Raw genomic sequence first — 72,089 nt, 5'->3', positions numbered from 1 at the left:
GTCTGTGTCCAGATACGGTCTTTCCCCTCCTTGAAAGGTCAACGCCATCTCTGCCTAACAGTCATTCCTGGAATAGCATCCCATGGTTGAGGAAGCCAAAGCCTTCCTGGCGACACCATCTTCAAAGCCAGGCATTCACCTCTAGGATGCACCTGTCTCTGCCTGGGTCCCTACCACTGACAGGCAGGATTGAGAAGAATACCACCTGTGCCCCAAACTCCTCACCCGTGCCCCCAAAGCCCTGAAGTCACTCTTGACCTGCTCAGTGTCACACCTTGCAGTATCATTAGTGCCCACAGGGATGAGAAGCATGGGATAGTAGTCAGAGGGCTGGATAATCCTTGACAATGCCTCCGTAGCATTTTGGATAGGGGCCCCGGCAGGCAGCATACCTCCCTAGATGAAATGTCAGGGTGACAGACTGGCGCTTCTGTCCCCCTCAGAAGAGAGTCCCTGACCACCACCACTCTACGTTTCCTCCTCACAGTGGTGGCAGCAGACTTCCCAGCCTTGGGGGTACGAGGCTTCTCCTCTGCTGTACGGGGCGATTCTTTGTCTCCTGTATCAAGTACAGCATAACGGTTTCCTAGTACTACGGTGGGAGGGTTCTGAGCAGGGGTGGAACACTGCCTACTGCCAGAAGTAACAAGCTGCCAGTGTCCACCCTGATCTATCTCCTCCTCCACCAGTGGTGTATCAGCTGTCCTGTGTACTGGGACAGTTACCTCAGCTGTCTCCACATTAATACTATCCAGGAACTGCTTGTGGAATCGGACACTCCTCAACCTGGCTACCTCCTCCTGTAGCTCTCCCACCTGCCGCCTAAGAGATTCTACCAGCAGGCACCTTTCACACTCGATGGTTCCCCTAGCCTAGATATCAGTGAGTGGGAATTGGAAGCCACAGTCCCTGCAAAGCCACACCAAGATCTTGGTAGAGGCATCCATAGTCAGGCAGTCTGTCTGGCTATAGGCACAGGTGGAGGAGACAGTAGTGCTCCTAGAGACAGAGGTGTTGCGGATCTTCCTAACCATCATAGGCCTCCCTCTGTTAAACTCCCTCTGAAACTTCCCTGTCTTCAGCTCCCTGCCTGCTTTGCTGCCCTGGTCACCCTTGCCTCTGGCTTTTAAAGCCTACTGACCTGGATCAGACCCTCCCCCCTGTGAGTCACACAGGGGAAGGCTAATCAAGGGAACAAAGGTCAGGCACAGCAGTCTCAGCTGCCACAGAAACTGAAACTGAAACTCACCCACCTGAAATGAAAATGTCAGTTCAAATTCAAACAGTTAAGCACACCCACTCACCCCTACAGCCAGCGCTCTCACCTGGTAGCTTCCGCAGCAGCAGGATCACTTGCTCCCCCTCTTAAACTTCCCTGTCTGGAGCTCCCTGTCTGCTTCGCACATTACACATCAATGTAATATGATTTGAACTCAGGATATAGATGGCAAACAAAGATCTCTGCATAACTTACTACCTTTTCATCTTGTCAAATAGTCTGAGCTTGAAACACACGAACCAAATTGAAGATACCTTAAAAGTTTAGATCAAAATTAGGACTATTTTCAGTAGTCACATAGATAAAATTGGCAGATTCTATCGGCAACTTATTATTTGCTACAAAATACAATTGGACTATTTACAGAATAGAGATTTACAGGATCATACCGTATAACATTAACTGCTTTGACTAGCCCTCGTCAAATTATTGTGAATAACTTGCGAAAGCAAACTTTTATTTTGGTTCACACAGCTTACTTGACAAATTCCAATTCTACTAACGCTTTCACTTTTCATGGGTTTTCATTCAACAGTTTAAACAATTTTGAGCCCATGGGTTGTTCACATACTTTCCATTTTTATTATCCATTCTTTATCTTGCATATTGCATCATTGGTTTCCAAAGGCTATGTCGAGATTACAGAGATTTGTGTCTATCAGAAGATATCTTTTGACAAAATTTCTGTCAACAGATTGCAGGGCAGACCACTATTTCGATCGGCTCTGTCGAGGGAGAGTAGCCAGACTGCCCAGGCGCTCTCTTGACTGGAACCATAGCAGGTCAGCATTTCCTTCTGGGAGCTCCGGTGACATGTGCCCTTAAAAGGACCCCTCCCAGATACCCATTCCCTACCCAAACTGAGGGGGACAGCACGGATGCTAGAGCAGGGCTTCCATGTTTTCTGGGAGACACAGCTCTTTCCAGCAAGTAACGGTGCCAGAGCAACTCCTGGGCTTGTGCAGGCCCCCCACAGAGGTGCTTCAGCACCTGCTGAGCCTCCTGACTGCCATCCTGCTCTTCCTCATGGAGGTGAGCCCAACACTGCCCTGGAGAAATTCGTCATTGCTGCTGGATGGTCATACCTGCGCCTGCCCCTTTGGATGCAACAGGCAGATCTGAAGGCACTGCACCAGTTCCAGCTGGTGGGACCGGCTGGTCATGGGGCAGTGCGATGACCAACAGTGGCTCCAGAACTTCTGCATGTGGAAGGCCGCTTTCCTGGAGCTCTGTGCTTGGCTCGCCCCCCCTTTTCAGAAACAGGGCACCTGGCTGCCACCCACCATCCCCCATGGAGAAGTGTGTCACAGATGCCCTGTAGAAGCTTGCTGCCCCTGACTGCTACCGTTCAGTGGGAAACCAGTTTGGTGTGGGGAAGTCCACTGTCAGGACCCTTCTCATGGTGGTAAGGCACTGCTGGGCTGCAGTCCCTGCATGGGCTGAAGGACTATCCTGCCCAAGATGTCCTTGGGAAGTGGGGTTGGGGGCTTGAGGGGTGGGCTTGGGGTGAGGGGGGCAGGTCCCATCCCCAGTGGCTCATGACATCCCACCCTCACACTGCTCATTGCTAGGGTGTGTGTGGCATCATAGGGTGGTCCCAGAGAGCTTGGGGTGGAGGGGATGTGAGGGAGCTTGGGACCACACAGGGCCCAGGGACTCCCTCCCTCAGTCCCTGAGGTGTGTGTTCTGTCCCCTTCCTCTGCAAGTCACGACAGCTATCAACACAATCCTACTGAGGACAGTCATCCATATAGGAGACATGGATGCAGTTGTGGTCGGATTCGCCGACCTGGAGTTCTTGAACTGCATTAGGGCTATCGATGAGACCTACATCCCAATCTGTGCCTCAGAGCATAGCATGGCCAAGTATATAAACCGAAAGGGACACTTCTCCATGGTGCTGCAGGACCTGACCATGGTGGCCAGTTGCCAGACATTTACATCAGGTGATCAGGCAGGGCACATGATTCCCAAGTATTCCACAGCTTCAGCCTGTGCTGGAGGATGGAGGTGGCCACTTTCATTTCCTGCTATGAGCTGGCCATCAGGGACATTCGGATACCATTGTGCATCATAGGGGACACGGCCTACCCCCTCATGGCCTGGCTCATGAAGCCTTACACCAGGCAGCTGTATCCCAGCCAGACACACTTCAATGCCTGCCTCAACCAGGCCAGGATGCAGGACAAATGCACTGTCAGCCCCCCCAAGCCATGCTTCAGCTGCCTGCTCAGCCACCTAGGTATGGGGGAGCACAATGTCACCCAAGTTAGGGACGCGCGTGTAGCCAGACATGAACCCCCCATTTGGGCTTTTCTTCTTCTCCCCCCGCACTGGGAGAGACAGGGAGAGAGACAGAGACAGAGAGGGAGACAGGCAGCCTTTGATGTCCTGGGAATGCAGGTGTGCTGTCTCGCTCAGACTCTCTACCATACATAGAAACCAGACAGTGAATGGGCTAGCTAATGGCCACTCTTCTGGCTGATCTCGGTAATGGACACTCCTGATCACTGCCCCAGGAAGAACGGGGAATCTCCGCCCATCACCTCCAAAGGTGCCCAATTGTCTACAATTCACAGGTGGAAATTGAGCCTTGCACCTTCCCTGGGAAACCTGGGGTTCAAACACCTTCCTCCCGATTGGCCACTTGAGACCAGGAAGAAGCCTACATGACCAAAGGGGGTATAAAAGGGGTTTGACAGCCCACCCCCCCTTTGAGTTCCAATCACCTACACTTGCTGGCCAGGTCTGGAATTGACTCCCAAGACTGGGGATGCCTGGTTCGTATCTACTTCTTCCCGAGGGATTGAGAGAAAGATTCTGGGTCACACCGGATCTAGGAGGCAGGGGTAAGAATTACACCTGTATTACACTTCTTTCCTATAGGAATTGAGGGAAAGACTCTGGTTCCACCAGGTCTAAGAGGCAGGGGTGAAAATCACACCTGCAACTTGCCTTTCTTGTGTACACATTAATTGTATTAGTTTAAGCTAGCTAGTTTGTCTAAACCTTTTCTTAAGTTAAATTGTGTTGTTTCCCCCTTAAAAACCACGAGTACTAACTTGTACTTTAATCATTTGTCTTAGTTAAATTGTTTCTATCTTTGTATAAATAAAAGTAACTGTTGAAGCCTCTCTAAGTGTAATTTTCCTCTTGCTGCTGTTCCCAAACTAAACGCAAACCAAAGAACCCAGCCTGCCCTGGCTGCTTAGCGTAGCTGCTGGTGCGGCATCACCCCCTTTTGCCCCACTGGACATTTAGCTGGCACCTGGGCATTGGCTCACAGTGTGTTGTGCTCTCCACAGCATAATGTACAGGAAAGGGGAGGCCTTACTGTTGGGGTGGGGCGGGGGGCAGATGCCAGCCGTGAATATGAGCAGCCGGTCACAGATCTGATCCACCAGGCCCATTGGGATGGGGTGCGGATCTGGGATGCCCTGTGGGAGAGCTTCTCCCATATTCCCCAGTAACCCTCCCCAGGGCTCTTCAAGCTGGGAGCATTGGGTCCACAGCCCTACCCTGTTCCCACTGTGACCCCTCCCTTTGCTCTCTCACCCTTCCCTGACCCCTGGCCAATAAAGAGGGCTGCAGATGTGCTGCTGAAATAACTGTTTTATTGAACCAAAGAAAAACCAGTGCAAAAGAAATGGTGTACTAAAAACTATTTACAAATGGTGCAGTGCAGTGAACTATGTCCAGTGGGGTGGGGACTTGGGACACAGGTCAGGGGCATCAAACTTTGAATGGCAGGGTCATGGGATAGGGGTTGGGGGTTCCTCAAAACATGGAGGGTGTGGGGGGCTGCAAACCCGAGGGGGAGTGGGACCCGCAAGTGGCATCGGCCTTGGGATCCCCTCCCACCACAGGCTCAGGGCCCCCATCAGGGCTGGGTTTGGGCCAGGAGTAGGGGGCTGTGGCAGGGTCTGGGTGGGCCTGGGGAGCGGGGAGGGGCAAGCATGGCCCTCAGCCACTGCAAGAGGTCCAGCATGCTCTGTGGGATGGCTGGCAAGGGCAGGGTGTGGTGTGGTAGGGGAAGGGGCCAGAGGGGAGTGGGGGCAGTGGAGATGGCAGAGTTGGGCAGCTGGGCCATCATGCCCCTCCAGACATGAGCTGGTCTCAGGCCTACGGCCACCACTTCCTTTTGTCCTGTACCTGCCACTCTATGATCTCGGTCATCTTCCAGAGGGCGGCATTGTGGGCCCTCTAGAGGTCCTCCCAGATGCAATGACAGCTCCTCCGGCTTGCCCGGCTGCTGGGGTGGGGCTGATGGGAAGGTGAGGCTGGCCTGGGCCTCGGGCAGTGTAGGTGCAGATATAAGGATGACAAAGAGGAGAGACAATGAGTCTTTCATGCAATGCAGCCCCTGACGCCCCACCCCGCACCGTGAGCAGCAACCAATATCCCCCAGGCCAAGGGATGGGAATGTCCTGGGAGCAGAGCCATGCCCTGTGTGGCGGCACAACAGGCCCTGCTGCAAGGGGACTCTCTGTTGCCTCCAGGATTGGTCTGACCGCAGCACCCCCCTACCCCCCGGCTCGATGGGCTAGCAGCCACAGCGGGTGTCTGGCCACAGAGGGGTCAGCACATGGGTGGTGGGTGAGCCGGGAGCAGCCTGGCCTTCCCTGCCTGTCCCCCACACCTGCTGCTTGCAGTGCTCTCCATGGGAGTGGGTGCTGCCTCTTGCCTGTGGACCTGCACACGTGCCAGGTGCCACACACCTCAGTGTATTGGGAGTCAGACCAACACCCTTGTGGCTGACCCACTTCCAAGCTGTGGAAGGTGCTGGCAAGGCCCCGTCCCTGGAGCCTGGGGCTCAGCCTGCCTCCCTGGCTTCTAGAGGACTGAAGGGAATAAAGGGAAAATGTCCTCATGTCTTTTAATTATGTTTTTATTCATCTTTGCATAGAAAAGTCCTAGTAGGAATTGTGATGGAAAATATTTGAAGGAAGCCAGAGTCTGAGGCGGAATAAAAGAGGGAAATACTGCAATGAACTCATGGGCTCACTGCTGTTTTATCCAATTCATCATCCAGTCAGTACACGGCTCTGTAATTCCCCCGGGGCCACAAAAGGGAAATACACTCTGAATTCAGAGGATACCAGATTCATCAGGGAGCTGCAGGATGCATGAAAGGTGGAGCAGCAAGCCACCCTGGGAATGACTTGGAGAATAAAGCAGACAGCACAGGATAGGGGTCAGCAAGCAAAACAGCAATATGAGCCTTTTTTTTTCAATTCAGCAAAAACCTCCGTAATTCAAGAGCTGCAATGCATGCGAATATGAGATGGTCCTTAATAACCTCCAACCATACTTTTTGTAACCCCTATGTTAAGAACAGCACACACGCAGTGATTTGTAATGTGATACATATTTACTGCAGGACGTTCACAAACTTTTTACATGTGCTGTTTCCTCCCACTTTACATGTGTGCCTTTGTACCACTGTCTTCCTGACTATCACTCCCAAACCTTCTCTCTCTCTCTGGAGGACGCTAGATGTCATCAGCTTCTGCCTGTCAAATGCAGTAAGCATATAAAGATGCACAGAGCCCTGGCTGACATCCTCAGCCACCGGAACCTGGGCTGGGGCTGGGGTGAGGAGTACTCCACAGCCTCTCAGCTGTAAGCCAGCTGGGGCATAGAGCACTGGTGGCAGTGCCAGCCATGGGAACCCTGGCCAGAGGTGCAGGGCTAGGGGGACCCCACAGCCCCACATCTTGAAGCCAGTTGGGGTGCAGAGCCCTGCAAGCAGGCTCAGCCATGGGATCCCTGGCTGGGGTCAAAAGGGTGCTAGAATGCAGTAGAACTGAATTACTGAATTGAAAAGAAAGGCTCATATTGCTGTTTTGGTTGCTGACCCCTATCCTGTGCTGTCTGCTTTATTCTCCAGAAAATAAGGCTTGGGACTAGCAAACCTGTCTCAGTGTCACTTGCAAATGGTGTTAGTTTTTGCTCAAATGGTAGCTCCTCTTCCAAAAGCAAGAGAGCTGCGTTTCCATTCTCTTGCAGCTTTCTGGTAAGGCCATTGAAATGTGAGGTGATGTCCACAAGAAGTGAAATTTTCTGTTGCCACATACGATTTGTCAGCTCTGCATATTCACAACCCTTTTCCTGCATGAATATCTTCACTTCTTTCAGACAGGCTGCAAAACATGCAATGATGTTTCCCCTGGAAAGCCACTGTACCTTGTTGTGCTGGAAAGGTCAGAGTATTGACAGGTGACCTCTTCAAGGAGTGTGCAGAACTGCTGATGTTTCAAGCCTTTTGCCATTATTTTGTTGATGATCTGTATTACCAGCATCATCAATTCTGTGATCTCAGGTGGAAATGTTTGTGCATAGAGTGCTTCTTGATGAATTATGCAGTGAAATAATATCACCCTATGATCCAGCATTTTCTGCAACAGAGAAACAACCCCCTGGTGTGTCCCTTTCATATTTGGTGCCCCATCAGTCACGAATGAGATGATGTGGCTGGTGTTTATTTCTTTCATTTTTAGGCAGTTGACAACAGCTGAAAAAATATCTTCTGTCCTTGTTCACATACCTTCTAAGAAGGGCAACTTGTGCAACATCATTGACAGATAGCTGTGTTAGTCTGTATTCTATCAAAACAAAAAAGCAGTCATTAGCACTCTAAAGCCTAACAAAATAATTGATTAGATGATGACATTTTGTGGGACAGACCCACTTCTTCAGATCAACTTGATCACTTAATAAATTATTGGGTTAGTCTTTAAAGTGCTACATGACTGCTTTTTTATCGACATCACCTGACTTGTCACAAGCAAGACAAAAACCTGGGACTGTATTAATGTCCTTAATCTGCTGGTTGGTAGTATCTGTGGCCATTTTTAGAGTTCTGTCCCTCACTGTCTTTGGAGACAGAAGCAGATCTCTAATTTTCTGAACAAATTTTTTGTTTTTCTTTTTGAAAACACTGTCCAGCTGCTCTGGTACTTTGATAAAACACTTTTACATATTCACCATCTGTGAACAGCTTTTTTTGTTTTATAGTCTCCTGGGTTGCCACAAAACTTGCCACAGTTATGCTACTTGGTGATTTCACCCATATAGAGAACATGTTCTTACTTTGCTCTGCTTTGTATTGCAGCTCCTCCACCACTTTTCTTCTGGTATCTCCAACTGGATACCATTCAGCAAAAGTCATGTGTTTTCTGAGAAAATGCCTCTCGAGGTTGCGTATTTTGCTGGTGGTGAGTTTCTCATTGCAAATAAGACATAACGGGAGCCCAGTCAAACTCGATTGGATCCATTCAGTTTGAAATTCTCTGTTTTCATCGTATATTTTCCTCCTTTTTGAAGCTATTCCAACTTCACTTTAATTATGCCAGTTTTACGTCACTTTTAATACAGTTTTCTTTCTTAAAATGAGTGTGGCCCTTCACAGCAGGAATGCCGCAAGTTTTCCGTTTCCTTTATGAGCAACAACATCAAAACACAGATACAGTGTCATATCCCACAATGCACTGCACATATTAAAGGGGGAGATATCCAACTTTTCAAACTCACATATTGTTTGCTATTCAGATATGAGTTGTTCCCTGTTGGGCTTTTAAATGCTCATCGTGTTTTGAAAATAATCAGGAGATTTTTTTTTTTAAACTTTGCAATTATAGCATTGGAAGCCACAAAGAAGTCCTTAAAGAGTGGCATGCAACTATGGAACCACAGGTTATAATAATAATAATAATAATACACGGAGATACATGTCTCATAGAGCTGGACAGGACCTCAGAAGGTCATCAAGTCCAGTCAAGGGACTTGGCAGGATCAACCACCATCCCTTTTTTAACCTATTTGCCTGAGATCCCTAATGGCCCTCTCAAGGACTGAGCTCACAACCTGGGTTTAGCAGGCCAATACTCAAACCACAACCCCTGACATAGGACCTCTGCCTGAAAAGTGAGGAGCGCTGCACAGTATTGTCTATACAGTTACTTTTAGAGCATAGTGACAGCCCCACGAGCCAGAGTCTGTTGATTTGTGCTGAGAGGCTTGCTCCAAAATGCTGTCTAGCCATGTATTTTTTGTCGAAATGGGCCAGGAGTAGCTACAGCTGCACTGCAAAGAGGTCTGTGTGTACTCATCCTAACACGACCAGGTAACTGAACTCTGGTCAAGACATCTGCAAGCCAGTACATGGCTGCTTCACGAAAAGGGTGTTGTGGAGGACTTCTACCTGAAAGTATACCTGAGGAGTCCCACCTTCATATTTCTGCACTGAACTGCCCTACGGGGCTGGGTGGCAAGCTGCCATGTTAGTCTTTTTGTTTATTGGTTGGCTGGGTTTTAATAAGAAATGCAGTTATGCCCAGGATATTGACACACCGTAGCTTCTGGAAGCCCTACTGTAATAATTTGTGAGTGAGTGTTTATGGGAACCCATTAAGTAAGGCCTAGCACCTGTAGTATCTCATGTCCAGAGTGCCTACAGTATTAGCTTTCATATTCGGAATACTACCATACTAGCCTCCTGGCATTCTAGCCAGGCATAAGTGGGTTTGAATATAATATTTTCATTACACTATTTGGATTGTAGACATGATATTGCCAATAACAAAGCCTTGCAAAGACTCGGCAGCCAGCAAAACTCAGTCTCCATCCTAATTCCTGTAAACCAACACTGAAGCAGTGAACATTACCTGTAACTCACAAAAGAACTTGCAGGATCAAGCCCAATTAAGAACTATCTGCAATTTTAAAACAATCACTCTTGCTACTTCTGACCTACAACTGACCCTGTTCTGCAAACAATAAACCTACTCAGTGCCAAGAAACGATCCATTCTTAGAGAGTGTGCCCAGTGAGAATAACAAAACATAACAAAAAAAGCTACAGAAAGCAGACAATCCCCTGGCTAAGGATCAGGGATTCTCCTGGTTGTTCCCATCACTCTCTTCCAGCTGCACATGACCAGCCAGTGCCTGACCTCACATCGCTAATCACAGCGGTAACGTGTGCGAGCAGGCAAATAGCTGGAAGCTTGAAGATCTGACACATATCTTCTTAAGTAGAATGGACAAATTGGCTTCTGAGGTGGAGAAAATCTGATCAGCCCACAGAGGAGGGCGACGCAGATGGCAACCTGTCTGCTCATTAATGAAAAACCCTAAAAGAGGAGAGGTATGATCCTAGACCTGCAAGGAATTACATGCTTGCACCAATGTCAGTTTGGCCCCTGGAGAATTAGCCGCAGGGGAGCAGAATTCAAATAAATACAAAAATTGGAAAACAGGTTTGTTTTGTTTGATTTGTTTGATTCATTTGTTGCACACACTTCTCCCTGGCCATTTCTACACAGGCCACTTCCTTCGGAAATGGCATGCTAATACACGTAGCGAAAGATGCTAATGAGGCACGGATGCAAATTCCTCACACCTCATTAGCATGATGGCTATGTCTACACGAGCCAAAAACTTTGAAATGGCCATGCAAAGTTTACTAATGAAGCGCTGAAATACATATTCAGTGCTCCATTAGCATGCGGCGGCTGCAGCACTTCAAAACTGATGCGGCTCACCGCCGCACGGCTCATCCAGACAGGGCTCCCTTTTGAAAGGACCCCAGCTACTTTGAAGTCCCCTTATTCCCATCTGCTCATAGGAATAAGTGGCCTTCGAAGTAGGTAGGGTCCTTTTGAAAAGGAGCCCCATCTGGATGAGCCGTGTCAATTTCGAAGTGCCATGGCTGCCTGCATGCTAATGAGGCACTGAATATGTATTTTAGCGGTTCATTAGTAAACTTCGAAATGGCCATTTGCATGGTCATTTTGAAGTTTTTGGCTAGTGTAGACACGGCCAATGTTACGTGATTTGGAGTGGATAATGGTGTTGTGCAATTCTACATAACGAAAATATTGAATGTGTTTGTTTATATTGTTTCAGGAAAAGTTGAGCAGTTTAAATTATTTGCATAATTTATTGTTGATCCAAGAAAAAATATTTAGAGTGAATTCCTGGAAGTCAAATATTTTGTCATCTCATGGCTCTTGAATTTTCTCTGCCTACTATAAATGCCTACTGAAGCAATTAATGAACCATATTTTAATTTTAAAATGCCTAAGAAGACAGTTAAAATAACTAATTAGCAACTTAATAAAATGCAAATGAGACATTTTCAATATAGGGCCTTTTAATATATATTGAATGAACTCTTTTGCAATGGTGTTTCTTTTATTACTCTTTTTGTGTCCACTAATATGATACAATCTTATTAAGAAACACATAATTATGTTGGATATTTCAATAGTCCAAATAAACAGCAAGCCTCCTTAGCAAATATACACTGGATGTGTAAACATGTAAATAAGGAGATTTAAGGGCGTATAAAGATGTAATTTCTAGCTATTTTATAATATAAAATAACAATTGGACAGGTGGAAAAGCAAATGTAACTTCCTTGCAATACTATTCCTAACCAAGTTGTAAAACTATTGTATTTTTTGCATCATTATGGCTACGTCTACACTAGCACACTACGTCGAAGTAGCCTGTTTGGACATAGGAACATCGAAATAGGCTACTTCGACGCATATCGTCTACACATCCTCCAGCGCTGGTGCCTTTGATGTTCAATGTTGAAGTAGCGATGGAGAATGTCGAAAGGAGCTGCCCCGGAAGGCAATGTGGAGTGTCCACACACACAAGCGCTCCCCATTGAAATAAGGGGACAGAAAAGCCCCAAGCCGCTCCCTTAAAGGGCCCCTCCCAGACACACTCGGCCTGCACAGCACAAGATCCACAGAGCCGATAACCAGTTGCAGACCCTTTGCATGCAGCATGGACGCCCAGCTGCAGCAGCAGCAGCAGCAGCAGCAGCAGCAGCAGCAGCAGCAGCCAGAAGCCCTGGGCTAAGGGCTGCTGCACGCAGCAACCATGGAGCCCTTCAGGGGCTGGACAGAGCGTCTCTCAACCCCTCAGCTGATGGCCGCCATGGAGGACCCCACTATTTCGTTGAATGTCGAAGTAGGGTGCTATTCCCATCTTTGGATAGGAATAGCGATTTCGACGTCTCGCCACCTAACATCGATTTCAACATCAAAATAGGTCACTGCATGTGTAGACGCGACGGATGCTATTTCGACATTGTGCCAGCTACTTCGAAGTAGCCGGCTAGTGTAGACGCACCCTATGTGTTTATTACCTATGGCAGAGAAAGAGAGAACTCTGTATGGGTTAGATGTCCCTTTTCCAGCACCCTTGGGATCTGAGCCTTTCCATATGAGGGAATTTTCTCAACCAGGGGAAGTCAGGCCATTCTGGACCACCCACTCCAGCCAGTGGGGCTCCTGGCCCCCAGTAACTCCCTGCCCAACTCCATGTTCCCAGCTGCTGGCAGCTGCCCACCCAGGATGGGCATCTGCTCCACACCCTGGTCATTGAGGCTCCCCACCAGAGGCCAGCCTCAGTTCTGTGCCCCTGGACTCAGGTGCTCCCTGCCCAGGACCGATGCCTGCCCAATATCCTGGGCCACCAGGGCTCCTGCCCAGGACCAGTGCAGCTTCACCAGGCGCCGGCAGTGGCTCCGTGCCCCCAGCCGTGGGGGCTTACCACACAGGGCCACCAGTGTCTCTGCTCCCAGACAGGGGGGCTGCCTGCCATACTGGCTGAGCCTTCAGCCTCTAGTGACCTCTATGGCTGGCGCTATCTGGTCCAGCTGGACCATGGATGTTGCTGGACCACAGAGTCTTGGACAAAAGAAATTCAACCTGTACAAGTCTACAATGCACTTTTCTGTTTACAGTATTTATCTGCGGTCTTGGTACCACATATTCTATTTACTGTGTGCCAGTTGCATTTCTCTAATCCATGTAGAGTCACGTGAGTGTTAAGATTTGGCTGATTTTCTGCTAATGGATAACTTTCCCTCTCCTCAGAGTGCATGGTGGTCCCTGCCTCACTTCAGCCAGCCTCTTTTGGAGGTTGTCCTCCATTTGTAAGCCAAAGACAGTAGGGGGGAATTTAGAGGAGCTGCTTTACACTTGTTAGCTAGGCAAGCACCGACACACATAGGCTCAGTGGGTGAATTCTGTTTAGACTTACACAGTTTAAATTGAAAGATATATGGAGAATACAAGTGTGGCTATTCATGGTCACCCACATGATGTCTTTCTAGGGAATGCAATTAAGATATAAATGCTGAAATTCTGGAATATTAGTTAGGTTTTCAACAACAAGGAGATAAGTCCTTCATTATGCAAATTTTCAAAAGATTTGATTAGTTTTAGTGAATACTTTCATTTGAATACTTAGTTGAAATCTTTACTTCTCGTACAATTCACAATTTAACATACAAAACAGATGTGACCCACAAAATAAAGCTGCCTAATACTGAGAATACTGAGAATTGTTTAACTTATTGTGTACCTGAGCACAGGTGGACCCAGCAACATCCAGGCCCAGGTTCAATTTCTAGGGGTTCCTCTCCATATATCCAACACAGAACTGGCTTGAGCTCCCACTCAATAACCTGGGGAATGCATATACCACCTCTGGGAGGCAATGCTTCCACAATGGGAAGAGTCTGAAAGTAGAAAGTAAACTTTTTGTAAAATTGAGGGAAGTAACTTGGCATTAATTTGGGAAAACATCACACAGTTCATAAACATAAACCATGAGCAAAAGTCCCACCCCAAGTAGGTTGGATGGTGTCCTTTTCCTCTCATGTTCTTAAGACCAGCAACTTCCATGCTCCTTTCACATGCCCAACCCTTCTGGACACCACTCACAGTTGCTACCCTTAGTAAGGGCAGACCCAGTGCTTAGAGGTGCATCCTCAGAGTTCAGCTTCTATTCTGGGAGGTGAAGAGGACAACCAAGCACCACTGGACCTTGGCGAGGGATTCTTCAGTAAGTACCCAGCAGGGCACACACTCTGGCCTGTGGGGTGGGGGCACCACAGCCACCAATGGGTCACCTACATGTCCAGCAGACCCAGGCTGGACACAGCACAGGTGGCTGTGGCTCCCAGCACTCTGCAACAGCTGACGGCGACATCCAGCACCCTCCACTCTGAGCAGTGCTGTGAGCTGCACGCACTGGGGGGCAGGGCCAGAATGTGGCTGGGGACTGCCCCACATGGGCCCTGTGGCATGTGCAATACCCCAATGGCCACCTGCCACTGGATGGGGACAAATGCATTTGGGGGTGGGGGAGGGGCATGGCCCTCATGCCATAACACAGGACTGACCATGTCTTCCTCTCCATCACTGCAGCCGTGCCTCAGGATTGCTGGGACAGCCTCAACCCATGCATGGTCCCAGACAGACCGGCAGAGGAGAGGGACCACTCATTACCCCAGCCACACCACACGGGGCTTGGAGTAGGAGGGCATGATGATGGGCCAGAGAGGCCAAGGCCACCCATCACCAGGGCAGAGCTGGCAGAGGGCCACGTGGGACTACATGCTGGGTCACCTGCAGGAGATGACCATGTTCCTGCAGGAGCACTCGTGGCTCCTGGCCCACTTGCTTCCTGCTCCTGCCTGCTCTGCTGACCCTGACTATGCCCCTGCTCCGTCCCCCATCATCCCTGCTGAGTCTGTTCCCGATGGACCCCGCCCCCACAGCCCTATGTCCCCATGCTGCCCACCCCTGCCCAACTCCACTGGGGATCCCGGACTGGGAGTGGGAGGGGATTCTGGGGTTGGCAGGGTTCATGTCCATCCACACCCACCCCAGAATGGTGCCCTCCTCCCGCCGAGGTGAGGTCCTCCCCAGTCAAGTACCACCCCTGCTGGTTGTGCCATCTGCCCCTGGGCCAAACTCCTATTGTACATAGTTTGTCTGCGCTTTCCACTGTATCTAGACTTGCGTTGCTGTTCATACAAACCACACAGTTAATAGTTATCATTAAAGGTTTTATTTTTGCACCACCCCTGTGTCCCATGCTCTTGTTTGGGGGGGCGGTGGAGGGTGGATGTGTTTGTGGGGGGGATACGGAGTGGTGTATCTGTGGGGGGACCTGCGTGGGGTGCTGTGGGTGGTGGGGGTTCTCTGTGGCCCATGTGAAAAGGCCTCCTGAAGGGCCTCCATAATGCAGATCACATTGCGGTGGGCCTGGTGGCTTGGGGCAGGAGTCAGCTGTTCAAAGCTGGGGCTGGACTCAGCCACCTGCTGTGTGCGGCGGGGGCAGGGGAATGCCTTGCCCTTGCCTTCCATAAGGTTGTGGAGGATGCAGCAGGTGCCCACCACCTGTGGGACATTCTGTAGTCTGACTTCCAGGCATGTGAGGAGGGACTGCCACCGGCCCTTCAGGCACCTGAAGGCCTGCTCCACCACTTGGCGGCCTAGTTCAGGCATGTGTTGAACAGCTCCTGGGTGGAGTCATGGTGGCTGGTATAGGGCCTCATTAACAAGGGCTTCAGTGTGTAGGCAGCATCCGCCACCATCCACAGGGACTTGGTGATGTCCCTGACCAGGTGCTCCTGCAGTGGGACATATGACCTGTCCTCCATTTGGTGGGAGAGGCTAGAATTCCGGAACACCCGTGCATCATGTGTCCAGCCTGCCCAGCCCACATAAATGTCCCTTGGGTCCACCAGTGCCTGGAGCACTACCAAGTGGTATAGCCCTTGCTATTTATGTAGGTGCCAATGCCCTCTTCCAGGGCAGGGATGGGGATATGCATCCCATCCAAGGCACTAAAGCAATTCAGGAAGCTGAGCACTGCAAATCCCATGATTGCTGAATCCATCTCCCTCACACAGACCGCCCTGTGCATCAGCATGGCAATGATGGCTCACATGACCTACATGGGAGGGAGGGCTTGCACTCTCATGAGGGTGTGACAGGGTGCACCCGGCCCCCTCCCCAGCCCCTTTCCCATGCCTCCTCCTCTGTGCCCCTCCTCAACCCCCTCCCCGCATCCCTACCCCATGCCCCCAACCACCAATGGTCCGCCTTGCCCAGGTCCCCCCCTCCCCGTGATGGGTGCAGGCCCCAAGTATGCCTTACCTCCATGGTGATAGCCCAAATGGGGGCCTTGCCAACCCCAAATTGCTACCCCACTGATCAGTAACTGTCCGGGGTGGCCAGCTTCCAAACGGCAATGACGACTCCTTTTTTTGAGGGGGACAGCTGGCCACATGTGGGTGTGCCAGTGTCTCAGGGTGGGGAGGAGCCAGTGGCAGAGCTCTTCAAAGGTCTGCCTGCTCATCTGGAAATTCCGCACCCCCCCAGCATTGTCCCAGTTCCTAAGTGCTAGCTGCTCCCACCAGTCCATGCTGCTGGGGTGGCTCCAGACACAGCAGGGCATGCATGGGGTGACATCAGCAGTATCCCAGCTTGAGGGGCATTAGAGCCCTGGTGAGGGGGATCAGCGCCAGGAGGAGGAAGTGGGGGGCAGCCATGAGCACTGTGGCCAGATTGCTGAGCGCAACATTGAGAATGGCCTGCTCAATGAGGAGGAGCTGCTGCTGGACATCCATGGCGACTGGCTTCCAGGCACCTTCAGGCTCTGCAGGGCTTGTGACAGCTCTGGAGGCCTCAGTGTGCACAGTGCAAGAATGCTTGGGGGGGGGCCCTTTAAGGGAGTGGCTGGCTGCTGGGCATGGGAGGGCTTGTCTTCCATGTGACACCATCTGCAGTTTCTTCTGGCCTGTTCTTTCGAAAGGGTGCATGTAGGTGTGTGGACGCTGTCTTTCAAAAGCGTGGAACACAATCTCAATCTGCCTTTTGTGTGTAGACACGCTTTCGAAAGGCAATCTTTCAAAGGGTGGCTTTCCAAAGAGCACCTGGCAAAAGCATGCTGTAGTGTAGACATAGCCTATGCACATGTAGACTAATTGGTTCAGCTTACTGTAAGTGTTCTGAGATATTCTCATTTGAATATGATATGTCCCAAATAACTAGAAAAGAAAATATTTTTCATTACCCCATGAGGTTTAATTGCTATAGTTCTAGGCAGTTATACCATAATAAAAGTAGATGCTGGCATGTTATTGTTTAATTGCAAGTAGCCAGCTGTGAACACGTATTCACAAGCTTCCCGTATTAGCCTCAGTACAACAATAAAAACTAAAAATATTAATCGGTTCTGAGAGCAGAATAACACCAGAATACCCGTAGATCATATACTCTTTCGGGGATGGTCAGTTGCTACCTGTATGTTTACATGGTCCCTATTTTACAAGTGGAGTGTATGGGGTGTCCAGGGAGGGGTAGCGCCTCTGGTGTGGGGACTTGTCATGACTCTTCAGGGGCAGTTCATGCACCTTTGGTTCCCACCTGGCACCCAGCTCTCACCTGTGGCTCCAAGAAGCTGTAGAATGCAGCAGCCACACCCCGATAAACTGCTTCGACAGGCGGGTTAAACCAGGTGAGGGTAGCTGGCAGGTTTGAAACCTGAGGTGAGATAGGGAATTGCCTATCCCAGCATGCAAATTTGGCCCCGGTGGACTGGGCGGAAGAGATCAACAGCAAGATCCAGTGACCAGGAAGGTAGTTCTGCAATGCTCTGTGGAGAGCGAAGGGCATGACAAGGCACCAAAGACAGCATGGCCATCCACTGCAGCCTAGGAAGTCCCAGCTGTGACGACTTTTCATGCCACTGGAACCAGGCTTCTGAGGTCGAGAGGGTGGAACTGCCCCTGTGCAACGACTTTTCCACATTAAACATTTTCCTGCACAAGTTCTTTGCACATTCTCATCACATTTACAAGTCCTCAGTTCTATTTCCTCCTCCACACTACAAATTTATGTCAGCATAACTATGTCACTCAGGGATGTGGAACAGGATATACCAACCCACCTCCTATTGCAGACAGTACCATATTGATAGAGGCCTTTTCCCATTGACATGGTCATTGCCTGTCAAGGAGGTGGTTTCTCCTGCTAGCACAGGTAGTTTCATCACAAAGTGCAACAGCATCGCTGCACTTGCTCAGGCACTATTACAGGGGTGGGCAAACTACAGCCCATGGCCCACTTCTGTCCCATCAGACCTGTTAATCCAGCCCTGAACTTTCCCCAGGGGAAAGGGGTCAGGGGCTTGGCCCACTCCACTTTTGGCATGGAAGCACGCAGCTCCTTGGAGCAGCAGCATGTCCCTCCCTGGCTTCTACACATAGGTGCAGCCAGGGGGCTTTGCATGCTGCTCCTGTCCCAAGCACCAGTTCTGCAGCTCTGATTATCTAGGAGCTGTGGCCAATGGGTGCTGCAGGGGTCAGTGTGGGCTGACAGGATAGCACACAGAGATGCCAGGGCATGTCACTGCATAGGAGCTGGAGAGGGGATTTGCTGCTGCTTCCAGGATATGCAAGTGGCATGTGACATCTGGAGCCTGTGTCCCAGAGCCCCTCCATGCTCCAATTCACTACTCCAGACCTAAACCCCTCTCACCCTCTGAACACCTTGGTCCCAGCTCAGAGCACTCTTCTGCATTCAAAATCTCCCATGCCTGGCCCCACACCACAGAGCCTGCTTCCCCAGCTGCAGCCTTCCACACCTCCTCATCCCAACTGCTTGTCCCAGGCTGGAGCCCCCTCCTGCATAATGAACTCCTCATTTCTGGTCCCATCCAGAACCTGCACTCCCAGCCAGTGCCTTCACCCTTTCTTGCATTCCAACCCTAATTTTGTGAGCATTCGTGGCCCGCTATACAGTTTTCATACCGAAATGTGTCTCTCGGGCCAAAAAGTTGGCTCAGCCCTCATTATCATAACGTAAATAATAAAGAAAAATAATAAATAACAGGAAGACACTCACAGACCTACACATTATTTTTATCTTGCTGACTTTATTTCCTTTTTTCATCATTATCATTTTCAATTTGAAAAAAATGTTTTGTTACAGCTACTACTTTTTAATATTATTTATTGAAAACAATTCTAATTAAGAACAGGACCATCTAGCCATCATTTGCTGCTTTAAAGAGGTAACAGATATACTGGAAGAGTATCAAACCTCAAAAGAACCAGGAATATTTTTAAGGCATGCTGATCAACGTTTCTTAAACTGCATTCTCACTGCAAGTTTCTGTTTAATAATGGAGCAATTCCTTTGTAGCATTCATATATGAAAAGATGCATAATATATTCCAGTCTGAATGAATCCTCAGAGGAACATATAAGAAGTAAAAGGAAAGGTTTTGTTCTGCGCATGGGACTCTTCTTGATTGGTATTTTCAAATACATCAAAGTAGAACTTTTACCAGTGCCTCTTGAAATAGGAATCAAGATGGGCTAAATTGGAACTGTTCAAACTTGGCTGAATTCTGGGGAGAAGGTGGGAGGCAGCTACAGGTCTCTAACGCAGTCTTGAGTTTGGACTTGAAGGAAAACAGAGTCATTCAGGGTCACCAACCAAACACTTGCCCATCCTAATAAATTACACATGTATTGTAAATATTAAACTTTTGGGGAATTCTAGTTTCATTAGGTAATAGAAAAGAATGTTGTTATTCAAGTGTGAACATGGCTTCAAATGTAGGCAGGAAGAAAAAACGTTGGGGAAAGAACAGAGAGAAGCGTGGGTTTATGTATGCAATTGTGACTGATAGCCTGCTCTCAGAACTAAAGGGATGCTTCTTGGACTACGTATTGATGCTGTGCTGTAAGTGCTGGATTCTGGGCCCTCTACCCAGAGTAAACAAACTTTGAAGCAGCAGGAGGAAGGCATAAATCCATGGCTGCAGCTGCTCCTGTGACTGTTATGAATCCCGTTTGAGGGAAGTTTAGTGGTGCATCCTTACAATTGAGAATCAACTGTCCCTGGATTCTGTGTTCCCAACCTGCATGCAAGCTGAATAGTCCCTCTGGGGAGAAAATAGGCCAGGGGAAGACACAGATAAGAATTTGACTGTCTGTGTGACCCCAGGGAGGGCCAGGTAAAGAACAGCAAGAAATTACATAAGAAAAGCTCCAGGAGAAGACAGCCCAGGTAAAACACTTATATGAACCCTAGAAGGCTGTGATTTTTAAAAACAAGGTAGATATGAATGAGAACTGACTCTGTGTGTGTGTGTATGTGTGTGAACTGAAGACTCCCCACCTCACCCACAGGCTATGAAAAGAGAAGTCAAAAGCCTGAAGTGCCCAATGCAGTGGAAGGGAAATAAAGAAAATAGGTAAAAGAAACCAGCCACACAGTTGCTTACAGTGCTAAACAGTGTCTATGAAGTAATTAGGGAACCTACACCAGAGACTGCTCATCTACAGAACCCCTTATGACATAGCCCTTTTACCAATCTATTCAACAACTATGTTAAAAAGGAAGTAGAGATAATTAAATGACATGGACAACAGTGCCACCAATGTCCTAGAAACACATAGGCCAGGCTTCTTTGTAATCCACCAGCCAATGATCAATGCTATTTCCCAGATGTTTCAGTGTCTGAAGAAACATGAAAATTGGATCCAAGCCAGCTGTCCAAAGTGCAAACAAAAAGTTGAAACAAGAGGAAAGGATTTTGAGAGAGTGACCACTAATTAAAAAGGCCACTTTTTTGGTGTTCAAGATAATGTGAAGATTTGGAGGCTTCGCTGAAGCTATTGTCACTGGACATCCAAACAGCGACTTACATTCTTCCGTCTTTGATTTGCAAAAAGACTTTCCTCTTAGATGAAGCACAAGCCGCTACGGTTCATGTTTTTTTAAATTTCCAAAACAGACCTCAGAAATTCACAGACTTGGTGCTGAAGGCCACATAGAAAGCTGCAGTTAGTACTCATGTTGTGCTCCCTAACTGGGAAAAGTCACCAATAATCGATTAATCCACAACCTGCACTGGCCACCCAGCTGATGTATTGAGGCCATTAGCTCCCAGGCTGATCAGTTGTGCCACACTCCTTCCTTGTGTCCCCTGTCAGGCCAAGGCATCTTAATGAAGGGGAATTATTTCTCTTGGGGGACACATATCCCGGAAACACATTTATGGAGCAATTTAAATGTCATGCTGGCAATCAAAAATTTGGGGATATCATTAACACTTGTGGAACCTCATAAGAATGTGCCTGCTGTAGAATTGGGGATCAAACCTTTTTAAGGGCAGAAGAGCAAATCATTCCAATACATGAAAAGGAAAGGAAGTATGGGAAGAGACCATCCTGGCTTAACCAGGCGACCTTGAATGATCTGAAAATCAAAAAGGAGTCCTACAAAAAGTGGACACTGGGTCAAATTACAAAGGATAAATATAAACAAATAACACAAGTGTGTAAGGACAAAATGAGGAAGGCAAAAACAAGCTCAAACTAACTAGAGACATAAAAGGTAACAAGAAACATTCTAAAAATATAATCAAAGCAAGAGGAAGACCAAGAACTGCTCAATGCTCAATTGCTCAATGAAGAGTAAAAAACAATAACTGAAAATGGGGGAACGACTGAAGTGGTGAATGACTTCTTCATTTTGGTTTTCATTGGGAAGATTGGTGGGGATTGGACACTGGAGAAAATGACTTAGGTTCAAAAGTTGAAAAAGGAAAAGAACTATTTAAAATTACTTGGAAAAGTTAGATGTCTTCATGTCACCAGGGCCTGATGAAATGCATTCCAGAAGGGACTTATTGAGAAGATAGCTGAGCCATTAGCAATTATCTTTGAAAAGTGATTCCAGAAGACTGTAAAAGGGAAAGTATAGCGTACATATATAAAACAGGGAAATAAGGACAATCCATTAAACTATGGACCAGCCATCTTAACTTTTGTGCCAGTTAAAATAAATGAGCAAATAATTAAGGAATTCATCTGCAAATATATGGAAGATAATAAGGTGTTAAGTAACAGTCAGTATGGATTTGTAAAGAACAAATCGTGTCAAACCAACCTTTGATGGGATAACCAGCCTTGAAGGTAAGTGGGGTGGTGGTGGTGGTAGAAGCGGTATACCTAGTACCTATACCTAGACTTTAGTAAAGCATTTGATACAGTCTTGCATGACTTCTAATAAATAAACTCTGGACATATAATATAGATAGAGCTACTACAAGGTGAGTGCATAATTGATGGAATAACCATTTCCAGAGAGTAGTTATCAACGGTTCACAGTCATGCTGGACGGGTGTAACAGTAGCACAGAGACTAGTTTATAGAGTTTGCAAAGGATACCAAACTGGGAAGGGTTGCAAATGCGTTAGAGGGTAGGTTTATAATTGAAATGAACTGGAAGAATGGTCTGAGGCAAGCAGGATGAAATTCAATAAACACAAATGTGAAGTACTCCACTTGGGGAGGAACAATCAGTTTCACACATACAAAATGGGAAGCAACTGTCTAGGAAGGAGTACTGCAGAAAGGGATCTAGGGGGTCATAGTGGACCACAAGCTAAATATCAGTCAACAGAGGGATACTGTTGAAAAAAAAAAAGGAAACATTATTCTGGGCTATATGAACATGAGTGTTGCCGACAGGAATCAAGAAGTAATTCTTTTACTCTACTATGTGATGATTGGACTTCAATTAGAGTCTTGTGTCTAGTTCTGGCACCACATTTCAGACAATCTATAGATAAACTGCAAAAAATTGCAGAGAAGAGAAACAAAAATGACTGAAGGTCCAGAAAACATGACTTGAGGAAAGACTGAAAGAACTGGGTTGTTTAGTCTGGAAAAGAGAAAACTGAAAGTGGAGATGATAACAACTCTTAAGTACCTAAAACATAGTTAAAAGGAGGAGGGAGAAAAACTTTTCTCCTTAACCTCTGATGATAGGACAAGAAACAATGGGCTTAAATTGCAGCAAGGGGGCTTAGGTTGTACATTAAGAAAAACTTCCCAACTGTCAGGGTGGTTAAGCTTTGGCATAAATTTCCTAGGGAGTTTGTGGAATCTCCATCATTGGAGATTTTTAAGAGCATGATTGACAAATTTCTGCCAGGGATAATCTAGAGGGTGCTCAGTCTTGCTATGAGTGCAGGGACTGGACTTAATGACTCCTTGAAGTCCCTTATAGTTCCATTATTCTATGATTCTATGACCAGGAAAAGTGATGTGTGACTGTTTCATTTACATTTAAATTAAGCACAGGGAATTGCTGGTAATTGGAGTTTTACCATCTTGCACTTTACCCATCATAGTAGTGATCCACCTATAATTGAGTGGAAATTTCTATTCTAATACTTTGTAGTTGCTCATAATTTCCTAAAACTTTCATTTTTCAATCTGAAGTTTTCGAGGCTTGGTTTTTCAGTGATTTAAGGAAGTTCGAGCTATAATAGCTCAGTAATATTCTAGAATGAGGGGTGAAGAAAAATATGCTTTCCCCTGATTAAAAACTGGTGACGAATTGTAAAATGTCTAGTTATAATGTGATTGGGGGAAGAATGATGAAATTTGGCAGGAAAATTGTTCTCAGAGACCAAACACACCTCTGAATATTCTAGTGCAAACTGACTTGGATTTGGTTGGTTTATAAAGTTTTGAAAATGGTGGCACTTTGAAGTATTCTGTCAGAATTTGAAGGGAAATTAGGCTGGACTGTATGCATGCATGGCTTTATTTGCTGCTCAGCAAAAACTGTTGTGAACTTGCACACTTGCATGCTGGGCTCTCTGTTGGAATGCGGGGGTCTGAATCTCCTTCCAGGTTGAATTCCAAATCACAAGAATATTATTAGTTGGTTTGAGTTCAGACGTAGTTAACGTTCTTCCGAGTCTGGCCCAGGATCAGGCAAATCTTTCAAATAGTCACAGAGAGGGAGCCATGCTAGTCTATACACTATCAAAACAAAAAGCAGTCAAGTAGCACTTTAAAGACTAGCAAAATAGTTTATTAGGTGAGCTTTCGTGGGACAGACCCACTTCTTCAGACCACATCCAGAGTCTGTTCTGGTCTGGCTATGGTCTGAAGAAGTGGGTCTGTCCCACGAAAGCTCACCTAATAAACTATTTTGCTAGTCTTTAAAGTGCTACTTGACTGCTTTTTGTTTTGATCTTTCAAATAGTTTGAGACCTGCTTGTCAGGGCCAAAGTCTTTCAATCAAAGTCTACATGCATCCAATATCACTGAAACTGAACCCTAGTTCTGATTTAACTTGAAGCCCAAACCTAGTCTGCATCTAAAAATCTTCAGAACTTTTTGGTGTCTGAAATACTTATGCATCTACTCTGTGCTGCTCTGAGCCATCTTCAGCTGGCGCTATACAAAAAGATCAAAATGTCAAAGCAAGTTAGTAATTCTAAAAAACTTCAGTCATTTTCCTTTGATTCCAGCTCCTCCCTTCCTGTAGCTCACTCTTTGGCTGTGTCTACACTAGCCTCAACTTTGAAATGGCCACACAAATGGCCATTTTGAACTTTACTAATGAAGCGCTGAAATGCATATTCAGTGCCTCATTAGCAAGTGGGTGGCTGCGGCACTTCGAAATTGACGCACCTCGCCGCCGTGTGGCTCGTCCCGATGGGGCTCCTTTTCGAAAGGACCCCACCTACTTCGAAGTCCCCTTATTCCCATGAGCTGATGGGAATAAGGGGACTTCGAAGTAGGCGGGTTCCTTTCGAAAAGGAGCCCCGTCGGGACGAGCCGCACGGAGGCGAGGCGCGTCAATTTTGAAGTGCCACGGCCACCTGCAAGCTAATGAGGTGCTGAATATGCATTTCAGCGCTTCATTAGTAAACTTTGAAATGGCCATTTGCGTGGCCATTTCGAAGTTTGGGGCTAGTGTAAACGTAGCCTTTGTGTGTTATAAGTGCAGCCCATTCCCTTAATAAACTTCTGGAGCAAAACTGTTATTTGAAGAGATATGGACAACTTCTGCTGTAGATAAGACATTGTGAATTCTTTAGATGGTAGCACACCAAACAGTTTGGCTGTGTCTACACAGGAGCCCGCCATTGAAAGAGCAAAATCAAAATTCAGAAATCGATATACCGTCTTTTGAAAGAACATGACCACACGGCAAAGGCGCATCGGAGTTCTGATCCACTCTTATGAAGACCCCATCCCATTATTTTGAAAGAGAGCATCCACATGCGTATGAGAGCTCTTTTGAAAGAAGGGAGGTGGAGATGCCATGGACAGGGTCGCATGGCCACCAAGCCCTTCTGGGGGCTGCAGCCAGCCTCTCCCTTAAACGGCCCCCCTTCACCTCCCCCGCCCTGCACTAGCTGAGGCCTGCTGAGCTGCCAGGAGCAAAGCAGGACCCCAGCGCAGCAGCACCATGGCTGACGACACCCTGCTTCTCAGACTGGATGCAGACATCATGAGCACTGTTGCCCACGTTGTCTGCATGTTCGCTGTAGTTGCCCCCCTCCTCCTTGGGAGACAGAATAACCCCCCTGAGGACATGGAGTGCACCCAGCCTGCACTCCACCCCCTGGCACCCCGGTGCCTATGGAGCCACCCCAGCAGCACGGACTGGTGGAAGTGACTGGTTCTGGGGCAATGGATGATGTCACCTGGCTCCAGAACTTTTGCATGAGCCGGGACACCTTCCAGGAACTGTGGTCATTGGTTGGCACCTGCATTGAGGCATCAGAACACCACTATGAGGCCTGTGATCCCCCTCAAGAAGCGAGTCGCCATTGTGGTGTGGAAACTGGACATCCCAGACTTCTACCACTCAGTGGGTCACCAGTTCGAGGTGGGCAAGGCCACTGTCGGAGTGGTGCTCATGGAGGTAAGCTGGGCCTGGGGCACACTCCCACCATGGGAAGGGGGAAGGGGGCCCATGGGCACAGGGACCCCTCGGGGGTCACCGGTCGGGGGAGCAGGGAGGGGAGTCTCTGGCTGGGGGGGCAGGGTGGTAGAGGGTTGCTAGCTGGGAACACCCTGCCACACCCTCATGAGAGTGCACGGCCTCTCTCCCTACAGGTTGTCCATGCCCTGAACGCCATGCTACTGCACCGGGTCATCTGTGTCAGGGACCTGGATGCTGTCGTCAAGGGTTTCTCTTCGTTGGGGTTACTGAACTGCTTTGGTGCCCTGGACGGGATGCACATCCCCATCCGTGCCCCACCACACAGTACCAGCCGCTATGTCAACCAGAAGGGCTACCACTTGGTGGTCCTCCAGGCCCTGGTGGACCACAAAGGCCGGTTAATGGACATATACGTGGGCTGGTCAAGGCGGACCCACGACACCAGGGTCTTCTGCAATTCTGGCCTGTGCCAGCATATGGAGGCCGACACCTTCATCCCCCAGTGAGATATGCCAGTTGGGGACACCACCATGCTGCTATGCATAGTTGTGGCTGCAGCATACCCCCTACAGCCGTGGCTGATGTGGCCCTATACTGGTCACCTCAACCCCAGCAGGGAGGCCTTCAATACTCACCTCAGCCAGGCCTGGCACGTGGTCAAGCGGGCCTTTTGGCGCCTCAAGGGGCGGTGGCCGTGCCTTCTTGCCCTCCTCGAGGTGGGACAGTGCAATGTCCCACAAGTGGTGGGTGCCTGCTGCATCCTCCACAACATTGTGGAGGCCAAGGGTGATGCCTACATCCAGGGGTGGGCAGCTGAGGCCACCATGGGGTTCGAGCGGCCAGCCACTGTCGCCAGCCACCAGGCGAACTGCAACAGTGTCTGGATCTGGGAGGTCCTTTGTGTAAGTCTCGCCCTGGGGCTGCACTGAGCACCTTGATGCCCACCCCTCACCCTGCCCCTATACATCCACACCGCATCACATGCACTGCCACCACCACCACTGCGCTGTGTCTTCTCCCCATGGGACCACAGGACATGGGCCGTGGTGCGCAATATAAACCTTTATCAATAATAAACTGTAAAAAACTGTGGTGTAAAAGTCCAACTATGTACAATGTGCCTGGGGGGACACCCCTGTATGTTGTGGGGTGGGGGGCCTGAATTCAGAGGGTGTGGGGAGGGGGCCAGACTTGAAAGGGTCACTCAGGCAAGGGGGTTGTGGGCTGAGAGCCATGCTGGCCCCGAGATCCCCTTGCCCCCCGCCCTGGGAGCGGGTGCCACGGCGGGGCCGGGATGGGGCAGGGAGCACTGGAAGGTACAGGCGTGGTGGGATGGCGGGGGGGCATCTGGGTGGGGTGGGGTGGAGGACTCTGTGGTGGGTGAGGGGTGAGCAGGGGACCCTGGGTGGGACCTTTCTGTGGGGGGGGCCTGTGGGGGCCTCAGTGGGTTGGGCAGCTGGGACGGGGTGAGAAGGGCCAGGATCCGGGCCACATTGCCCACGTGCTCCTGCATAGTCCATGGATGGCATCCAGGTGGGACATGAGCTGGTCCCAGGCCTCCCTCCAGCATGCCAGATCGGACTCCTCCAGCTGGAGCTGGTGCTCCGTAAGCTCCGCCTGGCGGAGGTTGGCGGGGTCATCCACCGGGGGCCACTGCGACCTCCGGCTGAGCACCTGGTGCAACTCTGCTGCTGAGGGTGCCTGGCCCCTGTCTGATGCCTCTGGGGGGCTCTTGGGGACCACCGACGCTGATAAGCTGCGTGGGCCCTTGCTTGCTGCACCTGCAAGGGGTGATGGACAACATGTTAGTTTCTGAGCAGGACCTCATCTCCCATTACCCCCAGGACCCTGTGCCCCCCAAGGCCTCACCTCCCTCGACCTCTCTGGAGCCTGGCCATGGTGGACATGGAACCCCAGTGGTGTCAAGTGCACGCAGGCTTCCCCCCGGGTGGGACCATCCCCGGGTGTGGGCTGGCCTGTAGGCATCCCACTGGGCAACTGGGTGCCTGGAACTGTCTACTGGTCCGGGTGCCGGGTGGAGCTGGCAGGTGCAGAGGGTATGTTCCGGGCTGTGGCTGACTGGAGTGTGTGGACCTGGGCCTCTGGGCCTGTGCCTGGGCCACTGGCAAGGGTGTCACCCCCGCCCTGCCTGCTGGGCTGCTGGCCCCGCTGTGCACTTACTGGGGGGACCTTGAGGATCTCCAGTGATGCCCAGCTCCCCATGGCCTGACTGGATGACTGCGAGGGGACGTTGATTATGAGGTCGCCCTACTCGCTGGACCAGTCCTGGGTGGTGTCTGCCCCCTGGCTTGGACTGGCTGGTCCTGGCTCCTGCAGCTCTTCTGGCTCAGGCTGGTCTGCTGGGCTGTCCAGGACTGCTTTCAGTGGGGAGCTGTCCCAGGGCTCCAGGATATTCATGGTGACCTCAGGAAACTAACTTCAGACACACTTACCGTAAATAATTTTCTTCCCCTCTTCACCCAGTGTTCTGAACTGTGTAGCTGATTTGCCAGTTTTCATTTAATTTTTTTCTATCTTTCAGTTAAATTCCTATTGTTCCAGTTTACTTCTAACAGACCTTCCAGATCTGAAGAAGTAGGTTTGTCTCACAAAAACTCATCATCTAATAAATCATGTTGTTCGTCTTTAAAATGCTACAAGACTGCTTTTTTGTTTTGTGACTTTAATTTAAACACTCAACAAGTGATAATTGATTGCAGCATAACACAGTGAGATCCAGACTTGAATGACAAAGAGCTATTATAAAGATGGGGAATTTTGCCACAAGGCTTTAAGTTGTATCCTGCCCAGCCTTGGATTAAATATACAGAGATATACATTAGAAGTGGAAGGGACCTTGAGAGGTCATTGAATCCAGCCCCCTGCCCTTTTGGCAGGACCAAGCATGGTACCTATGAGATTTTTTTAAGTTTATTTGCCGTAGACCCTTAAATGACCTCTCCAAGGATTGAGTTCAAAACCCTGATGTTATAAGGCTGGCGTTCTAACCACTGAGCTAATCCTCCCCCCTGTTGTAGCATCACAACTGACAGATCCTGGCTTCTCCATTTGGGCCCAACCTACCCATCCATTAGACTGTCTCAAGCTGCAGACCAATTACCATAACAACTCTGATGGGACTCTGTGTGTGTGTGTGTGTGTGTGTTGCACAAATGAGTGCACATGTTGGTATTCATATCATATTCTCAGTAAATGCAGCTGATTGCCTTATCCCCTGAAAAAGATCCTGAGTGCTGCAGATATAAGGAACAAAACAACTCTTTAACTACACAGTTTGAAGAGACAATGTGCAGCATGCACTGATAACCATGAGGCACACAAATCAGCTTAACAGTAGTGGCAGATGGTTGCCTCTTTCCCCACATGCTGCACAAGATCTGGCATTCTGAAGGTTTTGCAGTTTCACAGTTGCTTTGTAATGCAGCTACTGAAATGTGTTGATGGCCATTTCCTCACAAATTATGCTATTTATTAGAGATTGTGGCACAAAAGCAGTAATAAACACCAGAAGTTGTTTATTACTACATATTCCCTAGGCTCTGATAAGGAAATATTGGACACAAACATATGAATAAATATGTTTTCAATCACTGAGGAATTCATAATTTGAAAATTTTGTATCTTTCCTGTTCCTTCCTAATCAACTGATTGGCTCTGTAATGAAGTAAGGGCTCTCTGAGGCAAAGACTCTGAGTACACAGAAATTAGAAATGTGCTTCTGTGCTTTATTCTCTGAATGCAATAACGATTCTTGTTAATGAGCAGAAATATGTTATGTTGTCGTGGCACCAGGGAAGTAGGAAGAACCAAAACCCATATATGAATAAAATTGTGTAATAACTATTTGGAAACATTAACTTCGTGCTATCGTTCATCCAAATATAAGATTAGCTTGATCCAAACCATATGCATGAGGAAAATAGCTACTGTTTTAAATAGTTCTCCAGGCAGAAGACAAACTAGCTGTAAATCACAGATGGTTGGGTCAACGTGGCTTTCATAGTCCCATCAAAGTAAAACTAGAATCTTTAGAACATAATGTTTTCTGTGGTTTTGGTGTTAATTCAAGAGGATGGACAAACACACACACTCTTTTTAAATGTTATTGCTGTTCTAAATTGTTATTGCAGCTGATACCCATGTTTATTAAAATGTAAATACATGAGTAATTGAAAATCAGTGGTAATTATTTCCTATTCCATGGGGCCCAGAGGAGGCAGGGTAGCTTGCTGCAGAACGTTCGGCAACGAAGATCATTTCATTTATGCATTTGGTATAAAAAACAATGAATAATGGTAATCCATCCTCCTACCACATATTGGCTTAACAAATTATTATAGCAATGTTGCATTTGTACAACATGTAGGTTTTTCACCCCAAAAAGAACTGATTCTATTTGGCATAATTAGAGTCACTTATTACCCAGAATTCATAGGGGCCAGTGACTGTACATTGGCTCAGATGCTGCAGTGAATAAGACACTGTACATGCAGAGGTTTTAACCATAGACAAATGGAATGGTATGTGCTGCTCATCCCTTGGCTTGGGAGGATATCCTCACAATACATCAATGGCCCAGCTGTAGGTTACTTAATAGCCTCCCTCCCCAATCTCTGCACAAGTCCCAGTGCTTCAAGGATAGATTAGGGATCACTGCCATCCAGGCCACTCAAGGGAGCACCTGAGGGCAAGAAATCTCAGAGTGCAGTCAAATCACTCTCTTGGTAAATGTGAGGTGGTAGCTGTATTTCTATGTAATTTGATAACTTCATTTCATAGAATCATAGAACAATAGAGCTGGAAGAGACCTAAAAAAGCCATCGAGTCCAGTCCCCTGCTCTAAGCAGGACCAAACCCATCAGATCAGCCCAGCCAGGGCTTTGTCGAGGCGAGAATTAAATTTGATGGCAAATTCAGGCACTTTATGGCCAGAAGAGATCATGCCAATCATCTAGTCCAGAGGTTCTCAAACTATGGGTCAAGGACCCCAAAGTGAGTCACAACTCCATTTTTATGAAATTGCCAGGGCTGGCATTCGATGTGCTGGGAGCCAAGACTGAAGCCTGAGCTCTACTGCCCAAGGGCTTAAGGATTTGGCTTGGGCTTCAGCCCTGGGGAGTGGGGCTCCGGTTACAGGTCCCAGCACAGTATTGAATTCCTTGGGCTTCTGCTTTGGCGCCCCAGCGAGGGTGGTAGGCTTTGGTGGGATCATATAAGTTCAGGGATGTGATCGGTACTTGGGGATTTGTGACAATTTTTGTTCTTAGAAGGATTGTGGTGCAAGGAAGATTAAGAACTGCAGATCTCTAGTTTGACCTACTTATAACACAACCCATAGTACCTGGCCCAGTAATTTCTGAACCAACTTCTGAGTTATACCATACTCTTTAGACTCCAAAGAATGGAGAATCTACCACATCTCTAGGCAAGTAGTCCAATGACTAATTACTCTCAATTTAAAATGTGCGCTTTCTATCTAATGTAAATTTATCCAACTTCCTCTTCCAGTAACTCTTCACTTGATTAAATATCCCTCTACTCTTAGGAATCTTTTCACCATCAAGGTAATTACAGACAATAATTAAGTCACCACTAAATATTTGCTTGGATAAACCAATTGAGTTTCTTAAATCTCTTGCACTAAGACATACTTTCCAGATTTCAGATGCTTCTTGTAGCTCTTTTTGAAACCTCTCCAGTTTTATCTGCTTGAGCACATTTCACCAAGACAGTCCTTTAATTCTCTTTACTATAACTGTAGATTTATGGTTCAATAACTTTTGGATTGTTCAGCCCTCTGTACTTGTTATTGCTAGGAAGTGATTTTCCTTTGCAATTTTATGTCTAGGTCTAAATTACTGACATGGGAAATTTCATTCTTTCTGCTTGATAGTATTAGTAGCATATGGGGGCCGAATTCTTTTCTCAGTGACACCAGTGTAAATCTGGAGACCTTCAACTCAAGTCAGCATTCTAAGTTCTGTCAATTCTAAAGTCTCTTTGAGACTGTGTCTATGCTAGCAAGATTTTTTGAAAGATTTCTCGAAAGAAGGGGGTCTTTTGAAAGAGCCCACGGAGTGTCTACACCCAAAAAAGCATTCTTTCGAAAGTAAATCAGAAGAAAGTGGTGCTCCCATTTCAGGAAGAGCACCCCCTTATGAAAGCTACTGTTGAAAGAAAAATGTGTGTAGATGCTCCAAAGGGTCCTTCTTTCGAAAGACCGGTCTTCATTTTCGATCCCTGGCTTGTTCTTTTGAAAGAGCAGGGTCTGTGTGGGTGCTCGCATTTGAAAGAGCAGATCACTCTTTTGATCTGCTTTTTTTGTGTGTGGATGCTCTCTTTCAAAAGAAGCTCTTTTGGAAGAGATCTTCTGGAAGAGCTTCTTTCAAAAGATCTCTGTAGTGTAGATGTAGCCTGAATGTGAGATAAATACAAATGCTATCTGCTAGGCATTAAAATCATAGTCAGCAGTTCAATACACATGACAATTGGCTGCAATAAAGCCCACAAGTTATTCTAGAGCTATATGAATTGACTTCAGAACATTTTGTGAAGTGGATTTATTGTGTTGGTTGCTCACCAAGTATTTCAGTGATATCTCTGGGATTTTCTTTTTTTTCAGGGCTGGGCTTGGGAATGGTTTGACCAAATAATCTGAATGACGTTTTCTAAACTAAAATGATCAGCTCTTTTCTATGGCTCATTACAATTGCTATTAGTAGTCCACTCAGATCATATAGCTGTAATAGCAATACTTAGCACTTTAATGTTTTTCAGTTTTGCCTATGCAGTGAATCTCAGTCACACTGAATCAGGCCAGTAGACCCTCTGGTCTAGTATCTCCTTTGACAGTGATCAGCTCCAGATGTTTCAGAGAAAGACATAGGACATGGTGGCATATTTGGAATAACCTGCCCACAGAGGATGCTTGTTTTTCTGAATCCCCATCAATTAGTGACTGGCCTGAGGGCTCATATACTTTATTAAAATTCCTGTCAAATAGAATACTGTTTATTCTCATAATTGACCAGGTCAGATAGCCCAGGCTAGATTGGGTTTTGGGTTTGATCAATAGAGCCTAGATTCAGTCTTCACAGAGTACCAAACCCAAACCTTCTCTGAATCCCATTGAGCTCTTGGGCTTCATGTTGTATCATGGCAATAACAATAAATAGGTCTTTGCCAACTTGTCTTTGTCCACGGATGAAGCGGGTTTTTGCCTGTGAAAGCTTATGCTCCAAAAAAACCTGTTCGTCTATAAGGTGCCACAGGATTTCTTGTTGCTTTATTTTTTTTGTTTTTTGGATACAGACTAACACTACTACACCTCTGATACTTATCATGACAATGACAGCCAGAAGTTAATTGTATGTTGTTTAAAAGTATTTCCTGTTATCAGCTGTGTATTTATTATCTTTGCGTGTCAATGAATGCTGCTTTTAAAACAAAGGAGTAGCTGACAGACTTTCCTTACACCAGCCAGATCTTACTTTGCCCATTTTATTTACTTCCTCTGTAAACAAAACTCTGCTCTGCCCAGAGTGGCTCCTCATGTAGCATGGAGCCCTGAGCAAAACATACTGGAACAACCAGTATAACTGGCATATTTGAGTATCCAACAACCTGCCAGTTCCAGTTTTGCTGGATATCAGTTTATTGTGACAAAAGTAGGGGCCTATTCCTGCAGGCATCATTCATAACTTTTAGTTAGTAAAACAAGTTTCAGACCACAATCTCCATTCTGACATTTTGGGTGAATGCCGAGCCTCTCTAAACTCAACAGAAGTATTGGCACAGGCTCCAATGAGCTGGGATTTCATCCCATGTGATTCTCTCTTTACCTACTGGAAACAGGGGCAAGTTAGTAACATGGAATATGTTTGACCAGAAGAGTACAGTTAGGATATCCTGCTATACCTTGATTATACACCTACTGAGATTGAGGGGCTATACATATAAGCAATGCTTTATAAAATCAAATGTGAATCAATTATATTCTTAATTCTCAAGGATTAAGCATAACAGCACCTCTGGGAGAATGTTCTCCCTCATGGTGTGATGGAAGTCAAGAGAAAGAATTAAATTAGATAGCTGGCATCTTCTGGGTTTGAAAAAGAATTTACATTATTAAGGTGCCTTTCCTACAAAAACTATTACATATGCTTAAATTAACATTGGCATGAGTGTGTAAAGTTTTGGGTTGATATTTTGTTTTGGTTGTTGTGAACTCTATTTTCATGAATCTTTGATGATTATCACATTGTTCCCACTTTATTTTTAGAATGAAGACAATGATCGATAACACTTGCATTACGTCATGAAAAAATAAGGGTGATTTTTATTTACACTGACTTCTTCACACCATTCAGGTAATATAAGAGGGTCTTCAGGTGAACCTTAAAATTCTTCTACATTGTGAATGTAGTGAAATATGTGAACATTGGGCTTTTAATAAATAATAAGGAAAGAAAAATTATTGGCCCAGCTCCATTTTTGGTGTGAATCTATATAGCTTTAATAATTACTGTTATGGGCCGTGTCTACACTAGCCCCAAACTTCAAAATTGCCATGCAAATGGCCATTTGAAGTTTAATAATGAAGCGCTGAAATACATATTCAGTGCTTCATTAGCATGCGTGTGGCTGTGGCACTTCGAAATTGACGCGCCTCACCGCCGTGCGGCTCGTCCCGACAGGGCTCCTTTTTAAAAGGACCCCACCTACTTCGAAGTCCCCTTATTCCCATGAGCAGATGGCAGTTTCGAAGTTTGGGGCTAGTGTAGACACGGCCATGCTTCTTTTACCTTACCTTAACCATAATGAAAAAAAAAAGCTTGTTCCTCCCCTCATCATGAAATCTCCCCACTATGGTGTAGAATCCACCACAAGTAAAGCACCAACACAAAGGAATATGCCCCTGTAGTGTGACTATAGCATAGTGTAAATACCCTGCACTGGGGTAAATTTCACCCTAAGCATACCAACATACAGGCTATATCGACACTAGAGTAATCTGTTGACAGATGTTGCTGTCTGAAGAGATCGTCTCATGAAACCTCTGTCAACAAGGTGCATCCACACACGAAAGCAGATCGAAAGACTGATTAACTCTGTTGACAGAGAGCAGCCACACAGCCTGGCCACTGTCTTGACAGAACAGACCCTGGAACCTCACCAGACAAGGTTGCATGAATGGCAGTCCCTTCCAGGAACCCCATCCAGGGATGCCCTTAAACAGTCTTCCCTCACCCACGTTCCCTGCCCATGCTGAGGCTTGTCTCACTCCTTGAGGGCCAGCATAGCTACCACAGGGCTCACATACTTTCTGTAAGAGTTTCTGTTTTCCAGATGGCCATGATGCCAGAGCAGCACCCAGGCTTGCGATGGACCCACTCCGAGTTGCTTGAGCTGCCGATCACCCTGATCATGGCTATTCTCCATCTCCTCTGGTAGCATACGCCTAACACTGGGACTGAAGAGCACACCTTGGTGCCCCAGGGTCCCTCCCATGCCTACCTCCCCAGGTGACCAGGTGGGTCTGGGTGCATGGGATGACCAGCAATGATTCCATAACTTCCGAATGCAGAAAGACACCTTCCAGGAGTTCTCCGCTTGGCTTGCCCCTGCCCTCCAGAGACATGACACCCGGCTGCAGCCCACCATACCCCTGGAGAAGTGGATTGCCATCACCCTCTGAAAGCTTGCCGCTCTGGACAGCTACGTCTCCATTGGGAACCGGTTCGGAAGGGGGAAGTCCACCCTTGAGGCCATCCTCATGAAGGTAACACACTCTTGGGCTGCAGTCCCTGCACAAGGTGTGTGCATCCTGCCAAATGGGAACCCTTGGGAAATGGTGTTGAGGGTGCAAGGGGATGGGTTGAGGAGTGGGGGACACCCGTACACAGACCTGCTGCCGGGGGTGGCAACTTCATGTGTGTGTGTGTGTGTGTGTGTGTGTGTGTGTTCAGAGAGCCAGGGGCAAAGGGGGATGGGAGGGGACAAGCGAGCCCACTGGAGCCCAGCAACACCCTCCCTCACTTGTGTGTTTGATTTCCTCCCTGTGCAGGTAGTGACGGCCGTCAAGATGCTCCTACTCCTGAGGGTCATCTGCATCATAAACCTGGACACAGTCATAGCCTGCTTCACTGCCTGGGAGTTCCTGAACTGCTTTGAAGCAATCAGCAGGACCTACATCCACATCTGTGCCCTGGACCACAATGTGGCATGGTACATCAATGGAAAGGGTACTATTCTATCATGCTTCAGGCCCTGGTCAACCACCAGGAACAGTTCCTTGACTTGTATTTTGGGGGTTGGGCCAGGCACATGTTGCCCACGCCACATGTTCCACAACTCTGGCCTGTGCTGGAGGATGGAGAGAGGCACCTATGTCCCCCACTGAACGCTAGAAGTCAAGGATGTGCAGATGCCACTCTGTATCATGGGGGATACCGCCTATCCCCTCATGCCCTGCCTCATGAGATCCGACATCAGCCACTTGAACCCCACCCGGGACCTTTTCAACATCTGCCTCATCCAGGCATGGAACCAAGTTGAGTGTGTCCTGGTTCCATGGGGTGGGTTTGATGGGGTCAGGCTTGGCAGGGAGAGGAGGGAGAGCCTGGGGATGGGGGAGCTGGAATTGGCGGGGAGGCTGGAGGATAGGGTTGGCATGGTGGAAGGGCTGGAGGGCAGAGAGCATGACATGGTGGGGGGACCTGGGAGTAGGGAGGATGGCCACAGCCATCAGCCACCTTGCCATTTCTAGGATAGCTGGTGGGATGTCCAGCAAGGGAAGGGCAGCAGGGCCTGGGGGACAGGGATGGTAGGAGTGATAGTGTGTGTGGGAGAGTGGTGCAGCGGGGAGAGCAGGGGCAGCAGCCGTGGGTGGCTGGGCCAACTGATCCCATTGGGTGCCAGTGACAGCATCCAGGAAGCACATCAATTTGTCCCAGGCCCGTGTGTGTCACTCACATTCCCATGCCCACCACTCCTGGTCCTGCTGCAGCTGCTGCTCCAGGAGATCAGTTTGCCTCCTTAGGGTGGCTGTGTAGTCCTGCAGGGTGTTGTCAAGCCAGAGATGGCCCCTCCAGCAACGGGCCTGCCCTGTGGGTAGTGGGGTTCTGACTCTCTCTGGTGCTGCTCCTCTGCTGGCTGGCTGTGATCTCTGGATGGGTCTGGGTGGCCCTGGCAGTCAGGTGGGACTGGCCAGGCCTTTGGATAATGCAGCTGTAAGGGAGAGGAAGGAGCGAGGGTGAGTCATTCCCACCACAGAACCCGTAAGACCCTGTCCCACACCCATTGTAAGCAGCAGCCACCACCCCAGGGCCAAGGGAAGTGAATGACCCAGAAGCACAGGAATGTGTGCCCTGCATGGAGGGTCCTGCCTCAGGGGGGCCCCACAGCACCTTGGGGACTGGGCTAACTGCTTCACACCCCCACCCTCCTGCCAATGGGCTAGCAGCCCAAGGTGGTTATCTGGTTATAGAGCAGATCCCACATGGGTGGCAGGTGCACTCTGGTATGATCATATGCAGAATGGTGTGTCTGGGGTCAGGCTGTCACCTGTGTGGCTGGCCTGCTCCCAGTTGTGGCAGGGGCAGGTGGCCTCCCACTGGGGTTCTGGGGCTAGTGTGTCCCACTGTGGGGCTGACAGCAGGTCAATTCCTATGTTCAGAGTTGGCCTGCCAGGTCCAGGTGGACACACTGCCTTGTACATGGTTGCATGTGCTGGGACTGCAGCATGGGGTCCCACCCAACGCATCCTGGAGAGGTTTGCAGCACACCCCATCTGTGCACACCTTCCACACCCTGGAGTGTGTGACCTGAAGGGTACTCACCAGCGGGTCCCTCAAAGAGGTCCGGATATGCCCTCAGCATTGCCTTGCTGGAGAAGCCCATGTCCAGGGTGACGATTAGGGTCTTCTGGCTGGATTCAGGGTCCATGTCAGGCTCTGGCTGGGGCTCCAGGTGGGTTCCCAGCTGCTCCAGCTCTGCTGGCATTGTGGGGGCCTCCTTGGCTTTGCTGAGGGTGCCATTCTCACCCCCCCCAGGAGCTGGTGGCACTCCACATAGAAGGGTCAGGTGGCCATCTCTGCCCCCAACCTGTGGCGTGCATCCCATGTCCAGATGTACCCCTGGTGCAGTACAGGCAGGGTGCAGGCAGGGTGGCCACAGTCAGCCAGGGCTGTGACAAGGAGAATCCTGGGGTGTTGGCCCTCTTTGCTGAGGGGTCCAGTAGTACGGCCTCCTCAACCCAGAGGCCCAGCAGGTCCTGGAGCACCAGCCTGGTCCAGGATGGGGCCCACTTCTTTGAACACCAGAGTGGGTCCTGGGACCTCTCAGGCAAGTCCTATGAGGGGCCAGAGGGGGTCCTGGGTGGCTTCAGGAGTGGCTGTGTATCTGGCAGTGCGTGGCTCTGCTCCTTCCACACTCTCAGTCTCCTGCCACAGGAATTTCAGGGCTCCCTGCAGCTTTGCAGGTGGCCAGAGGCAGGGAGCATAGAGCTTGGCTTGCAGTGGACAGGGCATCCCCTGGCACCATGGAGGACTTACCTATTGATAAAAGCCCCCTCCCTCCTCCCCCCAGAGCAGCCATGGGGAGAGGCGGAGTGCTGTCAACAAAAGTGCCATGTTCCGTCAAGTTACTGTCGACAGAATGCATTTTTTAGTATGGACAGTCAGCAAATTTTATCAACAAAACTCTCACGTAGACATAGCCACAGAGGGCAGAATAAGATGACATGATTTAAGTGGCACTAATTTTCAGGGATCACTGGTAAATTGTTTGCTCACGTCATCCTTGGCAGACTCCAGAAGATTGCTGAGAGGGTGTATCCTGAATCACAGTGCGGCTTCCGCGCAGAGAGATCTACCATTGACATGGTCTTCTCTCTGAGGCAGCTGCAGGAGAAATGCAGGGAGCAGAGGAAGCCACTCTATATTGCCTTCATTAACCTGACCAAGGCCTTCGACTTGGTCAGCAGGGATGGTCTGTTCAAACTGCTCCACAAGATAGGCTGTCCACCACGGTTACTCAGGATGATCCAGTCTTTCCACGAAGACATGAGAGGAACCGTCCAACACAATGGCTCATTATCGGATGCTTTCAGCATCAGGAGTGGCGTCAAACAAGGATGCGTCCTTGCTCCAACATTGTTCGGGATCTTCTTCGCACTCCTCCTTAAACATGCCTTTGGATCTTCAACAGAGGGCATCATTTTGCACACAAGATCTGACGGGAAACTGTTTAATCTTGCAAGGCTGAAAGCTAAATCTAAGGTGCGGGAAGTCCTCATCAGAGATATGCTGTTCGCGGATGACGCTGCTGTCGTGTCACACACAGAAGACCAGCTTCAGAAGCTGCTGGATCGGTTCTCCAAAGCATGCAAGGGCTTTGGGCTTTCCATCAGCCTAAAGAAGACAAATGTACTTGCTTAGGACGTTGCTGATTCTCCATCAATCAGCATTGACAACTATACGTTAGAGGTAGTCCACGAGTTCGTTTACCTCGGGTCCACCATCACTAACACCCTGTCCTTGGAGACTGAGCTAAATAGGAGGATCGGCAAAGCTGCCACAACTCTGTCCAGACTCAGCAAGAGAGTGTGGAATAACAACAAGCTGTACACTCACACCAAAATGCAAGTCTACAGAGCCTGCATCCTCAGCACCCTCCTTTATGGCAGTGAGACTTAGACCCTGTATGCCCACCAGGAAGAGAGGCTGAACTTCTTCCACTTGCGCTGCCTCAGGTTCATCTTTGGAATATCGTGGAAGGACAGAGTGTCCAACACTACCGTCCTCGAGCAAGATGGAATCCCAACCATGCACACCCTTCTCAGGCAGCGGTGGCTCCGCTGGCTTGGCCACGTCCACAGGATGAATGATGGAAAGATCCCAAAAGACATCCTGTATGGAGAGCTAGCCTCTGGCAAAAGACCTCCCGGATGCCCCCAGCTGCACTACAAAGATGTTTGCAAGAGAGATCTCAGGGAAGTGGACATCAAGCCAGACAGCTGGGAGGAGCTGGCAGATGATCACAGCAGATGGAGGTAGGAACTATACAAGGGCCTTCAGAAGGGTGAGTTGAGGATCAGACAGCTAGCAAAGGAGAAGCGAGCCCACAGAAAGCACAGCAAGGACCTGCCAGACATGCATTACACATGCAAGAGATGCAGCAAGGACTGTCACTCTCGTGTGGGTCTTCACAGTCACAGCCGACGCTGCAAATGAGGATGCCAAACAGAACTACGAAGGGCGCGTTTCATAGTCTACGTAGACTGAAGGATGCTACTACTACTACTACTACTACTACTAATTTGCAGGGAACAAAATATGACAGTTACCAGTAAGATTCTCATGTATAAAGTCTAAAATAAATTGACCCAATTCTTTGGAAACATGTAATCTGATTAATTGCTTTCAATATCTTTTGATTTTCTTTTGTTTGCAAAAAACAAAACAAAACAAACAAACCCCCAAAACAAACAAAAAACCAAAGACCAACCCCCCCATGAAAATAAAAACCCCTCAAAACCCTTCTATGCAAGACACATAATGAGAACTCTCTGCAAAGCATGATGCCTAGTAGCTAGCAATGATAAGGGAAAAGTATTATTTATTAATCTAAAAGTATAAATAATTAAATTATTCGGTGCAGTATGTTTTTTGCAGTACATGGCATATTTTCATCACTTATTAAAAGAAAAATGTGGAGGTTATCTTGTCTATAAATAAAAAAGTTTTTTTTTAAATCAGTAGAAGACTTTATATGAATCCACAGTTATAAATAAACCAAAACCAGAAATAACGACCTTTCTATCCCGCAGTATTGAAAACAGTTGTTAAATTGACATGGTTAAGTGTTAAAGGAAACACCAGGCACAGTCAATTCCAGAACAGTTTCTTATGCTCTCAGGAATGTAAAATCCATTTAGTCTGTGCAAGTGGAAAATAAGATCATTTTTAACACATGAATTTTAAAGGAAAAGCAAATAAATCTAGCTTGTCTAAACAAAATCTTAGTCAAGTCTCTCAAGCTTTCAGTATAATATATTTCTTTTCTAGCAATTCAACCTTTAATTTGAAGGGAAGCACACTTTAAATAGAGAGTGGGCTTGCAACCTGGATATAACTCACACTCTCCATCTGCAAAACTAATGCCAGAGAAGAACTAGGATTAATTTCAGTTCTTAAGAATTTTAGGTGTAGCTGTGTGATACTCCAAAACAAATTTTCTGACATCTCTGTTCACCTATGTTTTCCTGCCTGGGTTGCCTTTAATCCACTTCAACTTTGCATTTAGATAGTTACTTTCTCACTCATCACTTAAATACAGCAATCTCCAGAGAGGTTTATTCTTACTCTGAATCTGACAAAATGAACAGCAGTTTTTGGACAGAGAAATGATGAGTAACTGTTAGGAAAATTCAGGTAGTTGGAACGTAAGTATCCGAGATGATAGTTGACCAGAATACTTGTATAAATGCTATGAACTTTCCTTCATTTTGTGAAAAATGCCACAATCTTTAAGGGCAACAAATCTGAGTTTTGCTTCTCTTCTGAAAGAGGTAATTTCAATGGCATATCACCTGTAATTTAATGGTAGGGCATTGGTTCAGTGCTGACTGATGGAGCAAGAGAGCCATATACTGGATCTTTATCATCACTTCCTGTGGCACCTGGTTATGCTCTAAAGATCTCCAATACAAGTGCTGACCAGGCACTATCCAGTTTAGTTTGAGAAACAGCAGCTCAGAGCATGATGGTAATAGCAACATAGATATGTTACCTTTCTCTTTTTCAGCAGTTAAAAAATACACAGTTAAAAAGAGACCTACATTTCAATGACTTATGTAGTATCAAACCTAAATATTAATAAGATTTTAATTGCAGAGTCTGACAGAAATGCTTTTATGTAACACATGTTTCTTCCATAGAGGAACCTATTGGCTACAGCCACACTACTGTGGGTCGACCTTCTGGGGTTTCAGTTTGTACACATGGGAAATGATGATTTCAAGGTCAAAGTCAACCCCTGAACTCTTTGTGAGAGGTGAGGATTAAGGAAGGTTGAAGGGAGAAATGCTCCTGTTGACCTACCTCTGTGTAGACAGACAAGTCGACCACCAACAAGCTGATTTTAGCTATGCAATTGGCACAACTAAAATTGCATATCAGCAGTCAGCTGCTACGTCTAGTGTAGACGCAGGCTCAGTCTATCACCGCTGAAGCCTGTTAACCAACTAGGCCAAGTCTACACTACCACAGAAAGTTGAGTTAAGATACATGAGCCCAGCTAGGAGAACAGTGTAGCTGCAGTTGACATTCCTTAGGTCAAATTTCTGCAGTGTCCCTTCAGCAGGAGTTTGAAAAGAGAAACTCTCCCGTCCATTTCCCTTACTCCTTTTGATCTGGTGGAGTATTGGGGTCAACAGGAACACCATGGAGTAAGGACCATGGATCCTTACTAGACCCACTAAATCCAACCCCAAGAGATTAATCACTGGGTAAGTGAAGATAAACCCTAAGTATTCACAAGATGGGTACTCCTCTTTCAAATGTTGAAGGAAGCCCCCAGTAGTAACTAAACATGGCTTTTATGGTATGCTTGAGTGACCATATAGGCATTTTACACATTATCTTTTTCATAATTTAAGCAGCTCTTGGGAAATCATAATCACTATACAGTAAGATAAACTGGCAAAGTATCTGTTAAAATAAACAACAACATTTATCTCATATAAGTAAGTGGTTTCAAAATGATTATGGATTAAGGACCAGGTGGTGCAACCTTTACACTCATAGTTCTTAGTCCCATGAGAAGAGCTATTTGGGCACCATCTTATAGTAATATACCAGAGATCACAGTATGGCACATAACTTATAATATGGTCAAAGAAAGATTAAAATTAACATTACAATTAACATGTTGCCCCTATAAGGCCCTCTTCTAAAAAAGGAACACTGGTTATCTCTGTATTTACTATATGTGACTGTTCAAGAAAAATCATTTCTGTGTAATAGAAAGGACTTCTGGAGGTGTTTAATGGAAGCTGAGGTTTTTTCATGGGTACTGGATGTGGCTATGACTGAAGAAACAGAATTAATTTGGAGGCAAGACTTGGATGCTATCACAGTGAGAATTCATTTTTATAAATTATGAAATTACACCTTGTAAATTAAAGAGTTCTGAGGTATTCACAGAATCACAGAATCATAGGGCTGGAAGGGACCTCAGGAGATCATCTAGTCCAGCCCTCTGCTTCAAGCAGGATCAACCCAACTAAGTCATCCCAGCCAGGAGCTTGTCCAGCCGGGACTTAAAAACCTTTAGGGATGGAAAATCCACCACCTCTCTAGGCAACGCATTCCAATGCTTCACCACCTTCCTGGTGAAGTAGTTTTTTCTAATATCCAACCTACACCTCTCCCTCTTCAACTTCAGACCATTACTCCTTGTTCTGCCATTTGACACCACTGAAAACAGTTTCTCACCCTCCCGTTTAGAACTCCTCTTCAGGAAGCTGAAGGCTGCTATTAAATCACCTCTAAGTCTTCTGTTCTGTAAATTAAACAGACCCAGACCTCTCAGCCTATCCTCATAGGTCTTGTGCTCCAGGCCCTTAATAATTGTTATTGCTCTCCGCTGAACCTGCTCCAGCACAGCCACATCCTTTTCATACTGGGGGGCCCAAAACTGGATTCAGTATTCCAGATGTGGCCTCACCAGTGCCGAATAGAGGGGAACAACTACTTCTCTAGATTGTCTTGAAATGCTCCTCCTAATGCACCCTAGTAGGCCGTTAGCCTTCTTGGCTACAAGGGCACACAGTTTACTCATATCCAGCCTTTCATCCACCATAACCCCTAGGTTCCTTTCTGTTGTACTGCTGCTGAGCCATTCGGTCCCCAGCCTATAACAATACTTGGGATTCTTCCACACCAGGTGCAGGACTCTACACTTCTCCTTGTTGAACCGCATCAGATTTTTTTGGCCCAGTCCTCCAATTTATCCAGGTGTTCCTTTTGTTAGAAATATTTGCAGAGACAACCACAAGGTGAACCTGAAATGTAAGAATGGAGAAGTTTGTAACAGGCTGTAAGCAGGTCAGAGCAAGTGGGGAAGCTGCTTAGGGTGCAAAGCCAGTGCGATGAGAAAATGGAGTGGAAAAATTATGCAAAAATTAGTAGGTGGTACAAATATACTTGCTCATCCTATGCACTAAAATGTCTAGTTATGGTTCTGAAAAAGGGCAGAAAAGGACTTTGTCTTTTGGCCTGTCTAAAATTGCCAGAACGGGTCAAATATAATTTCCAGAATATTAGAGAGACAATGTGGATAAGGTAATCTCTTGAACCAAATGTTGGTCTAATAAAAGATATTACATCATCTGCCATGTCTGTGTAATATCATGGAACCATTTAATATTGTGGAACCATTTAATATTACATAATCCACCACGTCTGCATAATATCATGGTTACAACATTTCCAGAATATGCTATTTGGTGAATGTTGCTGCTGTTTGCACAATACCATATCCAATCAATATTTTTTGTGCAGGATAGTTTTAAATATTATTTTATGTGAGGCTGAGAAAGATTGTGAGGTAAACTGCCCCACAAATACAGCAAAAAGAATAGATCGTTCCAACAAACAAGACAATTAACTGAATCAGATTTATGAGACACATGAGGCAGGTGAATCACTAACATAAACTCAAGGCATTGACTTTGCCTCTAGTCAGGATGTGCTTGACTGGTCACACCCATACCCCCCACCTCCACCTTGCAGACTCACTGCCTCCCCCCTGAGTGCATCACAACCCTGTACATCCCCCTCCCTTCAGAGCCATGTGAACAACATGAATCCACTCTTTATGTCACTCTGGAAGCAACGGGAGGAAGTGGGGCTAATCAGTGGGGCCACCAGCGCATTAGAGGTACGGGGGAGGAGTGGGAGGGCAGCAGAGTGTGGGAGCTTGGCTGCCAGTGGAAGTGCAGCTCCTGCTAATTTTTTGGTGCCAATGGCAGGAACTGTGCAATCTCAAAACCCTAAAGGGTTTTAGAACTAAATTTTCAGAGCATCCTTCACCTGGAATCTATTTTTGCTCTGTCAGTTTTGGCTTCAAACATTGCGCACATGTTTAATTTTGCACATGCAAAATTTCATTGAAGTCACAGAGGTTGTGGAACACAAGAGCAGCTAAATATAAATCTGCATACAGCACACGCTTGACATTGTGTGTGTGAGTACTCCCATTTACCTCATTAAGTGAAAATGTATGTGTGATTGGGGCCATTCTGTTCAGGCAAGTTTTAGGTTTTCCCTGTGCATGTTCTGGAATATATCTGAATAATGACTACTGACGGGTCAACTTATTGAATGCTGATGTTCTGTGTCTACAAGCTGTCAACACTACATTTTAAAACAGAAGCAGAGAGACAGGGCCTGTCACTTAACTACTGTACAAAATCTGTATTTAATATAAATATTTAGTGTATAGTCCCTTTAGCTGAGAATAGCATTAGCTACTGGTGGGTGTAAAGTTAAACAAAAGTGCAAATATTTGCCAGATCAGGTACTATACGTGGCTCAGAATTTCATACTCTCCTAATTCACCAGAGAAATTACAAACACCTTGTAATTATTTTGTTTTCTCAAAAGTTAAAAAAAAATCAAACTGGTTCCAATCATTGCACTTGGCAAGTTTTCTGTCTTTGGGAATTATTTTTGGCATCTCAAGACTTTTCAGTGGTAGATATTATGTAGCTTTGTATTCAGATTACAGGAGAACACTTGAAGGTTTTTGTATAATGGTAGAAAGACACTTGAATGGAAAAAATTATGTGCATGTGGGTTATGAAAAATTTCTTCTTTCTATTGAATAAGCCACAATTTACTTGATTTGCTTCAGGTAGCTAATTGCCAAGGTTTAAAATGGAAATAGAGCTAAGAATTTTGGAAGTCCAAGAAGAACTTTAAGTGCTTTATTATAAAATGACCAAATAGATTAATGCACATTTTTGCCACTGGAACTGCAAAAATACTGTAGGAAACTTACTGAAAAAATTTTAGGGCAGATCCTCTCTCCCATTAAAATTAACGGGAACTTCACCATTAGCTTATCTAAGAGCAGGTTTGTGTCTATATTCCATGAGTTTCATCAGCAAAATGAGTAAGTAAAAAGAAAAGAATTATTTTTACAATTCAGGAAAACAAAAATCTGGTAATAAAAGTTCACAAAACACACGTTTAGCGATGGTGTTTGGCAGGCTGAGGATAAAAGACGGTGTACTGAGTAATAAGCAAGTGTAGCATGTGAGGAGATTATTATATGATACTTGCAATTAGTGGATATTTGAATTGGAATCCATGTCTATTGAAGATGAGCTAATACTTTTGTGTCAAAATGAACCGTAAAACATCATGTCTGAATCAAAGCAAATTTGAGGAATTATTTTTATTTTATAGACTTGCACAGTGTCCATTCTTGAGTTTCTATCTTAATTTTATAAGGGTTCTGTTTTCTGAACAAATGCTTGAATTGTCTCCATAAGTTCAGCTGTTGACTCTTAGGCTGCGTCTACACGTGCACGCTACTTCGAAGTAGCGGCACCAACTTCGAAATAGCGCCCGTTGCGTCTACATGCGTCGGGCGCTATTTTGAAGTTAACTTCGACGTTAGGAGGCGAGACGTCGAAGTCGCTAACCTCATGAGGAGATAGGAATAGCGCCCTACTTCGACGTTCAACGTCGAAGTAGGGACCGTGTAGACGATCCACGTCCTGCAACGTCGAAATTGCTGGGTCCTCCATGGCGGCCATCAGCTGGGGGGTTGAGAGATGCTCTCTCTCCAGCCCCTGCGGGGCTCTATGGTCACTGTGGGCAGCAGCCCTTAGCCCAGGGCTTCTGGCTGCTTCTGCGGCAGCTGGGGATCTATGCTGCAGGCACAGGGTCTGCAACCAGTTGTCAGCTCTGTGTATCTTGTGTTGTTTAGTGCAACTGTGTCTGGGAGGGGCCCTTTAAGGGAGCGGCTTGCTGTTGAGTCCGCCCTGTGACCCTGTCTGCAGCTGTGCCTGGCATCCCTATTTCGATGTGTGCTACTTTGACGTGTAGACGTTCCCTCACTGCGCCTATTTCGATGTTGGGCTGAGCAACGTCGAAGTTGAACATCGACGTTGCCGGCCCTGGAGGACGTGTAAACGTTATTCATCGAAATAGACTATTTCGATGTCGCAACATCGAAATAAGCTATTTTGATGTTGGCTGCACGTGTAGACGTAGCCTTACAGTGCTCTCACAGGGGCCACCCAGCCAGGGTGCCCTCAAACAGCTAATCACAATGGAACAGATGTGCCCTGCTTCACTTACCTGAGAGCCAAGAAAGTTGTCTATCCATTCCATCACAGAGTAGACCCACAGCCACGTCACATGCCTAAGAAAGGAACAATGTCCCCCCTAGGTTGTATCTACACAGCAAAGAAAATGGTGTGACTAGCCCATCCAGCTGTTGGGGGCTGGGCTGCAATGGTTTCATTGCTCTGTAGACTTACAGGCTTGGGCTGGAGCCAGCCTCTGGGAGCTGTGAGGAAGTAAGAGGTAACAGCTCCTTTCCATGATTCCTGTTTCCTTCTTCTGGGGACACCACATTGCTGATCATTCTCTCAGTTTCTTACAATGCTTCTGCTGGAATCTTCACCTCAGGTCTTCTGCAGGTGGGTTCCAAACAGCTTCCTACTTCCCAGGCCTCCCAGGCCCAAGAGTCCTTCCTCACTGTTTTTTTCTCCTGGTTTCAGCCTGCTCCAGCTTGAGCTAGGTTTTGCCCTTTTCCTAGGGGTCATGCAAATGTTTTGTTTGGTAGAGTTTGGAAGAGTCCTGTCCTTTTCTGTCCTACTTCTTTAGTTCTTTTTTATGAACCAGCTTTTGCCCTCCAGCAGCTCCCAATTCCAGCTCTTTCTCAGAAAGCTGGTAGGGGACTCAAGCCACTCTTTCCAGTGAAATGCCACCAGTTCCTTTCTTTTTCTGCTGATGCTTTCTGTTCTTCTGCCCCTGGAACTTCTGCCTAGTGTTTTTTTTTCTTTTTTGTAGAGGCTCCATTGGAAGACAGCTATTACATTACAGCTGAACTGCACAAATTGTCTTTTAGAGGGGCAAGTCACTCTGTGACAAATACATATATTTGTGCAGTAGTTCTTTGGTAGAAAATACAAGATAAAGGATTGTGATCTTGCTAGGTGCACCAGAATTCAGATACTACAGAAGCCTGTGAAACTAGGCAGGGGACTGTGCCATTAAAACTAAGCAGTTTCCCTTTTGTATTAAAGGAAACAGAGCACTTGTTCTAGGCTTTTAAAGTCAGTATTACACTTGCTGTTTTATAAAATCCTTTAGAAGCACAAAACTGTGTTCAGAGTCTTAATTTTTCTTCATCCCTTGAACACTTGCATGCCTGTTTCCTGTATTTCGTAAGAGCATTTTTTTTAAATATAAAGCTTCAGTAGATTTGACATGAACTCCCCAGATCTTTTATCACTGTGCAGAAGGGGAGGCAAGGGACAATGTGTTAAGAAACAAGAGCTGGCAAATAGAAGAGATCAGAATCATGAAGAACCCTTGAAGTTTAAGACAAAAAGCATAACATGGATGTGGTGGAAACATGGCAAGGAAGCAAAAGGATGCACAGATGGGTGAGTGGTTTAGACAAAGTGACACTCACGGAAGATAATTTTAGCAGCTGTGTTCTGGGTTGACCATAAGGGTGTTAAGAAAGCACATAAAAAGTAGGTGACTGGAATTAAGATGGAAGACGATGGATGAAGTGGACAAAGAAAAGTAGATCCCACCTACCAAAGTCACACTTTAAATTATATAATCTGTTCAATGTTTAGATATAAAAGGGCAAATTAATCTCTGATGTAGTTCTATTAATCAGTGGGGTTGTAGTAAGAATTTAATGCCCATTATCACTGTCTCATGATATTTATTTTATCATACAATAACATTCACTTTCTCTTAAGTTTAAATTATTCTACAATCACAGACAATAGACGCTTTTTCTCATAATAAAAGTTTGCCTACTAAAATTTGTAAATTGAGAATTATTTGTGTCAAAGAGAGTTCATTACAGCAGATTTCTTGATGTACAGCAGCTAATGCTTCATATGCAAGATTTCCTAGAAATGATAGTTTCAAAAATATGATATCAGTACATTTTCTCCAGATAACCTACACAATCCCAGTAACTCATTTTAAAAGTAAATATGTATTACATATTCAATAAATGAGCATATAGAACCATTCTGATTTATACCATGAGATGTACAGTTCATAACATGAAATTTCATGTTGCATCAGATGGATCTTGGCCCTCATTAGTTTGAATGGATAGTTTAAAGGCTGATCTGAGTATGACATTTTATTAGAATCTACTTTTTCTCTTTCTGAGTGGTAGGAGTTTCTTTATTCCTTGCATAGGCCGATGGACATTGTGAAAGGAGATTGGTTTTGCTATTACTCTCCACAGCCAAATTCTGCCCTCGGTTACATATGTGCAATTGTTATTCAGTTGGGCAGAAGATGTATATTAGGGAAGAATTTGTCCCTGTGTATTTCAACCCAAGGCTGTGCAAGAGGTTCATTTGCCTATATAATATTTCATTTATTTGAACTGTACTTGAATTATTATTATAAATATTGAATAATACTATGTATTACAAAACTTAACAAAAAAGGCTAATGTTCTTGGCTTTCATAATATAGAAGAATTGCTGTAAAGCTCTCCATCTGCTCCCTGTGGTCTTCAAAGAACCCATTTGGCATTCCCACACCGCACCACTAGGAATTCCTCTTGGAACACTGGGGCTCAACATCTGTAAGAAAGATTTTGTTCTGCTTTGACTCATGGTTCCAATCTCCTCAGCTCTGCTCTCCCATTCCTCAAGACCTGACTTTCCTGGCTGTCTATTACCCTTTAAGAATGGGGCAGATGAATTAATAGCTGCTGGATTGTGCCTAAAGAAGTTACATTATTAATTTATGGGATATATGTCTGTTTATATTTATATATAAGAAAAAAAGTAACCATCTAGATTGTATCTATTTCCTGGCCCTCTCTTAGGTAGAAGGGTTAGTTTGCTTAACCCTCTCCTTTAACTCTTGGGATTATTTCATAGAATTGCATGTAATAATCAGTCATGAACCAGAAACATTAATACACTGACATGAGTAAATCTGAACGTGACTGACATCCCTTCCAGCTATCATCTTCTATTTGGTCTTTCAGCTTCGTCCAGCTTCACTTGTCTGCCTGTTGGCAACACAACTAACATGTGCCCGTTGCTTCTCTTGTGCCAGGACTTGCTGGTACTGAATATTGGTACCTTGGCAGCCCCAGGCATGGGATTGGCTGAGGGATGGGGTGCAGGGAGCCAGCTGAGTGCCATCTCCTCTTTTCTTTTCCTTTTTTTTTTTTTTTTTTTTAACAAAAATGGCACTGTATCTGCCTATGCTCTTTGTTAACTGAAGGGAGACTCCAGGGACTTTTTGTGCTTCCACACATCAGAATCTAATTAGGTTTTCTTCCACTTGGGGATGTATGTGTTAAGTTTACCATTGTGTGACTAATTAAATAAGACCAACCATGTCTTTGGAACCTACATCTGAAGACCATGCCTCTGGGTCAGCATTCAAGGCCAGATATACTGTCCCTGACCCAGGGAAGCTACTCCTGCTCTCCAAACCAATTTTCTCAACTTATCTGTGTTGTAAATTCCTCTATAGAGAACATGTCCCTGGCCATGGGCTGTGAGGTTTGTGTGTGCCTTCCACTACCCTTTACCAGATAGCCTCGAGATGTCAAGCAGTTTTAAATTAAAAATAGGATTTATATGGACTTAACAGTCTTCCCCACTAATCTAGGTAAGAATAAATTTAAACTGTAAAATAATTTACTTCATAAAATACTGTTTAGGTAACCATATAACCCAGGTAAATGCAAGGTATAGGGAGTGACCGTTAGGGTTGCCCGTTGCCTATGCATATTCATAAGCTAATTGCCTATTCATGAGCATCGGTTTGAATTCAGATGCACGGATTGGACCATTTATGATGCTCATGAATATGTAAACGGAACGTGCATCCTGGTTGCCGGGGCAACGCAGGTGCGGACCTGACACCTGCGAGTGTTCAACCAGGTCCGCCCCAGCTCTATAAATTCTGGAGCGCAGCCCGGCTTTGCCAGTCCGTCGGGGAGCAGCGGAGAAGAGGACAACGGACCCAGAAGAGCAAAAAGGACTGAGTTTAGAGCTGGACTCAGCCTTGGCCGAAGATTTGACGAGAAGCGCTGAAGCAGACCCACGTGTCAATCTATGCACCCCAGCCACCGTGGGACGCAGAAGCCTTTTCGAAGAGCTCCGGCTAAGAAGCCTTTTTGAAGAGCTCCAGTGAAGAAGAACTGAGCTGAACTCACTAAAGTCCTCAGATTTTACCTGAGGCAGGCTCGCCAGGCAGACCGCGCCGGCAGGTGCCCTGCCTGGGGAGCCGCACAAGCGGCGGCCTCTGCTGGCCGGCGGCGGAGCTGCTGCTGCTTTTAGCCAGGGGTTTTTGTTAACCAAGCTGGCCTTTTCCCCTGGCCTCCTCTTCTTTTCCCTATCTATCCTATCTGCCTGCCGCGGCTGCCAGTAAAAAGCGCGCCGTGAGGGCTTCACTTCCTAGGTTCCTGTGGAGACCCTCGGGCCCGGCGCCCGGACTGACAGATCAGGAGGAGGATAGGTATTTAATAACTGCTCTCCACAAACATTAGGGATATTAGCTTAAATCACTAGAGTTAGGGTTTATATATTGTTAGCATTAATAATACTGATCCCTTATTGATATTACAAGGGTTTAAATCGTCTTAAATTGTGGAACCCTGTTCCCAGGGTTCTCATTTGTAAAGCACAGGAGGCGGTCTGCTGACCTAGCCGCTTTACCTTTTGCATACATAATAGAAGACTAGATAAGAATTTTAATTCATAGGGACCCAGAACTGATTGCTCCCTCCGCTGGGTAGAGCTCACCCAAGCGGGGGTTGAAGCATAAGGGGATAACCCGGTAAAGGGAGAACCCCAATTAGAATTTTACACATAATCTTAAACTAAAAGAGTAATTTAAAGGGACACCCCATTAAGGGGGTACCCATATTAAATAAATCCCTGTAGGGTTACATAAGACCTCAGGCGTTGCCAATAAGTCCTGAGGCGGCCGTAGGAGGCAGGTATCCTATTAACATTCATTAAGTGTATACATATAAGAAGTCCTAGGGTAGTAGCCATAGCCACTTTTAGAGGCCCCGTCTGCCTGGCCAGCAGGGGTAACCTCACCTAGGCAATTTTAAATTCCAGCTGTTCCCTTGGGTCGCTGGGGGACCTAGGGTAGAGCATCACCGGCCATTTTCCTAAAAGGCGAAAAGTGCTCTGAAGGGGGCGGGTGCCCTGAGTAAGAGGAATATAATATTGTATAGTTCCTCCCGAGGCGGGGCAGTAAAGGGGCTCCCTTATTAGGGGGTCCGACATAGGCAGCTCTCGGGAGGCGTCGTATTATAGTCCCTTTAAGCCCAAAACTACCCATAATTAAGCGTTTGGGACGCTGAGGCGAAGGGAAGCCAGCGCAGTCTTATTTTATTGCGCTGGGGTCTTTTCGGGTAAAAATATCCCATAAATCTGGAAGCCCGTTACCAGACTAAATAACCTGGCATATTATATGTATACATAGACATTCTGGAAGCCCGTTACCAGATTAAACAACCTGGCATAATTAAATATATAGAAACGTATTAATATATAACATAAAGAGAAACATAAAGATATACACATATTTAAATAGATACATAAGGAAATATATAGCAGAGTTGTTGTTATCAGTTCTGGTTTATTTCTTTTCCCTTATAGCACACGCACAGAAGAGCACCAAGTTGTGCGTCCCAGTGGAGCCAACAGTAAGTCTAAAGAAGGGTATAGTTTAAACGTTGTAACTACACAAATACAACAAAGGGGCTATTAGTCAACTAGTTCCAAATCCTGTGCTGAGACTCAGGGAACAGGGAAGGATATAGTTGTAGCTTCTAGAGATATTAAATAGATACATAGTAAAATAAAGTGTGGTAACATAATAAATAAATAGGAAAGAGAAAACACTACATTGTAAAAACCTAGCTCTTGTTAGAATAAAAAGAAACTTAGTTGTGGACAGTTGACCCCTTGTCTGTCATCTTTTCTGGGGAACAAACGGGCTCTGTCACACACCCTGTAAACCCCTGTGGATCAGACACCGTTGACATCGATCCAGGTAGCGGGGTAAAACCTGGGCTGGTGCTTGGTGGCTGGTGGAAAATCTTAGGCAGCCTTATTGGGCCCTTGGTTGTCTCTGTATTGGCCACTGCAGCTTGACCTGTGCCAGCCATTTAAAGATCGTTAATCTGCACACACAGAAATTACTTCATTCCCTAGGATTTGGACCACTGAGGAAAAGTAAGCCCTAAAGGATGTTTAATGATCACCTTTCTTGCTTTAGATAGATCAGATATTAGATTAGGTCAGGCCTCTTGTGAAACAAATCCAGGCATTTGTTTCTCTTGACAAAAAAATGAGATAGACCTCCAGGACACTGTCATGTTGGGCAATTGAAAAGATACCACAAAAAGGCTGCTTCTACACAGGCCACTTTCTTCAAAAGAAGTATGGTAATACATGGCCCAAAATATGCTAATGAGGCACAGATGCAAATTCCCTGCACCTCATTAGCATATGGTCACGTGATTTGGAGTCCGGAACACCGTTCTTCCAGACTCCAAAACTCCATTTAGAAGTGTGGCCTCCGGTGGGGGGTCTTCCGGAAGGAAGTCCTTCTTCCAGAAGAAGGGGCCTCCAGAAGAAGGACTTCCTTCTGGAAGCTCCCCTGGGGCCACGCTTCTACACAGCGTTTTGGAATCTGGAAGAACAGTCTTCCAGACTCCAAATCACGTGACCGTATGCTAATGAGGCACGGGGAATTTGCATCCATGTCTCATTAGCCTATTTTGGGCCGTGTATTACCATGCCACTTTCAAAGAAAGTGGCCTGTGTAGAAACGGCCAAATAGTATTCAGGTTTCCACAAAGAGTATGACATATTTATTTCCGTATCTCAAACAACCCTCACAATTTTTAAATTTGCAGCCCTGGACATAGACTTCATATTCCTCTCTTGTTCTTCACTGTGTCAAGAATACTGCTGATGGTCTATAAACAATCAACCATGTCTGACTACTAATTTATTCAAACACATCACATGACCCCTTGCCTTTGCTCCTTCTTTATTCAACTGTTGTGTGTAATGTATAGTCTAGATTGGGATCCCATTAATGCAGGGATTGTTCTCAGTTTAGCCGTTTTTACAGTGCTGAGCAAGAGGGCTCCCTAGGTATTACTGCAGCAAATAAAAAATAGCCTGAATATATTAATTAATTATTATTATTGCCATCATCTAAATTAAATAATAATAATATAACTAAAATTATGACTTATAGACAACGCTTCATGTGTTCTGTAGCGATCTTAACCCATATTCTAAATTCTTTGGTATTCTCGTGCAGCAAAGTAGCGATTCTTCATCAGTTTCAGATACATTTCAAAATGGCATTTTGATTGTATTAAACATGAAAAATAGATTCATTACAGCAAACATTGTGTCTCTGAATTGAAGTTGAATTTATTTTACGCTGCCATTCAAATGGCTGCCCAACACTGTTCTGAAAACGGAGTGGCATAGTGCCTTCCAGCACATCCTAATGCAGCAGTAAATCTGTGTAATGCTTTGACATCTGGAGACAGTCAGTATGCTCAGACTGTCCATATTTTAAATGCAGAGAACGATAAGAAGCAGGTGGTTTTGCACATTGTGCTATACCCTCATTTTAATAGGCCTAAGTGACCAGCCTGTGCCCCTCTAGACTTAAAACATCAGTGGTGTTTTAATTATGTTGTGCAAGTTAACTATTTAGGGCCTGATTCTCATTTTTTCATGAATCAGCATAATTCACTGACTTCTGTGAAGCTACAGCAAAGTATTGCTGCTGAGAATTGGTCCCTAAATCTCATGGATCTGATAGTACTTTCATTATTTTCTCATTTAGGACTGTAGCTTTTGGAGCAAATCTTCACAGAGCGTGAAGCCAGAAGGAAACACTGTGATCATCTAGTCTGGCTTCCTGTGTAACACAGACCACGGAACTTCCACGAAACATGCCTGGGGAATATCATTTCGTATAGGGCCGTGGAACCTCTTTTGGGTTAGGAGTCACTGACCCACACAAACCACCTGTTGGGAGGAAACATGAAGGTGAGAATAAAAAAAACCAAACAAATTCCACAGACAAATCCCCCAGCTCCCTCACAGAAATGCTGCCGCCCCAGCTAAGGCTAAATCCTTTTGTGGGGCCCTCATAGGCTCTGGAGTGGGGACAAAATGTGGAGTTTACTTCATGGGAGGGGGATGCTGGGGAGTGGGATGGAGGGTATGTGCGTCTGGGCAGGAGGTGGGGTGCAGGAGTGGGTTGTGGCAGGGGTCTGGGAAGGAGGCAGAGTGCAGAAGCAGACTGGGGTGTGGAAGGCCTGGATGGGAGGTAGGGTGCAGGAGTGGGCTGGGGGTGTGGGATGAAATGTGGGCAGGAGAGAGAGTGCAGGCAGGCAGGGGGTGAGAGGCCTGCTTAGCGGGGAGGGTGTGGGAGTGTGCTTGGGTGGAGGTGGGGGACCTGGGGAAGAGGAAAAAGCAGGAGAGGTTTGGGAGAGCGGGGTCTGGAAGCAAGGGGATGAAGGGACAGTGGAATGGATGCCTACCTGGTGCAACTCCAGGAAGGCGGAGCACACGTTGCTCCATGTGGATTTGCAATCTTCAGGGAAGGCAGCAGCTGGCACCTCCTCCTGCCTCTAGCACTGTCTGTGATTCAGCCAATGGGAGTGACAGGGGACGGTGCCTACACAGAGCACTTCCTGTACTGCAGGAGCCACCTCCTCCCCCAAACCCTCCAGGTACAGCCCGTAGGCTGGGTCTTTTTTACTGTCCTTAATTCCCAGGGCGATAGATTTGTCTGTGTCCCTTTACACCTTTTTTCATTTCTACAATTCCTAGCTTCTGATTTTTACTTTTTAATATAAAATTTTTGCCTCATACTCTTCTATCACGTTATCAGAAGACTCAGAATCAGGCTTATCTTTCACGAAAAGACATTTAACCTGGCAAATGCGAGGCTCTAGGGGCTGCCCTGGCCTCCTTTGTAGCCTGTAGGCTCTCCATTTGCGGGTAGATGAGGGTGGGAACAGGTTCTGTGCTTGGGGCAAGGAAGTAACACGGTAAAGCGCTAGCCCTGCTGGCCTCTTTCTCGGTTCTGCAGTTGCCACTCCCCCAGTGGTCACTCTCAGTACTGCCTCCCTCCTGTCTGTGCCCCTCCCTTTCACCTCCCTCTTCCTTCTGCCCCTTTCCTTCCCATGTTCTGGGAAATCCTGGGCTTCCAGGCATTTCCCACTTTCCAGAAGCAACCAAACCCTGACCTTGGTTTAAATTAGGTTAAGAGGACACTGCATACCAAATTTTGTGATTGTAGCTCTCACAGTTTAAGAGGAGCTCTTGAGCAAACATGGGACCGACAGACAGACATACACTCTCTGTAAAGCGTATATAGATTATTATTATTTTTAACACAGTTTCAGCAATGTGTAGATTGTAAAGAATGATATGATGAACTTTAGCTTTTCAATGATGATGGCTATGCTGTGCCGTAAAGAGGATGGCAGATAGCCCCAAGTCAAGTTTCAGCAATTTCAGAGCTCATTCCTGAGGTGCTCAGGATCTTCTCAAGTGTTTACTGTTGGGGTTTCCTTCAGTGAGTGGGTGTGAATATTAAAGTCCTCTAAGCAGACAAATTTTCTTCATGAGAAACCCACTTCCTGAGTATATTCTTCATCTCTGTTACTGGCATGTCTACTGCAGCTGGCTCGTTACATGCAGATGTGTAATAATTAGTTCCAGGCCTCCCATAGCTCAGTATGTTTTTTCTTTTATTGTAACTGGAAAAATTGCCAATAGACCTGAAACTATCTTCGGGATAAAGGAAAAAATGGTTATCTGCCTTTAACCTTTTTGTAAAGTAAACAGTCTTTATGAGGGTTCATGATTATAACTAACTTGTCTGGTTCTTGTCTTCTGTCGAGTTCCCTGCCACTATTATTTTCTATTACACCACAAAACTGTTGTTGTTGTGGCACTTTCCCAGATGGTTGAGTGTGGATTGAACCACAGCTTAGAAGGGTCCCATCCACTGGCTTCTAGTGACATATTCCCTTTCCTCCTTCTTCTCCTGTAAGTCCTCCACCTTAAATGTGTTTTGGTCATGTTCAGATTCCAGAGATACTAGTGTGTCAGCTGCTCATACAAGTTGTGCTCACAGCACTGAGAACAGCACATATTTCTCAGTATAGGGCACCTCATTAAGGTTCATTTTTTTGTATTCTTATGTCTCTTTGGAGAGGATTGGAGTTTGGAAAGGGAAAGAACTGCTTGTTTTCCCTTGCTGCTAGGCCAGTCAAGTGATTGTTCTTCCTTGCAGTCTCCTAACACCTAGACATAGCTAACCTGTCCCAGGTTCATATCTGGATTTGGAATCAGTACTCTCTAATTTTTTCCCCAAACAGCTTTGTAGCTGCTTATTGCAAGAGAATGGCTATTTTCTTTTAATGAGGGTCTTTTCCACACAAATCATTAACTCTCCATGAATGCTACTTTACTTAGCGTTTACAGCTATATGTGCCCCTGAACAGTGTACCACTGAATCAAATTCAGTTTTCAAGCACATGCCCAAATATGAATATTCCCTCTCATCAGGTCAGAAGGAGCCACATTTACTCTCCTTGAATAGTGTTCTGCTCTGTGGATTGTTTCATTATGTGTTAATTGAGGTACGTAAGGATGATAAAATTGGGTCTTAATCTATGACACTATTTGGACTAAATTGCTGCCTCATTGAACAACTCAATGAGAGGGAGATTGGTGCAGAGACAGTTCTGTAGACCCCAGTCAGAGCATTCAGTCAGCATGGGAATGGGTATGTCCACTGTCAGAATGAGCTGCTGCCCTGAAATCCCATGAGTCATCCTCCCTAGGATCGTCCACAGGGAGGCTCTGCATCTTTGAACAGGCTATGCTTCTATGTGCCATTCCTGCCCCCTGGGGCCTTGGCTTCAACTCATCTGGGGTAAGAGGTTCTTGCCTCTGGCAGCTGTCAACAGCCACTTAGAGTGAAGCACACTCCAGGCAACGTGCCCCACAATCTGCCTTCAGCCTGAGCTCTGCCAAATCCCAGAAAGGGTGGTGGTGGGAGTCATAATGGTGACAGACATCTCTTCCCCTTTGCATTAGATGGTGGAGATCTGGTCATGGAGATCCCTGTTTGCATACAATAACATGCTCTTGGCTTTATAAAACATTCTGAAATGAGAGTGAGAATTTGGGATGGAAAGAAAGAGAAAAAGGCAAATGCAAATTTTCTGCCTGGTGAGCCTGCTGATACTTTCAAAATTCAGAGAGTGAAATTCATTTATAGAGTATTAAACTCAAATGAACTCAGTGGAGTCACATCCTTGGTTCATACTGATCGGTTTCTTTTTTCCAAAGTCTCACAGATTGTCTCAAAACACCAAACCAAGGCCAGATTTTGCTCTCTTCTATGCCAGTGTAAATGTAAAAGAATTCCACCAGCTTCAATGGAGTGAGTCTAAATATAGATAACTGAAAGCAGAATCTGTCCCCCACATTGTATCTATGGTGAAGAGAAATTAGAGAGACCAGGTGGGTGAGGTGACACCTTTTGTTTGACCAATTTCTGTTCATGAATGGGACAATTTTTTTTTAGCTTACATGGGGTCTTCAGGCTTGTGTAAGCTTGAGAGCTCATCTGTCTCAGCCAGCAGAAATTGTTCTAACAAAAGATGTCACTTCAAACACTTGGTCTCTTTAATGTCCTGGGACCAATACAAATACAATAATATTGCATTCAAGGGGAAATAAATAAAACAGATGATGTTTAAGTCTCAGTATGCAGACTTACAAAGTACTCTTTTGGCACCTAACATACAGTAATAATACTAAGTACATGTACAATGCTGTAGCTATGTTAAAGTTTCCAAGGCTATTGGGATGCGACAATGAATTTTTCTCAAAGATTAATTTGAATACTCCATTCAACTTGAAAAAGTTATAGAGTTATTAACTGGGAAATTTATTTGGCTATTATTTTTCAGTGTTTTTCTCTTCATGGCATCTTCATCTTATCATCTTATCATCTTCATGGCATCCCATCTTATCACTTACCTGCAATAAATTGTAATCTTGTGTCTGTGGTGACAGTAGTCAGTTGCAAAAAAAGGACTGAGGTTTCCCAAACTGACCATAGGATAAGCTTCCAAGAAAAAAAATAGTTCAGGAGAGAGCAAGTGCTTATAAAGCATAAATTCCTTCAGTAACAAGTAAATATGAAAAGCTAACAAGTGAAGAACTATGCCCATTGTTTGATGTGTTGGAAAATACTTTTGGCCTCATGAAAATAATGGAACAATCGGGATACAGGTAGGCGTTATTCTAGTAGGTTATAATCACTTTTCAGCATGTGGATTTTGGAAACTGCAGTGTGCCTTAAAATATTTAACACCATCACTTGCACTATAAAAGCAACACAACGTACACCTACACAGGGATAAATAAAAAAACCTTGGCCTGGGACTCAGGCTTGTAGGGCTCTTGTTGAAAACTTGTTCTGTAGATGTTTGGACTCAAGGTGGAGCCTGCAATTCAAGACCATGAGAAGGTAGGGTGTCCCAGAGCTCCGATTCCAGCTTCAGCTCAAACATTTAAACAGAGATTTTTTAGGTACTCAGTCTGAGCCCTGTGAGCTTGAATCAGCTGATCCAGGCCAGCCACAGCCAGGCTGTGGGTTTTTATCCCAGTCTGAACATACTCAGAGAGGCCCACATTTTTCTAATGTGGCCATACAAGAGCGCAGGTATATTTGGGCTGCGACAGATTTCTGTGCATGTCATCTTCTACGTGTACCTGGACCAAGGATGGTAAGTGGGTGGGCAAACATAAAAACAGGTACATTTTTGAACATGCACTTTTGAACAGCTAGGGCAGAATGTTTAGCATTTACTGAAATTCGTTCATTATATGAAGAATTTTGTAATGAGAATCTCTTATGTCCATGCACTGCAAAAGTCACAGGAAGTTTGCAAAGCAAGGGTTTCGTGGTATTCAATCAATACCAATGAGCCAGGAACAAAGTTAAATAGGTTTAAAATACACTACACTGAGTTTTTGAAAGCCTGACACAGTATCTCATTGAACTGAGTTTCCGAAGACTTGACAAGAAGTAGAATCTTATGTGAGCAAAAAAATTAATATTTCTAATTTCTATTAGTAGATGAGTCTGAAAAGTGTGTTTTAAAGGGAAGACCTTCCCTATTCCCCATCTGACTATATATTTAGCACTCTAGCTCAATCTGCAGTTTAAAAAAATAAACTTCTCTGTAACCAAAACAAAGGGAATTTTCCATTTGTAGATCAAAAGTGCTGAGAATGAAAAGGTTATTTGTATTCAGTCTACTCATTTCTGAGAGTAACACTGAAGTAAAATGAAGTGGGTTAACCAGGAATTTATTTTATTTAAAATAAAAAGGGATCATCAATTTTTTATTCCCACACATCCATATTGAAAACCTGTGAAAACAAAAATATAAAAAAAAACTCATAAAAGCAAACAACCAAATAAATGTCTTACAAACACTTTCTCTCCGCACCCCCACACAGCAGGAGTTAATGTGGGAATTGTATATAGTCAACAAAGTCAGACAACATATAAGGCCAAAATTTCAGCTGGAGTAAATCAAGCATCATTGAAGTCACTGGAACCATGTTTATTTAAGACAACTAAAAAATCTAGTCTACAAAGTTTTCACTTTCAAAACACAGCACTTTTTCCTGCTTAGAAATCTAAGCTTCCTTACTGTCTTTGAAGAAGCAATGTGGAAAAATCAGTGACACTCAAAATCTTTTTCCCCTCAAACTGAATATACATTGCAGCATTTGTGATGTTTTGACAAAGTTGAAAATATTCTTTTTATGATCAGATAGCATAATTATTATATTCTGCTCATGTTACTTGTTTGGGAATAAAAGCTCAAGTTCTTTCACAAGACACATGGTAGTGGTTAAAATAATGGTCTTTGAACTTCTACAATCTTTATACATTTGTTAAAATGAACACATGCAGCTGCTTATGCATTAAAATTTAGAAAAATGTTTTCATAACCTCATTAACAGAGCTATAATCTCAATTCTAATTTCTTTTTATTACAGTTTCATCAAGTATTTATGAAGATAGATGGTATCTTACTGTAACTGTCTTTCCAGCAAGCAATATATATTTTCATGAACATCAGACACAGATCATCTGTGGACTTCTATAGCTCAGCAATTACAAAGCACTGAGTTAGACAGGCCCTCCAGTGAGTCATATAATTAATACCCTTGCATCATGGCAGGGCTGATTTCATTATCCTTTAACCATCTCTAACAGATACATGCCAAATCTAGCCTTATACGTCTCCAGGGAAAGAAATTTCACAATCTCCCTTGGTAATTTGCTCCATTTTCTAACTGTCCTTTTACAGTTTTCCATTAGGCTCAACCTACTTTTTTCCCTGTTGTAACCTCAGCTAATTTCTTCTTGGTCCATCCTCATTAACCAACTTAAGGGACAGAATGTTGTCTTGGCTACCACTTTCTTACTTTGGACTTTGGCTGCAGTTTCCAAGGTGTTGAAATATATGAAGCTGGGAGGTGTGAGGCTGAAAGGATGGGCAGCATACATATGTATATTTTTGAGACTGGTTGACTGTATAACAAATGGATGCAGATCACTCACTTGTCTTTTCAACTTTTTACTAGGCTCACAGAAGATTTGCCATGTACCCTGGTACCACCTTGAATTAATTTGTCCCTAGAGAACCAAGTATATTTTCTTAAACTCGTGCCTGAATCATATGAAATTAATCCCAAAGACATTACTATCTTTTATTTAAACATACATTTTTTTAAAATAATGCAGTGAAGGGCTTTTTGTTTTAATTTGGATGTCAGGACCAAAGCTTATATGTCTATACAACATTATAAACCGAGGGTCAACTTTGGCTGGCATCCTAATTCTATTAACCTCCATACACAGATCTTTTCCGACAGGTGAGCAAGTCCTCAGGAAGCCTAGAACCCAGCTGGTCTTGTCATTTTGCAGTGTGGATGTGGGTCAAGCTGCAGATCTGTGTGGTGGGTATGGATACATTAGCATGGCCGAGAGACTTAGGTTTAGCAACTGTAAACCCAAGTTTACAATGCAATGCAGATGCTCCAGCACAAGCTTATGAATAACAAGCTCACAAACCCAGGTCCTACAGACCTGAGTTTACAATGCAGTGGGGACATACCCAATGTACAGTCACTGTATTCATAGAAATCGATGACCTTGAGCCATTCACTGAGGTTATTCTCTCATTGTGACAGTACCCTCATAGGTCATTCTATTTTGACCTGGGCACAGGCACAATGTTTTACTTTCTTGTCACTTGAAAAAAGAAACTGGAACATAATTTTATACAAAGCTTTTAGACTAAGCCACAGTTTCTGCCAGGAGCCCTTCTCAAGCACAGGAATGGAGGGCAGGTTCCAGAGGTGGGAGTACACCCACAGCACTTAACATTGAGAAGATTCTGGGTAGCTGGTGATGCAGGAATCAATCAGGGGCCATTCGCAGCTTGGCCTGCTGCTCACAAACAGGGAAGAACTAGTAAGAGAAATAGAAGTGGGTGGCAACCTGGGCTGCAGCGATCATGAGATGGTGGATTTCAGGATCTTGACGAAAGGAAGAAAGGTGAGCAATAAAATACAGACCCTTGATTTCAGAAAAGGAGACTTTGACTCCCTCAGAGGACTTCCCCTGGGAAACTAATGTGAAAGGAAAAATAGTTCAGGAGAACTGGCAGTGTTTTAAAGAAGCCTTATTGAAGGCACAGGAACAAACCTTCCAGATGCACAGTAAGAAAAGAGAATATGGTAAGCAACCAACTTGGCTTATCAGGGAATTCCTTAGTGAGATTAAATTCAAAAAGGATGCGAATAAGAATTGGAAACTTGGACAGATGACTAAGGTGGAGTATAAATATATTGCTTGAGAATGCAGGGGTGTAATCAGGAAGGCAAAAGCACAATTGGAACTGCAGCTGGCAAAGAATGTGAAGGGCAGCAAGAAAGGTTTTTACCAACATGTTAACAATGAGAGGGTGATCAGGAAAGGTGTGAGGCCGTTACTGGGTGGGGGAAGTAATCTGGTGACAGATGATGTGGGAAAGGCTGAAGTACTCAATGCTTTTTTTGCCTCTTTCTACACAGACATTAGAGGTCACCCATGAGTTCGTTTACCTCGGGTCCACCATCACTGACACCCTGTTGTTGGACAGTGAGCTAAATAGGAGGATCGGAAAAGCAGCCACAACTCTGTCCAGACTCAGCAAGAGAGCGTGGAATAACAGCAAGCTGTACACCCACACCAAAATGCAAGTCTACAGAACCTGCATCCTCAGAACCCTCCTTTATGGCAGCGAGACATGGACCCTGTATGCCCGCTAGGAAAAGAGGCTGAAAGTCTTCCACTTGTGCTGCCTCAGGTGCATCCTTGGAATATCGTGGAAGGACAGAGTGACCAACACCGCCATCCTTGAGCAAGCTGGAATCCCAGCCGTGCGCACCCTCCTCAGGCAGCGTCGACTCCGCTAGCTTGGCCACGTCCACAGGATGAATGATGGAGGAATTCCAAAAGACATCCTGTATGGTGAGCTAGCCTCTGGCAAAAGACCTCCCGGACGCCCCCAGTTGCGCTACAAAGATGTCTGCAAGAGAGACCTCAGAGAGGTAGACATCGAGCTGGACAACTGGGAAGAACTAGCAGACGACCGCGGCAGATGGAGTCAGGGGTTACACAAGGGCCTTCAGAAGGGCGAGATGAAGATCAGACAGCTAGCAGAGGAGAAGCGAGGGCACAGAAAGCACAATAAGGACTTGCCAGACACCCACTACATCTGCAAGAGATGCAGCAAGGACTGTCACTCTCGTGTGGGTCTTCATAGTCACAATAGACGCTGTAAATGAAGTCCTCAATTGAAACTTTAAAGGGTGTGATCCATAGTCTATGCAGACTGAAGGATGCCTACTACTCTACACAGACAAAGTCAGATCCCAGACTACTGCTCGAAGCAATTCAGTATGGGAAGGAGGTGGGCAGCCCTCAGTGGGAAAGAACATGTTAAGAGCTATTTAGAAAAGCTAGAGATACACAGATCTATGGGTCCAGATTTAATGCATCCAAGGGTACTGAGGGAATTGGCAAATATCATTGTAGAGCCTGTGACCATTATCTTTGAAAACTTGTGGAGATTGGGAGAGGCCCTGGATGATTGGAAAAAAACAAATATCCTGCTCATCTTCAAAAAAAGGAAAGAAAGATAATCCAGGGAACTGTAGATCAGTCAGCCTTACCTCAGTCCCCAGAAAAAATCATGGAGGAGATCCTCAAGGAATCCATTTTGAAGTACTTGGAAGAGGGGAAAGTGATCAGGAACAGTCAACATGGATTCACAAAGGGCAAGTGATGCCTGACCAATCCGATTAGCTTCTGTGATGAGGCAACTAGTTCTGTGGACATGGGGAAGTCAGTGGATGTGATATACCTTGACTTTAGCAAACCTTTTGGTACAGTCACCCCCAATATTTTTGCCCATAAATTAAGGATGCCTGGATTGGATAAATGGCTGGTCAGGTGGATAGAAAGCTGGCTAGACAGTTGGGCCCAAAGGGTGGTGATCAATTGCTCTGTGTAGTTGACAGTCTGTTACAAGTGGAATGCCCCAAGGATCAGTTCTAGGGCTGGGATTAAAACAAAAAAGCAGTCATGGAGCACTTTAGAGACTAACAAAATAATTTATTAGGTGATGAGATTTCGTGGGACAGACACACTTCTACAGATCATAGCCATATCAGAACATACTCAATATATAAAGCACAGAGGTCCAAAAATTGTTATCAAGGTTGACATATCAGAAAAATTGTAATCAAGGCTGGCAAATCAGAAAAGCAGAGGGACGGGGTGTGTGGGGAAAATTAAGAGTTAGCTAAAACATCAACGTATATGAAAGAGTCCTTATAATGGGTCAGGAAATTGCTCTCCCTATTCAAGCCATGTGTTAATGTGCTGAATTTGAATATGAATGTTAGTTCTGAGCATTCCCTCTGTACAAGGTTGTTAAAGTCCCTTTTCAGTAGAACACAGACTGTCAGGTCTTTAACAGAATGGCCCACTCCATTAAAGAGCCAGCTGATAGGTTTGTGTATTTGGAGATTTTTTACGTCTGTTCTATGTCCATTCACTCTTTGTTGAAGAGTGTTTGCACTCTGTCTTATATACATGGTGCATCGGCATTGTTGGCACATGATGGCATATATAATGTTAGTTGAGGAATAGGAGAAAGTGCCCATGATTCTGTAATTAACATGGTTAGGTCCAGTGATGGCATCTCCAGAATAGATATGTGGACAAATTTGGCAATGGGGCTTGTTGCAAGCAAAAGTTCCAGGATTAGTATTATTGTGGTATATCCTGTGTTTGCTAGTGAGTACTGTTCAGCATCTTTATTAACGGTATGGCTAAGGGGATGGATCGAACCCTCAGTAAATTTTCAGATGACACTAAGCTAGAGAGATGGTTAGACAGGTTGGAGCATAGGGATAGGGTTCAGAGTGACTTAGATCAGTTGGAGGATTGGGCCAAAAATCTGATGAAGTTCAACAAGGACAAGTACAGAAGAATCCCAAGCATTGTTACAGGCTGGGAACTAGCTAGCTACATAGCAGTGCACTGGAAAAGGATCCACTGGGTGAGAGGCTGAATATGAGTCAACAGTGTGTGCCCTTGTAGCTAAGAAGGCTAATGACATTTTGGGGTGCATTAGGAGGAACATTTCTAGCAGATCTAGAGAAGTTGTTATTCCTGTCTATTCAGCACTGGTCAGGTCACATCTGGAGTACTGTGTCCAGTTCTGGGCTCCCACTATACAAAGGACATGGATGAACTGGAAAGAGTCCAGCAGGGGGCAACAAAAATGATTAGGGGTCTGGAGCACATGACCTGTGAGGGGAGGCTGAGGGATTTGGGCTTATTTAGTTTGCAGAAGAGAAGGGTAAAGGTCAATTTGATAGCAGTCTTCAACTTCCTGAAGGGGGCTTTAAAGAGGATGGAGAGAGGCTGTTCTCAGTAGTGACAAGTGGTAAAATGAGGAGCAATGGTCTTAAGTTACAGAGGGAGAGGTGTAGGTTGGATCTTAGGAAAAACTATTTCACCCGGAGAGTGGTGAAGCACTGGAATGTGTTACCTAGTATGGTGGTGGAATCTCCATCCCCAGGGGTTTTTAAGTCTCAGCCTGACCAGTTCCTGGCTGGGATGATTTAGATCATGTTGATCATGCTTTAGGCAGGGAGCTGGACTCGATGGACTCCTGAGGTCCCTTCCAGCCCTAGCATTCTATGATTCTATTAAAACTTAAGCAGCCTCCCTTTTAGATGTTCTAAATTAGGGTCAGGGCTGCTCCAGCCATAGCAGAGGGGATGAATCAGGAGGATACCTCAGTGATTTAAAACTGTGATGCTATGCCTCTTTACATTAAAAATGAAGAAGGCTTCATAAAGGTGTAGCACGGAATTTCACCACAAGGGGTACAGTTCTACACTTCACTTTAGTTGCCATTTGTACAGTGGTTTTAATGAATTAAACGACTCCAATGAGTAGTGACAACTCATGAGTTGTGATTTTGTGGCGCTATCAGTTTTTTCAGAATCTTGCTTCAGGGGGTTGAAACTTACAACTAAACCTCATCACAACCTAAATAAAAAGGGCTGAAAAGTGGAGCGGTAAAGGAACTGAAATTTCCATTCTGTGGGAAATCTGGACATTTTGAAAATAACTGTTCCAAATCAGAACAAAACAGCCAAAATTTCCTCCAAAACAAATTTTGTTTTCAAGGTTAGTTTTGTATCACTTTTCAATGTAATGAAACTATTTAATCTTTTCAGTGTAATTTTAATTATACTTGATATTTATTTTATTCCATTATAATATAAATAATAAGCCTTGAAATTAATCATCCAAATGTTCCATTCCCATTAAGTTCAAATTCTTCATTTGCCTTTTTTTATTTTTTCCAAAATATTATTTGGTCATAACTGACATTCTACAATATCTTGAGATCACTTTCTGCCAATTCTGCTTGTAAAAAGAGAATAAGAGGGGAGCCAGTGTATCTGTAAAAAAAAAAAAAAAGGAGTCTTGCAGCACCTTAGAGACAAATGGATTTGTTAGGGCATAAGCTTTTGTGGGTAAAACTCACTTTATCAGATACAAGTGGGTTCTACCCAAGAAAGCTTATGCCATAATAAATCTGTTAGTCTCTGAGGGGCTACAAGACTTTTTGTAGGACGAGTGGCAATTACTAAGAAGGACTGGTCTGGTGCAATGTAAAATGGAATGATAACACTTTGTGTGGCACCCAAAGTAACGGGAATAAATTTCATTCTCTGAAGCACAGGTGTAACAAGCTGTATTTGAAACGCGGTACTAAGCTAGCAGGCATTTGCTGTTGAAACTGACATTTTGGAAGGGTCTACAAAGACAGCCAGCCCAGTGGAGCCCAGATAGTGTGTGGGGCCCAAGCCTGCATGCTGGCAGCTGGCCTTGTCTGGTGGGTGGTGGATGCTATAGACATTTGGAGGGTGGGACCCTGAAGGTGTGGGGCCCAAGGCAACCACCTTGCTTGCCTTGCCCTAAGGCCAGGCATGCCTACAAGGGTGTCCTAGATAGTGTAAATAACGAGTAGACAGTGTGGTTAGCAGATAGTAGATAATAGTAGATAGTAGTGTGGATAGTTCTGAATCTGAGCGGAAAAGTGTTAAAATCAGGGCCAGGCATGAAAGGGACAAAGCATTTCCAAGTGTTGCCACTGACTGGGAATACAGGGTATTCTCAGGAACTCCAGAATATGAATTAAAACCAACTCCACAATCCTAACAAAAAAGGAAAAGCTGAAGAGAAATGTTTGCAGAAGTGATTAGTGGTTAAAGGTACTTTCATTTTTGGCTTTACAATGATAACACTGTAAAGGGTCCTGATTTTCAGAAATTGGGTAATTCCCCAAAAAAGGAGATGGTCAAAATTGCTTATTTTTGACAACCTCAGCAAACATGATTTCTGAAGTTTTATGAATTCTATCACACCTGTTTAACTAAGTAATCATTTAAAAGGTCCTTTGGAGAGGATGAGTCTTTGATGGAACAAATGAATAAATAAAAGCAGGAAGTGCTATTAAGAATCTTGAGTGAGAGTCAAATTGCTCTTTGCTTTATAACTTGGGAAGGTTAGCTTAAGGAAAGGCCTTCCTTTACTGTTGCACACAAAAGGTAGCGTTTGTACAGTTTACTTATGGTGCAAATGTTAGGGCACTATAACATTTGCAAACTGTGGGATAGACAAAATAAAAAGCGCAGCCGGGCACGCGTGTGTGGAAACAACCATTGCTGAATAGTTAGAAATGTAATAAACAATGAGCAATAGTTACAGAAATGAACACTAATGAAAAGTAATACAGTCACTTATTACGAAGACACAGAACAATAGTTTTACAGGAGACACTTTTATTCTACGTAAGTAGCTAAACTCAGACAAGACTGGATTGCAACATTTGCAAGACAATAAACTGATTTCATCCATGCAGTTTTAATTTTAAAATGTTTGACAATATGCAGTACATGGACAATCCTAGACTGGAAAAAAGAACTCTCAGAAAGCTGATCAGGAATAAAACCTAAGTAATTATTAAAATAGAAGAACGTTTCTTGCCCTTTTTTACTTGTTTTCATTAGAACCTGAAAAAAAATTCTTTTTTACAGACTCAAATGCCCACTTGTATGTAAGCATTTTTAGGACTTCAGAACATTTTGCAACAAATTATTTGTTAAATGCATATTTTAGCACAAATCAAACTACAGAAATACCCAACATACAGAAAATTCTAGTCCATTTAAATGTTTGTGTTATACTCAGCAGTGAGTTAAGGCGACATATTTCCTTTTTTATTAACATTTTCCTTCCTGTAATATTCAGAGTAGAAATTGTAACTACTATGCTTACTGTTAAATGGAGTTGCTTCTTTTATTTCATATTCTCTTTCTGCTAAATCATTCAGCTCTTCATACCCCTTTTATAAACATATGTGTTCAACTTTTCTGCTTGTAGCTTGTGGAAATGTATATTACTTGTAACTCTATCTGCTAAAACACATCATGTTTTCCCCATATGTGCCCTTGAATCCTGCTAGTTTTAGCCTTTTGTAAAGCTGTGACTTAATGCAAACTTGTCTGTGCATTTAAATCTGGCCATATTTATAGGTAAAATGATTTAGGAAAATACTCAGCATATTTCTGACATATGCGCATATATCTTCTGTTGTCTGCAAATCGTCCTCTGTGTCAGGCACAGTACTCTGGCTGCCTGTTATTCTGCCAAAAAAACCATTCAAAATACATTACCATACACAAGCCTCTTGGGACTGCTGTTTTACTAATTAAGGAGAGACACCCCCTTACACAGACAGAGCTGACCCTAAAAGTTGTAGCACAATATACAGCAGAATGTGCATAATCTGTGCATTGGGTCACATCGGCCACAGAGGATTTGTGACAGGAAGTAAAGTTAAGCATTAGCCACAGCCTTCCACACTGAGTAAGAGCAAAACTTAAGTCGCAAGCACATTCATTCACTCACATGCAGGCTCGCAGGTAAGCAATGGCTGGGGTGATTGGAGAATTGGTGTATGAGAGTAAATATGGAAATCTGTGCAACCTCGTGATCAGTTTATCAGGTATTTATCCCCATATTCCCTTTGAACTTTATTTAAGTGTATGAAAAACATGATGGAAATAATGCTGTGTTGCACTTATTAAATGTGTATGTATTTATTGAGGGTTTTCATGGCCCTTACTGTGTTAGTGCCTTAGAAACATTAATACACTTATGTTTACAACATTCCCGTGAGACAAATGTCTCACCTGCCTCATTGGGTCATGACTGAGAATACCAGATTCAGGACAAACTGTGGAGACATGGGAAAAAATTGCTTCAGACTGGTGGTCATTCTACCATTAGCTATGACACTTTAGGAAAAAAAGTAGACTTCTGTCTCACCAACGTGATTAACAAGAAATCAAAAATAAAGTCTCCCTTCGGCATCCCAGCCCTTGTCTTATCATCCAGACACTAGACTTTCTGATGAGCAGTTAATGGAAAACCAGTTTCATCAAAGGGCTCTTCTAAGAGCAGCCACATAGCTAGATTAACATGAAGCTCAGATTTTTCTCAATGTCACGCTCCTGCTGTCAACCCTTTAGTGATCAAATCAAATGATTATTCATAAGAGAAAAGAAATAGAGAGTTCAAATGGTTAAGAAAATCGTAGGCATGCAAGTGACTGCAATGTTCTTATACCAGTGTTGAAATAACTGCCAGTTTGCAAAAGTCTTTCTGGAAATTACCCAAACAGCTGGGGAATTATCAATCCTTGTTCAGAGCTTCCTTTCAGAAGTCCAGTGCAGAGAAATGAAGCAGGAAGTGAAGACAAAATGAGATGTTTCCAGGGTCTTCCCCTCTCCCATGTGGATGGAATTTTGCTGTCTCAAACAAGGCACAAGATGGAGCTCAGGATCACATGAGTAAGTCATATGCCCTTACATGCTCTGAGGGCTTACAGGAGCATCCATTGCTTCTAAAATCTCCACAGGAAGACTGAGCCTCATTCAGACAGCATCACAGAGGTAAACAATGTTGTTTCTTTCTTACAGATAGATGCAGAGAAAAGTTCAATGGTTTGTGCATTGGTTGGCCAAAGTCAGCAAAGTCCTGGAATTCACAGCTGGATTCATGTCAATTTACTTCCCACCCTGAAAGGGGCATTTACAGCCACAAAGCCCAGCTCACCACTGTTGCTGTTGTTGCTGCTGCCTTTCCTGCTGTTCACCACTGATGCCGACTCTGCCTCTACTTGTGATGCCGTCTTCTGAGGTTTCACCAGCTCTTAGCAAATTCAGCTCTTAGTGCTTTCACTGGGTAGTGGGAAACTTCACTGCTGCTGCATTCTTTCCATTGTCTTTCATGGCACTGTCAACAATTCCCCTCTACCTGCTCATCTCTGAGTTCAGCCCTTGTGATCAATAAGGATAAACAAGATCTCTGCTCAGCTCTGTCTTTCAACACTGGAGATGGGGTGGCAGTGGTGGTCAATGTTTTAAATAAGAATGTTTTCTTAAATAAGAATGTTAGAATGTTTTAAGTAAGTCCACACAATCAGATAGGAGCACTTTCATTTATATTTGGCATCATTACCCTCTTCTCATCATGTGAGCTTAAATTTAGGTGAGCTCCTCAACTAGGGCATATTAAGTACAGTTCTTTTGCCCATTAATTGTACAATGAGAATAACAATATTTCTTTACCCCCTGCCTCAAACACTAAAGTGAATTTTAATCTAAAACAGTCACAGCTGATCGTTTTGGCCAAGCAGGTGTGCCTGCTGACCTCCTAGGCGCAGTAGGAATGTCCATGCAAATATAATCTTCTCCTGAGGGCTTTTCCCTCATTTTCTCAAGAAAGAGCAGGGGAGAGACCCTTCAGATTCTGCTTACATATATAACCCCTAAACATATTTATAAATGAAGAGGTATTGACGGAATTTCCCCATATTCTATGTAGCTCCCAAGGGCTGGCTCAGCAAAAACTTTTTCAATAGCTTCTTTGTTTTCTGCTGACATGGCAATGCAGCAACACTGAGGCTCAAAAATGAATACATAGTTTAAACGCCCCCCACCCCAAGTGTTTCTGAAGAGGAGCTCAGAAAAGGGAGTGGTTTCTCTTCTCCCAAGCCGCTCACAAGATTAATTAAAACTGACAGTTCATTAGCAGAACCAGTTGCTCAGCAATAGAA

Source organism: Carettochelys insculpta, chromosome 3 (assembly GCF_033958435.1).
Source record: "Carettochelys insculpta isolate YL-2023 chromosome 3, ASM3395843v1, whole genome shotgun sequence".
In the NCBI taxonomy this organism is placed as follows: Eukaryota; Metazoa; Chordata; order Testudines; family Carettochelyidae; genus Carettochelys; species Carettochelys insculpta.
The sequence above is the reverse complement of the archived record's forward strand: the minus strand, read 5'-3'. Positions refer to the sequence as shown.